This window comes from Hyalella azteca, unplaced genomic scaffold, assembly GCF_000764305.2.
Source record: "Hyalella azteca isolate HAZT.00-mixed unplaced genomic scaffold, Hazt_2.0.2 contig13949, whole genome shotgun sequence".
NCBI lineage: Eukaryota > Metazoa > Arthropoda > Malacostraca > Amphipoda > Hyalellidae > Hyalella > Hyalella azteca.
Genome location: NW_025943851.1, coordinates 276,534 through 347,697, shown reverse-complemented (window position 1 = coordinate 347,697; position 71,164 = coordinate 276,534). Strand labels below are relative to the sequence as shown.

Below are 71,164 nucleotides of genomic sequence, written 5' to 3'. Positions count from 1 at the left end.
ACAGCTCTCACTGGCCTCGCCTGCTTCATCAGTGCTGATCTTGCCAGGGACTTGGCTAATGATGTCATGACTTTGGTGATTACTCCTTTGTGTTTACATGTGCTTGCTGCAATTTTTATTAGTTTTTATACATGAATGCTGTAAATTTAACTTATAGGATAAAGCAGCAAAAGGATTGAAAGTTAATTTACTGGTAAAAATCCATCTCAAGAAGCTTTCTAGTGCCATAAAAAATATTAGCTGTATTTCTTGTTTCAAGGTTCATTCATGCTTAGATTTCATGAAATTTTTTTATATTTGTTCATGATTTGTTATGCTAAAACTGATGATAATTTCCACAGCTGAGCTCGACCAAGCCATATCTGCGCAAGAAGGCCGTTCTGTTGCTATATAAAGTCTTCCTGAAGTTCCCCGAGGCTCTCAGACCAGCCTTCCCCAGACTCAAAGAGAAGCTTGAGGACCCTGACCCTGGTGAGTAATGGTGGTTGGCAACACTGAAACAAATACATGTCTATGTTAAATGTAGATATCCAATAGTGAGAGAGTAATGCTGAACAAAAAATCAATATCAGGTTCCATGTACCTACCGAGATCTCCAATAGTGAGAGGGTAATGCTAAAATTTATTTTGTACGGTAGTTGTTATTGGAATAAGGTTAAGTAGTTTTCTTGCATGGTGGTTCCCCCCAGGAAAGTGTTATAAGTCATGTTAGTAACCGTTGCATTAATGCAGATCAAAGATCTGCTTTCAAGCTAATCTTAGGCTGCAAATAGCATTTAAGGTTCCTCATGTGCAAATGAACAATGGTGTTGTTGCTTGGACCATTTATTTATTACGTATAAAAGAGCTTCAGTTTGAGTGAAATTCAACAACAGTTTTTTTTGCCTTATTAAAGTCCCCTGCAGCGCAACAAGAGCCACTGTATATACTGTATATGTAAGCATGAAATGTTCTCTGTCACTCCGGCAGGCGTCCAGTCTGCTGCAGTTAACGTCATCTGTGAGCTGGCACGGAAGAACCCCAAGAATTACCTCTCACTGGCCCCTGTATTCTTCAAGCTTATGACGTCATCAACCAACAACTGGATGCTCATCAAGATCATCAAGCTTGTGAGTGTACCTGACTTTATGTATTTTGGTTTTGCCTAGGTGGCTTTGACTACTTTTTTCATTTCTCCTGTTAATTTTGTGGATTTTTGTTGAGTTCTTCAAACTGCTTCTTTTTGACATTTTATGTCATATTGTTTGGATTAATTAAAAATTATTTTTCTCAGTAAAATGTTTGAATCAAAGCAATCCGTACCTTAAATTTTAATTTTCCATCTATGTGCGAACTCAGCTATCATTTTATATGGATATGGATTTGTTTTCAATTTTCATATTCATGTATGTTAATTATGACATCGTATTTTAGATTTTACCACTGATCAAGCCTTATACTTCTTCCAACACTCATATGTCCGTTTTTTTCTGTGGCAAGAGCATTTGCCTTTAAATTCAACCTTATTTAAGTTAATGATATCTATCGTCTATACGTATATATTGTAGTTTATCTCATCATTGATTGGAATCGTTCTTTCTAACTTGAAAACTTACCCTATTTTGGAATTTAAGTCACACGTCTGGAAGCTAGAGCCTTCATGTTCATAATGTATTCCATCATTGAACTTGAATCAGCGCCGTCTGTTAACTTGAACATTCATGTTCATGTATAAGATATATGTGTAGGGAATTATTTGGAGCTACACATTTCGTGTGTTGCGACGCCGTCGAGCAGTTCGGTGTACTGGCTACGATCGAGCCTGCACTGGGCCCTAAACTGAGCCGTCCGCTCACTGAAATAATTGCCAGGTACTGCAGTAACTATTAATAAAAATAATATACAAGTAGTTGTGCTCGTGGTGAGCATAAATGGCCTATCACGGGGCATACTTAAATATACGAGTAGTTCTGCCGGTATTACTGGTAAATGGCCTATACCTGCTGCTGCCACGGTACAGATCGCTAGAAATTCGATCGCTTCACAATTACTGATAATGCTTCAGCTGAGAGCTGAAAATCTGTAAATGCATCACCTGCTTGAGTAAGCTTGAATGCCCCCCACCTCCCGCCTCCAACAGTTTGGCGCCCTCACACCCCTAGAACCCAGGCTTGGCAAGAAGCTCATCGAACCTCTCACCAACCTCATCCACAGGTATGCTTGGGTTGTGCTTATGTGCTGCGGGTAAGCTGGGAGTTGTTCGTATATGCTAAGTTAATGACGTGCGTATGCAGAATATATTTGTGTGCGAATGCCACAGATAATGCTTGATCCGTCTTTATGCGATGTCATGCGTATGCTAAAGATATATTAATAATGTTTATATGCTGCGCCAGTGAGCTAGTGCCCCTACGTACATTGCATTAGGCGTATCGACGTTATTACGAGTGTAGGAATAGTTTGTCATACATTACGTTATTATCGGTCTTGGCAAAGATTCTAGTCAAAATATGTCCTCTTCCTGAGTTACTGATTAATGTAGAAACTGATTAAAAGTATAAAAAATGTGATCATGCTGAATTGCATTGATAGTTTGAAATGGTGTGCGACTCAGAGCTGTGAGACTAGAACCGTTTTGTATGCTGGAATGACTGATTCCCTGTGACGATGCAGACGCTGTGAGGCTCACGCTGTGATCCTGACGCTGTGATGCAGACGCTGTGAGGCTCACGCTGTGATCCTGACGCTGTGATGCAGACGCTGTGATGCAGACGCTGTGATGCTGACGCTGTGATGCTGACGCTGTGGTGCTGACGCTGTGATGCTGACGCTGTGAGGCTCACGCTGTGATCCTGACGCTGTGATGCAGACGCTGTGATGCTGACGCTGTGATCCTGACGCTGTGATGCAGACGCTGTGATGCTGACGCTGTGATGCTGACGCTGTGGTGCTGACGCTGTGATGCTGACGCTGCCTGTCGTAAATCCCGTGACGAAGTGCGTGGTCACGCGTGTTGCTGACGCTGGTATCGTATTCGTATTTTTATTTATCGTGTTCGTGCAGCACGTCAGCGATGTCGCTGCTCTACGAGTGCATCAACACCGTTATTGCTGGTAAGGCTTGAAAAAATTTAAAACCTTATTCGTGTCGTGTAAGATTAGCGGTTGTGAATAGTTATAGCGTCAACACAATTAATTGCCCAGACAACTGTGAAAATAGTCCTTTTTCGTATTAGCTCTCAAATTCCATGATTGAACTGTTAACATTTTCACCAATATACTGAAATGGAGTTTCATATGCCCCCCGTAAAACTAATTTGATTAATATACTAGAGCCACGCCATGACATTATGGTAAGGGTTAAGTTTAGTATAATAGGTATATATGTGCTTGTCAACTACAATGGCCTTTACATTTTTCTTTATGTTTATGTTCTAAGTTTTACTTTTCAAGTGATCTATAGACAGACATTCATAATTGTTTAAATCTAAACCAATGAAAACAAGTCGCTAACAATTATGTCTTTATATTAGTTATGGATAAAATTCAGCCGAGCAGTCAGGCGAGGACTGATGACAGACAGATGCTTACACGAGAAGGGCGCTCAAGTCAATACAGCGCACATTATTTGTATTCAATGGTTACATATTTAGAATAATAATTCTAATGGTGATGCTAATTGAGATGGAACCATTTGTGTCTTAGACAGTGGTGGGCACAGCTAGCCTAAAAGTTAGCTTCGATAACCGCTAATCCGCTAACTGAAAAGTTAGCTTCGATAACGCTAAACCGATAAATCACCAAAAAATGTAGCGGAATTTGCCGCTAACCGCTAACTTTTAATATATAAATTTAGATTTCGCTTCATTTTTTTTGGGGGGGGGCCTAGAACTCAGAAAAACAGGCCTAGAGAGCTGAACTTTCAGCCTTGAAAAGGAGCTTCCCAAAAAGATGTAGCATGCCAAGATCAGATGATGATCAAGATGTTTGTAACATAAATAATTAAATGAACAAATGAAATTAGGCAGTAGTTGACATTCAACATACAGTTTATTAAACGAATAAGAAATATTAAGGTTACACCAGGGTTACACACTCCTTTTACTCTTCTCAACGAAAAGGTTCATCAACACCTGCTCGCCCAAGAAGGCAACGTCAGTCAATTCCTCCTTCGAGCTGCTTTCCAGCCAGGTCTTCACCAAATTCTGTGCCTTGGACTTCAGTGACCCGTGGCTCCTCCTGCACTCCATGGGCTGAGTAATGCTGCTGAAGAAATCATCTTCCCCATCATCGTCATTGCTGGTGGTGCTGCTGCCCTCCTCAACGGTCTCCCTCAGGGCTGTCTCCACGGCGGTCTCCATGGCCTTCTGTACCCTGCTGAGATGGCTGTGATTATGCTTTTCCAGCCAGAACAGGCGAAACTTAGGGTGGAAGGCCGCTGCCAGCTGGCACTCCTTGTCTTCTAGGAGGGACCCAAATCTTTTCGTGTTGTCTGCCAGCATTGCGTCCACCAGAGGACTGCAGTATAGGTGTGGGCGTGGCACATGGCTTACGATACTTAGCATTAAATCAGAGATTTTTAAACATTTTTAGCGGACTTCCAATTAGCGGAACAATTTAGCGGAAGCTAATTGGTCCGCTAAAGGTTTTCAAAGTTAGCTGAACAGCTAATCCGATAAGGAAAAAGTTAGCTTCGCTAATTAGCGGTTAGCGGATTAGCGGAACTGTGCCCACCACTGGTCTTAGATGTGGGTAACAAACGACGTCATTTTGGACGTCAGCTGTGCCCGATTCTGTAATCAAAATTTTATTTCGAATGCGAATGTATTGGGTTCGCTCCTTAGTCAAATTCTAGCTAGGCGAGTTTTAAGTTCTGTCACAACTCAGATATGCTGACTTAAATCCTGGTTGCGTATACATCTGTCTATTCCGTATGTGGAATAATATATTTCAAGGTTAATTTATTAATTCTGATTCTGACGCTTGCATGTCCAACTTGCTTGCATGTGGTTTGCTCAATATTTTTATTTCTCCTCCTTCCCCTCTGATGCTCACTCTTCTCGTTACCACTTTTTATTTGCGAAATTAATCGTAATTTGTTTTTTCTGTTGCCGGAATTAATTTTTTATACCGTTATATTTCATATTGTGTTGCGCCCATAATAACTATATTGTTTGCTCACAAAATTTAAATGCATCCTTCGATAGACATCTTTATCCTAACAGGGCAGAAATCAGTTTCTGAACAAATATCTTTCATGTTTACGTTTCTTCTTTAGTCCAATTTCTTCGTAGCTGAAGTCTGGCTCCGTACTTGCAACCCTCAACGCCTCAATGATCTTTTCAAATTTGTATCTATGCTAAACTGTTAAAGTTACCTATACATGCATATCTTTTTTCTATCCATTTGAATCTAGGAGCACGTTAGCAAACAGGAATTTATATTTTCGTTTCTCTAATTGCCTTTTCAACTTTAAATACTCAGGATTTTTTTTCTGCTTCTGCGAATTTATTTACTGCCTGGCAGCCTGCTTTCCTCCATAGGTTAATTTTTCTACAACTGCTAGAGAGGCACATAATAATCATCCACAATCCTTAACTGGTTCTAAGTTGCCTGGTGCTTTGCTACCCACAGAGACACAATATGACCTCTAACTATCCTGAACTTTATTCTAATTGGTCTGTGTTATTTTCAACCCCCTTAGGAGGAACATTACGATCTTCCGCAATACTAAACCCTATTCTAAGTGGCCTGTTTTTTTTTTCTATCGAAACGCAAAAGATATTGCGATCTTCCTAAATCCTGAACTCTATTCTAATAAGTCTGCCTTGTGCTTGCATGTACTTTCTTATTGCATCGTCTACTCTTCGTTTCATACCTCTCATTGATCTGCTAGTAACTTGTTCTGCAGCCACATTGTTTCATTTATCGCTATCACATTTTTAGCTAAATAGTATCTTTCTGCAGCTTCTGCTCTTCGTTTTCTGTTTGATCTTTAGCAGTAATTCATACTCTTTGCCTGATTCTTTCCTAAAATATATCCATAACCTTACTGATCTTCTGATTCATTCCTACCTTAGCCTATTCATATGTTTGCATTAATTTTGCACGGACGAAAATCGCCAGCGATTTTATAAAAAATCGGCTGATCTAATTTTCTGGTCATTATGAAAGGCTAATAAAATATAAATTTATACCTATGCTAAATGTCCTAACCTAATCCTCTTGCTTACATTGCGCCTGCAGCCGCTACTTCCATCGAGCTTCCTTTGATAAGTTAGTGAATATTATATGATTTATTATGATGATTTAGATGTGTGATGTTAGGTGTTGGCTGTACTCGTGTACCGCTGGTGTCTCTGACCGTGTGTGTCTTTCTCTCTTGCTCTCCTGCTCTTGCTCACACTCCCCGCCATCACTCACCACAGTGCTCATTTCTATCTCTTCAGGGATGCCCAACCACAATGCCTCTATTCAGGTAAGCGCTGCTCACGTCTCTACTTATTAAGTTAAGTGAAGCTAGATTTTTGTTCCGTGTTCATATTATAGTGTGGCGAATCTCCTTCCCTAGCCCGATTAAACGAACTCCTTGAGTTACTGGTCTTGATGAAGACGAGAAATGTGAAAAAATTTTCACCTTTTTGCGTAATGCAAAAATTAAAAAAATGTTACCAAAACTTACGCTTTCATTTGCGCCACAGAATAGCGAGAAGCCAATAAACTTTTGTTGCTTGGTGGCATTATTTTTGGGAATAAGTTGTATGTATGTTGAGCTTTGATTCAGGGAGTTCATACTGAAACTTTACAATTATTTTATTAGGGGATGAGAAGTTACAATGAAAATTCTTTGATTTTTTAAGTTATAATGACGTTTAATAAATTCCAGGGAGCGTTGATTATACAGTACGGTTCGTGAGGCGCTCAAATTTAAGGGGTGTGCTGGAGCGCTTTTTTTTTTTTTTTGTTAGTGGCTTGATGATATTTTAGTTGCATTTTCAAGGTGAAGCGTGTTGATGTGTTGCAGCTTCTGACGATAAACAAGAATAATTAAGCTTTTATTCATATTTGAATCTATCATGTTTGCGGTTGAGGGTAATTGTGTGCTTAAATTTTGAAACATCCTGAATAAGTACCTTGGTTACTAGTTACTACCATATTCGCGGGTGACATGGATAATCCTGAGCTTATTCCATCGGTGGTTTGTGATTTTGAGCTTGATTTGGTCCGTTCGTGTTTACCCTGTCAGGTAGCCCATAATATTTGATTCATGGAGCTTCTTGAATGCGAGAAATGCTCTTCATGTCCTCAGTTGGCCATAGCGTGGAAAAGTGCATATTTTGAGTTTACGGTGATCGGCCGGTGATACTTTGAGTTTACGGTGAGAATCCAATTAACACGACACTTGTTGCTTAGTGGCCGTCCCCTTACCGGGCACGTGATGGTGAAATTTAGAAATTGATATTATTGAACTCACACGCCTGATGATTACTACTACTGATTCATCTTGATACACATCAATTGTGTCAACAAAATGAATTTCGATGATTGTGTTAATTGCTGATTGATTATTGAAAAATATTCGTTCCGTGGGTTCTATTGAAGGGTTCATTGGCGTTGCTTTTTTCTGCCCAGCCAGTAATGCAATGTTGAACATTTGAAGTTGTGTGTTAGTTCAATAGTTTTTAATGTTTACAATCTTAGGCTTGTTTTTGGATTGTAATATGGTGATTAAATATTAATGCGAGTTCCGGCGATTTGCTCACGTAAATTGTATTGCTTATATTACCCGTGTTATATGGTAGCTTTTTAGTACTGCTTTACATTGACTGAAATATTGCTCTATCTTTGATACATATTTGCATCAAATGAGTATAGCCTCTGATTGCATTGATGCTTGGTGCTGGTGCTTGAGCGCATTTCACGACTGTGATCCCAGTTGACGATTTATGGACTGTTGTGCAGCTCTGCGTCCAGAAGCTGCGCATCCTCATCGAGGACTCCGACCAGAACTGTGAGTCTTGCAATTTATACTTGCATCTCCAAGTAAAGAAATAATCTAGAACCTAATGTTGAATTTCTGAATTAAGGAAGTATTCAAGCGGCTTTTTAGAGTTTTTCGACGTGTACCGAGGGCCGGCAAGTGGCAAGTTTGGACGTCCTGGCTCTTACAGTTATTGTTTAGTGGCGAATATCTTGTATTTTTTCTCAGAATTGACAAAGGTGCATTATTGAGACTTGGAACTTATGTATTGTAGTTGAAAAGCTAAGTACATGCGAATGACAACATAAACAGTGGTTAAGATTGAATTTATTGATAGTAAATGACCACGTTAACAGCGGTTGAGGTCGGTATTGTTAGTAGCTAAGGACAACATTAACCTGAAGATATTTACAGTAAAGTACCTGGGCCTGTTGGCCATGGGCCGCATTTTGGGCCCTCATCCGAAGGCTGTACAGCCTCACAAAGACCTGGTGCTGGCCTGCCTCGACGACAAGGATGAGAGCATCAGGATCAGAGCTCTAGACCTCCTCTACGGCATGGTGAGTTCCCAAGTTTTCTCTCTAAGGCTAATATTAATATTGTTGGGTTTCAGATGAAATTTGTCACAAGTCAATAATACCGTTCAGTTTTGAATTTAATCATACTGGTCCAAGCTATACCAAGCAAAACTTATTGCCATTATGAGCAAAACATGTGAATTTTCTATCACAATAGGTGAGCAAAAAGACAGTGATGGAGATCGTACGGCGCCTGATGACGCACATGGACAGAGCAGAAGGGACCTTTTATCGCGACGAACTCCTACAGAAGATCATCCAGATCTGCTCGCAGAACAACTATCAGTACATCACAAACTTTGAGTGGTTCGTCATTGTCGTTTGCTTACTTTCATACTCTTTAAACTGATTGAAAACTCTCGTCAAAACGTTAAGTTAAATTAACACATTTGTATGTGTTACTCGAGTGAATTGAATCAGTTATATGTAAGACCTTTTATGAATTTAACAAGCATCCCCAATTTCAATTACGGTATCCGGCGTTAATTACTGCATCGTAACTCATTTGTGGTAGTATCTATAGGTAGTACTTTCTTTCCTCTAGATTGTGTTATACTCGTGTTGCTGAAGTCACAGAGGAGATTTTTACGCAAAATTTTCATTCGCATATACATCATCATGGCATTTTCTTTGCTATAAAATTCTTATGTTGAAACCAAGAAAGTTCTTTATGGATACCTCATATGTCGCGTGTGTTGTGTGTAGGTACATCAGCGTGCTGGTGGAGCTGTGTCGCATGGAGAGCAGTCAGCACGGAGCCCTTATAGCCGCCCAGCTGATGGACGTGGCCATCAGGGTGGGGGCGGTGAGAGAGTTCACTGTGGGTCAGATGGCTCTGCTGCTGGAGAACGCCCACCTCCTGCTGGGGCCTGCCGCCGCTAACTCCTCCATCGCTGAGGTGCTCTTTGCCGCCGCCTGGATCTGCGGCGAATTTGCTCAGTGAGTATTGGAGGGCAGGAGGTTGTTCATGGTGAGAAGGCGGATGTTCTTCGCGTTGCACTGCACGCACACCTAATTTTATTGCACTCTCATGTTGAGCTATCTTCATTATTTATAGTGATGTCATCGTATCCTGAGTTATCTTCATCATTTATTGCGATGTGATCTTATCCTGAGTTATCTTCATCATTTATTGTGATGTGATCTTATCCTGAGTTATCTTCATCATTTATTGTGATGTGATCTTATCCTGAGTTATCTTCATCATTTATTGCGATGTGATCTTATCCTGAGCTATCTTCTTTATTTATAGTGATGCGATGGTATCCTGAGTTACACTCCTGTTTTTTTGCACTCAATTGATCTTTTGAAATATTTTTATTACATCTTCTCAAATTATTTTCGCCGCCTTCTTCTAAAATGTATTGATAGTAATTTCTTCATATCAATATCTTAGTTAGTAATTTGTTTCATTTTTTTGTAGACTCTAGATTTTTATGTGTGATGTTCTTAATAATATTTATGACGTTGTGGTCAGCCTGCTACCGAACGCGCGCAACACGCTAGAGGCGATCGTGCGGGGACGGCTGTGGAGCGTCGCTGGCCACATCCAGGCCGTGATCGTCCACAACCTCGTCAAGCTCTTCATCCGCATCGTCGTCACTGCCGAGGAGGAGGACGATGCTGATATGATCAATGAGGTTACCTATACATTAACTTATTGGTCCTCAATAGCCATTAATTGAGAATGTTATTAACAGCTTTAAGTTTATTATTTTCACTCTCGTGCCTGAACTCACACGAATCCTGACCGTTTCCTGGAGTCATTTCCTTTGGAAATCAATTAAAAATATATTTTTTCATGTAAAATACTTCTGCTTGCATTTCGTATTTTGGATAGCTTTGTTCTGAAGCATTGTTTTCAGAGCGTGACTGGTGCTTGATTTTCAACCTTTTATGTAAATGTGCAGTACGTACGAACGCTTACTATTTATCTACTGACCTTTTCATATTTAATTGCATTTTCAGTGAGCATTCCGCGTACAGGAGTCGTGTATGCCAATAACTCGTTGAATTATATTAATGCCATTTTCAGAGAGCATTTCGTGTAGACGAATAATGAGTGCCAACCACTCATTAATCATACTATTATTTCCATTTATGAGTGTACTTAGGTTAGATGAATCATGCATTCCATTGTATGTATGAAATAATGTATGTCATTGTATGTATTGAATAATGCATGTCATTGTATGTATAGAATAATGTATGTCGTGCAGGTAACAGCGCTGCTGGAGGAGCGGCTAGCGACGTGGAGCAGTTCAGCAGACCTGGAGGTGCAGGAGCGCGCGGTGTTCGCCCTGCAGCTCGTCTGCCTCGTCAGGGACAAGCGCGCCGCGGGGCTCAAGCTTGGCCCTGAGCTCGCCCTCCTCACCGCCGGAGAGCTCAATCCCGTCGCGCCCAAAGCTCAGAAAAAAGTTCCTGTACCAGATGGGTGAGTTGACATTCAGTGGAAACCTTTTCTTTGCTTGATTTCTTGTTGGAATTCATCGCGATGGGTCCCGTCGCGCCAAAACCTCAGAATAAAATCCCTGAACCAGATGGGTGAGTTGATATTCGCGGAGAAGACTTTTTAATTTAATTTATCGTTTTGCATATTGTTAATTTACGTCTAGGAATCTCGTTGCGCCCAAAGCTCATATAAAAGTTCCTGTACCAGATGGGTGAGTCAAAATTCAGCAGAAACTCGGTTCTGACTTGAAAATATTCATTTAATTCACATAAAGCATTGTAAATTGGTTTCTCAGTGCCCAACAAATTGCTTAGAATTATATTTATGGTGTTACCATAGCCAAATAAATTCTTGTCTTTTTAATTTTCTAGCTGTTGCCGGTTGACGAATGAATTTTAGTAGCAAAATTTGACCAGAAATTCCGTTTTTATTCTAGTTGTCATTTTCAATCTGGTTAACTGTACTAGTGCACTTCATTTCGTAGCACTTTAACATGTCAATACTCTCAACGTTTGCGGTATTCAGGCCATATACGTATATTGATCTCATTAAATAATTTATTCAGTCTGGACCTGGATGCGTGGATGAACGCCCCGCCCTCTGAGAGTGAAGGCTCAGGCGACGAGGACCTTCTCAGTGGAGGCGACCTCTTCTTCAGGAGTGAGGAGCCTCCGTCGCCCTCCGTGGGCAGGAAGAATAGAAAGGCTCAGCACATTTCTGAGGAGGATATCATGCAGGTTGTTGGCTGCATCCCGTGCATATATTATTATTATTATTGATTGTTACTCACCTGCAGAATATCGATTATTTTGTAGTTTAATCCCCCGCCTCCCGCCCCATCAATAAGTTTTTCTTCTTGAAATTAATTACTTTCTTCCATTATTCTGTTGGGCGAATGTATTTTGAATTGTCATTACAGTTGAATTAAAAAAGTAAGGTAAAATCGGCAAATCTTAGTTATGCGAAATCAAATGTATAATATATAGGTTTAAGCAAAAATATTCAGTTTTGCTTAATATTCTATTCACATATATGCTCTACGTCCAGAGTCTAGACATAGAATCGCAGTTTTACTTTATTGTTTAGTTAAATCGTCATCATAACGCTTGCACCCTTAATGGTTCAAGCTACAAAGTTTTATGAAATTTATGACTTTATAAATTGTTTTCTTTATACCATAAAACTTAGTGCATTTTTCTAATTTTTTCATGAGTTTTTTCTTACTACTTATTTATTATTATTTAATAATTCCATGCTTATTCATTTCATTAATTATTTCATTCATTCGCTTATTTTATCCTTTGGGTTTCAATTCTAAGTTTCAAATAATTTCTCACTATCACGTTGCTACAGCGGCGAGCGGCGCGGTTGCAGGAGCAAGCCAACAACCCCTACTACATGAAGACAACTTCAAACCGCTCCTCGACGCGCTCCTCTCCCAAGACCAGCCTCGCTAACCTCAATGTCGATGAGATCCCCATGCAGGCCATCGAGCTGGACGTGCCTCTCACCATACCTGGTACGGGATCAGTGATACACTATCAAATTTTGTTTAGTACACGTAGCGGCCCAAGTACACGTAGCGGCCCAAGTACACGTAGCGGCCTAAGTACACGTTGCGGTCCAAGTATACGTCGCGGCCTAAGTACACGTTGTGCAATTAGCTGACGGAGTTACGAACTCTTAACTATTTTTTGATAGTACAGCCCCTGTTTTTCATCTAAGATGAGAATAATTAATTATCTGGTCTCAGAGGCGCATGCTATTATTATTCAAATCAGTGTAGGCACAATATCTCTAAACCAACGTACATTTGAACATTAAAAACTACAGTATTGTATTGACCTTCATTCTCTGAAATTATGTGTTCTGCGGAAGTTGATTTTAAGCGACCAAATCCTCTTTAAACAGAGCCAAACGGTGTTAATAGTTTTATACGAATTTACAAGCGTTTGTCATTTTGTAAATGTTCAGGAAGTTATTTATTCGATATAATTTATCCAATTTACAATACATGGAAATTTAATAAATGAAAGATATTGAACGATTATTTTCAATTTTATTTGTTAGTGATTGTCATATCAGCTGACTTCCTGGGCTAATTGTTCACTATCGTTCGAATTTCAGGCATGACTTCCTTATCCAAGTACGAGATGGTGGACGGCGACGGCGACAATAAGAAACTGCGACATAAGAAGTCCAAGAAACGCTCAAAGAGAAAGAACTTGGCTCTCTCTTCTTCAGAGGAAGAGGTGAGTCAGAGCATATATAATAGTCCTCTATAGCGTTAAATTTTATCTATTTGGAAGCATCTTGTAAATTTTCATCGTGACACCAACTCGACCAAAGGAAGAGGTGAGACTGAGACTAATAGGCCTCCACAACGTAGTTACAATTTACGTTGTGGGGCCTATTAGTCTTCCACAATATTCATTGATACAGCAACTTTGAACACGATCAGAAACTTACTTCGTTTCATTATAACGAATTTTTCATTGATCTTTGATGTTGTCAGTGAACGTTCGCACCGCCTGCAGTAATTAGATACCTCTAGTCGAACAAAGCAAACCAGTCAACTATATTTGCTACTTCTCAATGTAGGGGGCCATATTTCTTTTTTTTAATCCTAAAATGCACCGGGTATTATGAATTATACAAACCAAATTGGCTATTTTTTCTCTAAATGTCAAGGTAATCAGGCTACTTGCCTGCAACGCTCCTTGTATCAAGTATGATAGATTGCAAGTCAAATGAGAACGAAACGTGTTACATGGGTGATGTGTGTCGCGGTAAACATGAGTAACAAGGCCTGATTTCTACATTACATGCGTGCATTTAAGGATTATGATTTAATCGCATTTGCTGAATGGTAATGGGATAACATAGCACCCATTTTCGCAGTTATTAGAAGTTTTGTGTGAGGTCGTCTAATTGTGAGAAGACATTTCTTGGCGAAATCGTGTACTAAATTTAGAAATATTTACTAAAAATTCGTGTTTGCTTCACAAAACTGAAATGTTTGACAGTCAATTCGAGTAGAAGGAGACAGTCAATTCGGGCATTGATTCAGTTGTGCTCCTCTTCAATGGTGTTAACTTTACACGCATTTTTAGTACAAACAAATCTTAATTGTTTTCAATAACTCAAAAAAATTTTTCTGCTTCTCACATCACGGAATGACGTCACGTAACGGAATTATTTCGATATTAATTTCCGCTATCAATGTTTCGTGTTCAGAAGTAGGATTGTAAAATTTGTCCGTCTGCAACGTTAACCTACCTCAATTTTGGACGTACAATTGTCCTAATTTCTTCGATCCATCGACAATCCTCCAAGAGAGAAACAGTTTGAGAAGAACTTGTTTACTTGAAATCGTTCATTAATCAGTTCGCAGCCAGACCTTTACCAACGAAGAAATAAATCCCAACTATTATCCATCCTCTTCCCAACCTCAGTGACATGTCAATTCTCACATTTATTTGGGTTATTAACTGCTCACACTAGATCCCTGTGCTCAACAGCGTTAACATCGCATTGCTACGTTACAGGAGGCTCCTGCGCCCCTGGTGATCAACACGGACGCCGAGATGCCGGAGGGCGCGATTGTCTCCGACGATGATGACAGGGACAACAGGCCGCTTGACGACCCTCACAGAGCTCTTGACATTGATCTTGATAGGTGATTGATTACGATTGGAATTTTATCGCTCCGTTGCGTATTTACTATTTTAAACTGTTGGTCATCCCTCTGCCGCAGTTCAATGTTGCATTTTTGTTTGCTGAATTGTTGCATTGACTCTCGACAATTTACTCCTCATGCATGTGTCCAACTCCATTAAATTTGACATAGCCTGTTAGGCGAACAGAAGTACTTCCTTCTGCTCAAGTTTCACCATGATAATCTGACATATTAATTCAACATAGTTTGTTTTTCCGCAGCCCACTTAGCCCGACGGAAGTCTTGCCGGTGCTGCACCACCGCGAAGCTCCTGCAGCGCCGAAGCTGAAGCGCTCATCTAAACCTGCCTCTTCTACTGTAGATGCTGCTAAATCCAAGACCAAGAAAGATAAATCTAGAAAGTCCAAGAAGAAAGAAAAAAATGGGGACTTGTTAGGATCCGAACAGAAGGAAATGGCCTTGGATATTGGAGCGTCAGTGACTGATAGCAAACCAAAACCCTACGCCAACGGAGTAGATGGAAAGGTATATAATCTTGAAAAAACCGGCATTTTTCATCATGCAATAATTCTTTGTTTTGTTTTGAGTATCTAATGTTATTATTGTGAATAACTTGTTTCTGCATGGCTAAGTCGACTTTTGCATATCATATGCACTCTTTGTGGACACAAATGGAGTGCGTATGTCCAGCGTATTTTTGTAAGATACCTTTTGAACAGATTCCCCTCCCCATCCATGTATCAATTTAGTGATAAGTGTTTGAACTGGGAAAGTCATAAATATCCCTTTATTATCACGTATATTCTTGTTTGCAGAAGACACATGATGACATCGAGTTTTGGCTGAGCACCAGTGACCCCGTGGAGCAGCCTCCTGAAGCCGAGCCCGAAAACGCTCCAGCCGCAGCCGACGCTACGCAGAAGGTGGACCTGTTGTATTGAGGCTTTACTATCAAAAATAGTTGAGATATCTTAACACCCTCCACTAATCATTGAGGACTTTTTAAGGTGAATCCAGGCATGAAACCAGCCGCTACACAAACCTAAGACTACCAAATTTTCAACTTGAAAAAAGTAGCATTGCAAATTTTCGCACATAATCATTCATTATTTTTGTGGCTTCATTTGTTAATTTTTACTACCCAGGAGTCAGGCTAACTGCCAAATATTCCACAGTTATTCTGGTGAAATGAAGTGAAGAATAAAAAATCTTCGCTTTATTTATTTGATGACATCTTCATGACAATATTTTCGGAGATTGAATGCCTTTATTTTTTTTTAATTATATACTTTGAATTAATTTAGTTTAGATCTGATTGAACAGAATATAATGCAAGTTTTTTAATTTGAGAACTCTTCGTGTTTTCCTCTCTAGTCAAAAGCCACAAAGAAGAGTTCCAAGGAGCCCAAGAAAGAGAAAAAGTCAAAGGAAACGAGTAAGAAAGTCTCAAAGAAAAGCAGCAGGAAAAGTGAATTGAATTTACCGCTAGTGGATGGAGCCCCAAGTTCTGATCTTAGAACCCCCGAGGGAGTTGACCGCCGTGACTACGAGGTCGCTAACGGCCACCACGCCTCCAACGCCACACCTGACCGGCACAAGCTGCTTGCTGAGGATTCCGCTGTTGCTGTGGTGTGTTGAATCTTCGAAAAATGCATGATTAAAATTCACGTCTATTCCAATAACTTTACTTGGTTTTCGTTTGCGTGGTTTCAACTTGATTAATTTTTCTATTTGGCGATATACTCAGACGTTTCTATGCTATGAAAACAAATTATCTTTAAAGGAAATTTCGATTTGATTTAAAAATTCATAGTTTTTTTGGCCGGGTGTGTGCCTGTAGCTTTGTGCATCATATTTTCCTCGCAGTAAAATTGTCGATTGCATAGACGAATTTTTGAGACTTGGCAGGCTATTTCGATTTTGGGTTTTCATCGTTCAGTTATCAAAATTAGACAAATTACGTCGAAATTCTCTGTTTCTCCACATCACTTGTTTATATAGAGACCTCATTTCGCTCACACATTAGGCTTCAGAGAACTTGAAGTTATTGTTGTCTGTTAAGTACCATGGTCGTGAAAGTCTCCTTTTAATTTATTTGATTCTCTTAAATTACAAAGTATTCCTGAGCGTTACTCAAAGTATTCAATCTTCCGATCACTGTACGCATTATAAAGCCTTTTTAACCAGCAACGTTCCTTAATTCTTCCAGAGTTGGAGAGCTCGTCCTGCAGCTGACGGTCTCAAACAAATTAGGTTGAGTCTATCCTTCAGCGTCAGCAGTCAATTATCGGACTCGATGACTGACATCAGACTCGTGAGACTACACTTGCCTGACACTAGCAGTCTGGCGCTGACGCGAGTCAATGCTACGTCGTCTGATATAGACCTTGAGAGAGCGCTATTGTCACCTGGCGCTCCTGTGAAGAAAGCCTTGACAGTCGAAGTGCAAGATGCTACAGTACCGCACAAGCTAAGAGGAGCTCTCTACTACTCGTTGGTGAGACCTCAAAATAGTTATTAATCCAATACAGCTGCAATGTAAAGGCAATAGTGGTATCTCTTTGGCACCAATTTCTACGCATTTACATACCTGGAATTTCGTTATTCATACAACTGCAACATGATTGTAGGAATAGTATCTCTGTATAATCATTCGTTGTTACCTATTATATTTAATGAATGTGTTACTGCAATATTAAGTGAATTAAGCGCGAACAATGGGCTTAACATTGGAATGCTGTTCAAAGCTGCTGATCTTCTAGTTAATTTTCAATCCAAATAGCTGCTAATTTGCCCGTACTAGATATATTTCAATGATGTTCTCAGAAATTTGCTTGCAATGTCCGGGGTTATTTGATAGCTGATGAAATATTGGCATCATACAGAACGGAGGCAGTGAGCGAGTGCTGCCCTTGAAGTTCGAAGTGTCAGTACTTTGCTGCCTGAGCGGAGCAGGAGCATCAAGAGAGGCCTTCTCTGAATTGGTGTCTTCCGGAGCCCTGACGGCAAGATCAGCGTTCACTACATCATGTCCAGATATCTCTTTCGAACAAGTTAGTTCTGACAGACTTACGGTCAGCGTTGAAAATAGAGTAGTTTATTAGTGTTCTACTCGGTGATAGGCACTTAGTGTGATAGCTCAAACAGCACGACTGATGTGAACTGTCTGAAAACGGTAATCGGAACATTCCGTAGTATTGCGAACAGACGAGATCTACCTTACCAAATTTTTTATCTGAAGCCGATTGTTTCAAAGCAGTTGAGTCTCTATGTCTAACAGACGTACCGCAGTTCTATCTGTGCCACTATTTTCAAAATGATGATTATCATAGTTAAATACTGCCATGTCATACATCTTCCAATTGCGTCTATGACGATTCTGAAAGTATAAATTGCTTTGAATTATCGTTGAATCTTTGGTGTTCAGTTTCTGCGAGTGACAGGTTGCATCATCCTAATCATATAATCATTACATTAATAATAACTAGCATGGTGGTTAGCTGCTGTGATAATAATAATAATGACCTAATGGCTACTGTGAATACTCACTGATCGTCTGGTGCACAGCTGCTGCGAGTGCTGTGCGGGGACGGCAGCTTTGGTGTGGTGGAGCGCGTACAGAACACCGCCTCACTCTACGCTGCCTCGCTGTCAGGCCACCACGTGTGCCTTCTCACCAAACTTAAGGTGCATTAATTTACGCTGCTTGCTTTTATAGTGGCAATATTACCTAACCCTCTATTGGGCGTTACAATTATATTTTCTCGTTTTATAGTCCTATTTGTATTGTAAGTTAACCTGGCTTGGTACGACTGACATCTATTAATTAGAAGTTCCGTAAATGCTCCATCATAGATCCAGCTATGGATCATTGATGGACATGCTCCAGCTATGCGCCCAATCCAAAGGAATCAGCGAACCAATAAAACTTGCCACACACACTGATTTTAGACCGACAGTACTCTGAAACTCGTTAATAACATTTATTTTGTACAGACTTTTCTTGCAATAACCGTGCATGTAAGTGTCATGCATGAGAACAACCATGTCACTGTCCTACAGGACAGCGGCGGCGTGTGTGTGGACGGCAAGGCGAGTGACGGCACGCTGCTGGCCAACGCCCTGGACGTGCTGAGAGCGGCCCTCACCGCCGCGCCATAGCCGCGCGCCCGGCCGCTCCCGGCGCACCTCGCATCGCCTCTATTATCCGCCTACGTATGTTGTATAACGTTTAGTTATTCGCCTACGCACGTTATCCATTTAATTTGTTATTCCCTCTCGTATTTTATGTACTGTAGGTATTTGTTATTTATCTCCTTATGTTGTCTACTTAACTAATTCGCCTCTGTTTATTATATTTCATTTTTGTTGTGCCGTGCGCCACACTTTATTTTATTTTATTTGGCTCGTGTTTAACTACACTAGTCGTTCTATATGAAAGATCTTATATTATTTTCTCTAGATTACAAGTCTATGTACATGGTAATGGGTAGTAAGATTAAGCTCTAAATTAACCAAATAGTTTGAAAGCGTTCGAAAATGAATGTATTACAAATAGTTCATTTCAGATGATACATTTGATGAATATACACTGAATGGCTGAATAAAGTTTTAAACTTGAATTCAACCGGATGCGTATGTGAAAATTTCGCTCGCATGATTTACTATTTCCTCTTATTGTCTGTTAGAGTGTTAGTGTCATATTCTATCTAAATTACCAATTTACAGCCATAGATACTTGTTAATTTATACCTGTCCGTATTATCACTTTGTGATTCTTCATCATCTCTTGTTTATGATGCCAAACTTATTCTACTTATGACAAAAAGTCAAATATTCACCTAGGACCTTCTTGTGTATTTCGGTTTGACTTATACTTTGGCTGTTTTTTGTGCCAAAATTTTTTTTTTTGTGCTTACCTAAATTTCTGTCTTGATTTAATATTGCCCAAAGGTTCGTGGATATATTTTAGACCAATAGAGAATCAAACAGTGTGAGATCCCTTTGTAGCCAAAATCAAATTTTTCTCGAACATTCAGAGATAACTTGAAATATAAAGTGTTGCAGAGTGACTTATTATTCTAATGTTTCTTCTGAGTGACTTCTTAGTTTTCTTCTGAGCTTCTGAGTGACTAATTCTAATTGTTTTATTTCTCCCGTCCCGTACAGCAATGCGCGAGACTGCGTAGGTGTGACGGATCTCGCTGTGTTGGGACCACCAGCTCTACGCGTCTCGCTAAAATAAAACATTGTAAATACTTAAGAACTTGAAGCGAAATGGTAATCTGAAGCTTTCCTTAAGATATTTCTCGAGATATAACCTCATGAGGTTCTGGGGTAGATTTAATCCCAATGTGTTCCGTATTTATGCCACTCGCGCTATGCAGGCAAGGTACGCATGGTAAATGTAGAAATTTTGGTATAAATTAATAGATTATTTCCATGCGAAAACTACAATACAATATCTCGCTTGTCTCGTTGCTCGTATGTGATGGATGGCGCCTAACACCTCGGGCACGCCACCGTATACTCTGTATTTATATCGCTCTTGTTACATTCTAGGCACATTAATATTTGTCTGAAGAGTGTATTTTTAAACAGAAATATAGTCTTGAATTTCTTTACATATGATATATTTAGCATGTTAAATAGCCGGTAACTAAATGCTTTGAGGGTGCTCTCATTTAGCCTCTGAGTTGCAATGCTTTATCGTGCACTTGAAATTCCTTAGTTTCCATTCCTTATCTCTTTATGTGTGTTCAGTCTTGAATAAATTCTATTTATTATGTTTTTTACTTAATACTAAGAGTTTGACTTATTTTGTATTGTATAAGCGCCGAGTTTAATCACTCTGACACATTCTAATTTGTACGCTACGTTTCCTTCTAATTTCGTCGCATGTCTGGATTTTTCAAGGTGTGGTTGTTGCCTGTACTTAACAACCCTCACGTTATCTTTGTTAAGAATATAAAAAATTATCCCTGAATTTAAGGCTGTAAACGATATATAATTACTAAATATATAACGACCTCTTCCCTCCCTTTCAATTATGCAGCTGTAATGATTTTGTTCATTGGTTAAGATGTGCTTTTTACCTCTTTCAAAATTTCGAGCATTGTATGCTAGGGAATTCCGAACGTTTAATTATGACTAATGAAACTTCTTGAAGTCACTTACATATCGGCTTGTCATCATATTATGAATAGAAACTACTTTACTCGATTGTGAGCCTTACTAGCACTTCATAAGCTGAACAAAATTTTTGACTGCTATAACAGACCGCAGCTCCAGCATACTGGTGTCGGCTTATATACGTTGTTATAATTTAGATAACGGGTATGGGTCTATGTAATCACCTGAGTACTTTATGAGGTGCATTCTCCTCTATGTGAATACTGCTTTGCAGACATAGAGTGCCACGTTGCTCTTGCTTGCGAGTTGCTGCAGTGCCTTTGTCTGGCATTCATGGTGCCACCGTCGAACTCACTTTGAGTATCATGTTCCGCCTATTATTTACAGAATTTTTCTTGCTATAATTTACAAAATACTTACGTGTATGCGCGAAAAAATTGCATTGTGCCAGCACCATGTAGGTTTGACTACGAATGTTTATAGAATTTATTTTTGAAGTGGAATAATTTGTGATAATTTGATGTATGTTGAGGATTTTACACTACTGAAGCATTTGTTGTCGGCGCATCTGGTCTTTATAATTTATCGTTTTTCTATTGTTTTTATTTCTCTTGAAATTAAATTTGTATGTTACATCTATTGTCTTATGCTGCAGTTCTGCGTTTTCAGGGCATCTCTCATAACGCGGAATGTAATTGCGTTCTTCTCGGTCGCTGATTCTTTATCATTATTTAGTGATTCTTCTACGGTTTCTTTTACCCTTGCCTTTCATCCCGGACTCGTGTCTTTTTAACCACTTAGATTTGTCTCATTATTTACGGCACTCGATATAATTCCATGTAATAATGCCTAGTATTTTTATACAAAACCTTATATGAGCGAGAACTTATCTCTCACTCATGGCATCAGCATGCCCAAAATAATATATCATTTTTTGTCTTTGATTCAGACACGTTTGCAGATTATGGTTACCTGAAAATGTGAAAATTTAAGCTGTTTTGGTGTAACGAGAAATATTTCCTTCATGTTCAGCTTGAAGCCTCGCATCCAGAGTTGTTATATTTTCTAGAAATCTTAACTTATTTCTTTGACCTTGTTTCTGCATTGCATATTATTAGGTTGATTTAAATTATCTCTTATTTATCGTCTGATAAGATACTTTTGCGTATCTTCTAGCTGGCAGGGCATGAGACGAGCTATTAAAATAACTTGTGTTCTGTGCAGGAGTTTTTCCAATGGGTATCAGATTTCATTTGATTTATTTTACTTATGAAAGAAACATATATAATTGTATTGGAATTTCCCTCCCTTTCTACCTCAGTAGTTCTCATGTTCCTTGAGCGTGATTGTGTCAACGTTTGGGATGTGAATAAAAGCGTAAAACTTGTCAGGCATTGGCTGAGTGAGGTTACTGTTCAGTCACACCGCCCAACCTTCCAGCACAATTTTTTTTTTTTTGTTACAGGATGAAACTGAATTTTTGGAATTTATTTCGAATTATAATAGTTTGAACTGGTTTCCTTGTAATTTTTCGTATTAGTTTAGCATTACTTAAGTGAAATTAATTTTTATTTTCGCCTGGAATTGTACTGATGAGAAAATTCTTCCAACTCTGAATATCATTGGCGTGTGTATTTTGAAAATTCTTTCAACATACCACTGCTTTCTCCCAAAAGCCCCGTGTTCACTCGATATGTCGCCTCCAAATAAAGCTTTATTTTATTATTTCTTATGCGTGTGCTTATCAAATATTTGCCTGTTCTATATGGTTTGAAGTAAGGCTGATATTTTAGCCAATAGTCCATTTTAGTTAACTAAATTGTTCAAATGTTATCTTTGTAGTGTTCTGACTATAAATTACGAACTGTAATCCATTGCTAACTCATTCAAACCGTCACTTAGGTTTCCCCGATATGAGAATTATTAATTATCAGTGGTAAGATACGTATATATTCTATTTCTTGATATCCCTTTCAAGAAATCGGCCACCAATATTCAGTATTCTTTATGTAGATTGTTTACATAAAAATATAATTCAGCGCTGCTTGAGGTCTACTAATCGGGGCTTATACGTTTTGCTTAGTTTCCATGTTCTTCAGTATTTACCTACTGTCGCGTGTGTGGGTTAAATGCTTAGAAGAGGCCTCTAGAGATCTGATAAGAAGTATTTTCCGTTTTGTTCATAGACAATGTTCTACCTGTAAACTCTATTCGTGTCTGGTATTTTAGTACATTTTGTTTCTGTAGTGCCACTTTTCTGAGCCTAGGTTTGGTTTTTTTGTTTAAGAATTTTTCGTGAGAATTTTGTTTCAACATTTTCTTCGTGAGCTTATAAATTTTACTTCTCTCTTCCTCAGTCTTCGCGCATACTTAATAGTGCTGATCTGGCTCGCCACTACATGGCTTTTGCGTTTCCAGTTGATCAACTACAGCGCATGTTTTATCTAACTTAATTCTTATTTGTGAGGTGAAGCTGTTGTGATAGTGAGTTTCCTTGCATTCTCCTTCTGTTCTTCCCATATGACAATTGATGGAAGCAACCTTCTTTATGAATGTCGTCGTTTTTGTTGCTACTCACCTACTTAAATTCCTTTTTAAAACATCCAACTCAACTTTTAAACAACTTCATTCACTCGCTTACCGTTAGAGATCCTCCGTTTTTAAACGAGAACTTCTCTTCATTTACTATCGACCGTGTCTGTCAATATCGCTGTGCGACCCTGAGTACATTTGTTTGGGTAACATGGCCTGCCACTGCAGCATTTACCTTTGTTTTTCGCCGAGACCACAGCCCGTACAGGCAAGTTTGACTTTCGCAGAGCTTTGAATTTGAGTTTCTTGTATTCATTTATTTTAATGCTGCGCTCAGTCCAGAATTTAAATGTACTGTAGCCAGGTTTATGTTTTGTGTCTCTGTTGGCACTTAAACTGTGAATACCATATGTGTGTTTTTCTCCCTATTTACATGCTTGTTGAAACAATTATCTTAACATAACATAGTGATGTCGGCGCTGAAGCGTAGGCCTGATGTGGCCTGTCGCCGATTCTTTTCCCTTTCGTGCCTTGTTCACAGAAGATCTAAAATCGTGTCATTTGACCGGATCTTTTCATGACTGACGATAGTTTGAAGTAGCTACTAGACTTCCACCGGGTTCGATAAGGAGCTAGGCATTTCAAATCTGAACATATATTCTTGACTACGCTCGAAAATGTTTTTCCTCTAGTAGGAGCTAGGAAGTAGAAGGCAATAACTATGTGAATTGTTTGAGGAATGTAAAAGCTGCTTGTGATAACTGTTCCGACAGCTGCTTGTGGTCAGTGGTTCTTCGACACAGAAAAAAAAGGTTCGTTTTTTTTTTCACGTACGCTAGCACTGACAAAATCGAATCATCATAATATATGAAGTTTAGGTACTAATAGGTAGAGATCTTAAAAGTCCTACTGCAAGCTCAATTAACTGATATGGAAGCATGCTGTCTTCGGATGATTTTTTCCATCGTTCAATGTTTTCTGTTATTCGATACTGGATGCCCAATTTGCCTATGCTATGGTATCGATACCGGACCGGCGTTACTTCAGACCGCTCCCCAGAGGCTACACTTGCACCGTGATATTTAAGGGGACCGGCTACCCTAAAATTTTCAATTATGGCGTTTTTCGGTTTTTGTGCTCATCTGAAAGCTGGAATTCTGCTCTTTCCAATGGTACCTTTGCCATCGCTGTACGCCAATATTTACTTTCATGACGTCTCTTTAAAGGGAAGCGGGTGGGAGAGTTCTTTAAGTAATTAGATATAAAGTAATTAGCTACTGAAATCTTTGAATATAGTTTCTACTTGAGTTGTGCTGCAGTTACATGCTTAGTCTCATCTTAAAGCTGACATTCTGAGCTTTCCAACGATACTACTGCGATCCATGTACGGCAATATTGACGCACATGGCCGGGCTTTAATGGGGGGCGGGGGTGGAGTTCCTTAACTAAATAGACCTAAGAAAATTACAGCGGCAAGACTACATATCTTGGTGTATCTGGCATCTGAGCTCAGTTACCCTCCTAACATTGTACGTAGAGGTGCGCTACAAGTTGCTGCTAGCATCCTTGAGTGGATTAAGCTACAGAAGTCAGTGTTTGGTATCCATGCTACATTGAGTGCCTATTTCGAGGCGCACAGGACTTTGTCGCGCCGTCCTGAAAAGTTTGAAAAGTTCAACTTATTGTCACGGAAAACCTATCTCCTCCTACAGTTTTCAAGCTACAGCAATGAGAGTTATATCATTCGATTCGTAAAGACCATATCTATCGACCTAGCCATCGCTTTTTTTGAATTTGTGCATGGTTCTTCTTATATATGGGGGAGAAGGGGGGGAGGGGGTGAAAAAAGTGAAAAAAATGGGAAAAATGCGCATAAAAAAAACTATGGGGAAAATGAAAAAAAGGGATGGCAGAGTTGATAGGTATGGTCTTTACGAATCTAATGATATGTGTCTCGATATTTTAAGACGATATTTGTGGGAGGAGATAGATTTTCTATAGTACCCGTTATTTGTTCGTTTTCTATGAATATCACGTTTTCTATCAATTTTTTCGAAAAATTCATAGAAGTAAAATGTTATTATTTTTACATTTTACGTATGAATGTGAAGTTTCATGATGATCGGATAATAACTGTAGGAGTTATAGGCTACCTCGGTTTTAGGGTAGCCGGTCCCCTTAAGTTGTTGGTGTACGCGGTTCCGATTGTGATTGCTACGTGAAAAATTGTGCCAACTAACCAGAGAAAAACCTTCCAGCCTTTCCGGTGAAAAGTGAGCGCCATGAAACTGAAGCTGCTTGTGCTTCTCGAAAATAGAGAAAAAAATAAAAAGTAATTAGCTAACTGATGGCATTTAAGTTGAGATTTAAAGCAATATCTTTTGTATGATCATGCTGGTATGCATGATTCGAATTTCAAAGCACATTTTTAAGTCATTGAACTTGATTGAAGGCCCAAGAAATATTAAGATTTTATTTTGCCGCATGTGGCATGGATATCAATGCTGTTGCCCAGTGCCCACTTGCCTGCAGCCTGTGTTAACATTGAGAAATTTCAAAGTATCTCATTCATCAATCATCATTTCTTCTATGTTCTACCTATGCCAAAATAACCTGTTTCTCAAATATTTCTATGCTATGCAATATTTTAGACCATACATTGAAGTGAGGGAACGGTATTATTGCAGATTAACTACATCCAAAAAAAAGGGTGTTTTTTTTTTTAATTATATGTTTTTTGGGGTGTAGATTACGAATCTGAAATCCATTTTTGGCGGTCGGCATCGGAAAACCGATTTTTTTCGCGACTTACTAACATGGGGGTTACGTAACTTACATTACCCACTCACCTTTATTTACTAACATGGGGGTTACGTAACTTACGTTACCCAGTACCCACTCACCTTTATATAAAGGGTCGGATTGTTCATCGAAATTTTACAAAAAGCTCTTAGGTTGGGTTAAGTCAGCCAAGTTCCTTTTTTTAGATAGCATTTTGATCTAAAAGGAACCTGGGCGAACCAACCCAACCTGCGAGTTGTTCAGATTCGTAATCTACACCCCAAAAAACATATAATTAAAAAAAAAACACCCTTTTTTTTGGATGTAGTTAATCTGCAATAATACCTTAAGAGGGAACTTCAGTCAAAGTCCAGCGGCCCAGGGGAACTCCCCAGTTGCCAGCATACCTATTGTTTGGTTACTTTGGTACCTATTAGGCTATTCATTACTTAGCCACATAGTGGCAAGGCAGAGAGTTTTTTTTAGACTTTCCCTCAAGTTCATTTTTGAGTCATATAAGTAGACCAGTAAAGTATCATGGATACCAGCATCATCATACATAAGAAATTGGTTTAAATCTTGAATAAATGAGGAAATTAATAATGAACTGATTCTAAAAAATCTCTGGTTTGCCACTACCGTCAACCGGGGCTACTCGGGACAGGCCTCCGACACGTCGTTAAACTGTTGTAGTAGCGAAACTAATTGGAATATTGCAAAACTAAAAATAGTGGCGTAAACGTCAACATTTTTCCTATCTATGTAGTATAAAGCGTGCTGTCCGTCGCGCGAGCAGACGTAGCGATCCTGCTGCTGGAGCTGAAGCGACGTCCAACTGGCGGGATGCGCGGCGCGCCTATGTCAACCTTCTTAGATCCAAGAGGGAGTCATTCTGGCGTCTAAGAGTTGACGCACAGCGCGGCGACCCTCGGGCGATGTGGCGTTCGCTGGATAGGCTCATGGGGAGGGGTCGTTCGGATGCCTCGGGCGACGTGAGCGTGGAAGGATTCCATGAGTTCTTTGAAAACAAAACTTCAGCTGTGCGCGCGTCGTCGGCCGATGCTCCCGCTGCAACCTTTACGCCGTGCCCCTACAACTGTGTGCTACGCGAGTTCACCTGCGTCACAGCGGATGAGGTCACCACTGCGGTGCGCGCGCTGCCTAACAAGCAGTGCGCTAGTGACCTGTTGCCGTCGCATCTACTTAGGGAGAATGTTGCCAGCCTAGCACCTTTTATGGTTGAACTGTTCAACCGCTCCCTCTCTGACGGCGTTGTCCCTGAGAACTTCAAATCCGCTTACATCACGCCGCTTCTCAAAAAGCCGGACCTCGACGCCTCAGACCCAAATTCGTATCGACCCATCTCCAACCTGTCGATTTTATCGAAACTCCTCGAGCGCGTTGTGGCCCGGCAGCTAAATGACTACCTTCATAAATCAGGTCTCATGCCTCGCCTCCAGTCTGCATACCGTCGTCACCACTCGACGGAGACCGCCATNCCTCACGTCTGTCCACCGTCGGCGACAGAGCGTTCCCGGTCGCTGCGGCCAGAACATGGAATGGTCTGCCAGCATCGGTGACATCTGCTTCTTCGCTGACGTTGTTTCGTCGACGCCTAAAAACAGAACTTTTCCGTAGAGCCTTTGAATCTTAGGCCTAGCCGTTATCTAATTTATCATGGATATTACTGGTTTAGCATAGGTGTTATTTATTCTAGTATAGACGTCATCAGTCTTGGCATATGTCCTCTGTTTTAGCATAGATGTCATCTGTTTTTATTATCTTGTGTTTTTTAGCCGCTTGTAACGTGCCCTCGAAGTTCGATCTGAACGAGACGCCACGACAATCTCTTCGTGGAATAATAATAATAATAATAATATAAAGGAAGTCGAAAAATACTACATTTACTTGCTTTGAAAAATTCCTGAAAAAAATGGTGAAAAACTATATTATGTAAAGTTACAACTGCTAAGGTATGTAGCAAAAAAAATATTCGCCGTATTAAAAAAAATTTTACTTACATAAAAGTTGCACCCAGGTGTCGGCTTGAAAATGTAGTTAACAGAATTTGCCTATCTCATTCCAAAAAGAAATGGCAGCCATTTCCGCATGGCGGGGCTACTCGGGACACCCCCTGGGGCTATTAGGGACACCCCCAAAAACGCATTTACGGTAGAACCTCAGTTAGCAAAGGCTCCAGTTAAGAACAAATTGATTAAAAACAAAGAATATTGATTACATATTTACATTTACCTCGCTGAGCAAAAAAAAGTTCACTTATCATCACACAAATTACAAGCCGTCCTGTATGCTTACAGATACAGAAAAAAAATGCTATAAGGCTGCTGATATGAAGCTTGCAGTGAACAAGTTTGTTGTAAATGCTCAATGGCATGTTCATGGATATGGTAATATCCTATCAATAATAGGGTACCATCAACTGGGGGATTCAGCTGTGTTCATAATGATGGCCAAAGCAGGGTCATAAATGGTCATAAACAATGGCCAAAGTCACTCCAGCGTTTATGACCTGGTTTACAACCCTGGCGTTTATGACCCCAGCGTTTACACCTTTACACCACCTTTACCACCCCAGCATGGATCAAAAACTAGGCTGAAGTCACCCCAGTTGACAGTAATTAATGTTTATGGTATTATATCAATAAAGGAAAAACAAGTTAAATCACAGAAAATGTCATTTATTCTACCTCTACATGGTCTACAATGAAAGAGGAGGACTTCAGAGTACTTTTAATAATGGATGAGTATGCTCTGCATGCTTCAAATGTTTTGAAATGAAGTTTTATTCCCATTGTCCCGAGTAGCCCCGACCGACAGGGCTACTTGGGACAATCCCTATTTTGCGTCTGGCACCTTAGGAATAGCATATGGAATTTTTTTGACAATGCCATTCGATAGCCCTGGCAAAGAGCTATAAAATGAGCCTAAATTTGTTTATGAAATGTTTCATCATAATAAGTTATTAACAGTTATTAACAAAAAAATGATCAAATCTGTCCCAAGTAGCCCCGGTTGACGGTATGCTTAGCCATGAGTTGTGTTTAAAATCTTGTGTATACCTACATAGGAAAAATCTTCAGGGAGTAATGCGTTAACATGTTGAGTGCGGGACGACCCACGGGTGGGTGGCAGGGTCTTTTTTCCAGATAAATTCTGCGATTTAGTTTTTTTTTCTATTGCGTTTGTCAACAAAAGTTTATGATGACAGCACTGCCTCTTTAAAATATACGAAAAAAGGAAAATTAAATTTTTGCACCTGAGCCTACAAATTTACTAGTATATTTTGAATTATAGGCCTTTTTAGCAGTGGACTTGGCCGTTTTTAGGCCAGCTGCCAGCGCTGTGGGTCATTGCCGCACTTGGGCCTAACGTGTTAATGTTCAAACTCATAAGGACCACAGTGACAAGCCACACTTAGATAGCTACCACAGATTTTTAGAATCAGTTCATTTTTAATTTCCTCATCAACTTGAGATATAAATCAAATTTTAATGCATGATAATGCTGGTATGAGTGGTATCTATGATACTCTACTGGTCTTCTTAAGTTTTTATTGGACTGAGTGAAAATGGACTCCAAAATGAACTTGAGATTTGAGAAATAGTCTACAAAAGTCTCACTCTCAGTCTCAGCTTTGGCACTTTGCTAAGCAATACCTAAGGTTGACCTGTATTATATTGAGAAATGTCTAATCCCTTGGATGAAAGTATCTTTTGGGATAGCAATCAAGAGTCAATAAAAAACTACTGCCCAATTTTGTTTATCCAATACTAAAGGTGACAATTTTACTCTGAGATACAAATAGATTATGTACCTAGTCATAGAAATGAAATGAGATGCCAATTTTCACTCAATTAGAATTAGCGGGTTCCCTTTGGATGCCAATGTAGTGTAGGGTCGTAGTCACAGATGAAAATCCTTAGAGTCAGAGATGGCAACTTATCAGTTCCCAAGCTAAAAGGCCAAACAGCCAAAGGCCAGATACAACCTGCTGCCTTGGCCAAACTTAGAAACAGTAAAAAGCACACAGTCCTTTAGACATCAACCCATTACTCCCTGAAGATTTTTCCTATGCTTACACAACTCATGGCTAAAGATTCATTGATCTCCACCTCTACACACCAGGCAAACTATAAATGGGGCCCTCCCAGCCCAGCAAAGCCTCATGCACTCCTATGCAAGCTTCCCTTCATCCCTTGCCATTGCCGGCCTGCCTTGTTCCCAACACTATTTTCTTGGCCACCCAACAGTCTGCTGATGCCTCAAACACACCAAGAAGAACTGATTCAATTGCATACACACAGCACCCCAAGAGAAATCCCTGCATGCCAACAAACTACACTGACAAAGCAGTGAGGTTGCATTTTCTTGCCAAATTATTGGCATTTTTTATGGGCTTGTGCTTCTCTATGCAAACCACTGAGATGATCGAGTGTCTTCTTGAATCTTGAGATGGGTCACTTCTTAAAAACTAACTTTTGTTGCAGAAACTCTTGCCCATCTTGGCTTCAATTCTATCTCCATGAACTTTAAATAGCATTCACCACTATCTTAAATCACCATCATCATGGGTGGTCTTGTAAGTACCGTGTTAGGGCAAAATAAATGCTCAACAAGAGAGGAGGCATCAAAGAAGAGAAAACTTGAAGAAGAGGAAATAGATGAACTTCTGAAAACTCCTAAAGTGTAAGTATAACTAATTTATCTTAATTCATTTGATCAGTTACTAACCAATTAACCATTATGATTGTGGACCATTTTACCTATTCTTATGGTCCTATTCTTCTTATTTACCTATTCTTACAATTTTATCCTGTGAGAAATAATAAAAAATATATATTTTTCACCCACATTTTAAAAAATAAGCTGAAAGACAAGTATATTTATAGATAATTTTTGGGAAATTCTTCCTATATTACAGGTTGGACTGAAGCTGCTTACTAAAATCATAATACCTACAGAAAAATTTTCATTATTAAAGATACAAAAAATGAGATTAGATTAGCTAAAAACGTATTGAGCTTACTCAGCCTGGTATATAAATGCTGACAGTTATCCAAATTTGTTTTGCTGATGATTTGTAATTTGCTATATGGTAGTCAGTGTATTTTATGGCTGGTCAATTGTCATGTTCATTTTGATAGGTACATTTTTAATATGTTGTTTATTCACAATAAATGTTTCTAAACTATGTAGTACTAGTTTTATTTTCTTGACAGGTGATTATAAAGGAAAAGAAGGCAGCAGTATTAACTTCATTTATTAAACTTCTATAACATTCTACTCATTTAATCATCAGACAAATTGTTTCTATTGTAATGAGACAGCTTAGCAGTTTGAACTCCCTGCTGCAAACAATTTCCATTCACAGCAGAACGGAAATTGTACTGGGATGTGAATTTCATCTGGTTCTGTCATCTGGTTCATCTATAGAACCAGATAGTTCTGAAATGAAATGGCTCTATGAGAACTATTAGAGCATATGGTAGTTCTGGAATGACTGTAAGAACCAATGAGAACTATTTGAACAACAGTTTTGTTTTGGTTTCCACATTGTTTGGTTTTGGTTTCCACATTGTTTGGTTTTGGTTTCCACATTGTTTGGTTTTGGTTCCCACATGGAACATTATTCCACATTAAAGTGAAGTTCCCTGAGCTCCATAGCTTTTAACTAGGTGTAGGCAACAACAAAAGAAAATCTATTTAAAAATAATATTTTAGTTTCCTGAGCTGGCATTTGAAGATATCTCTGTTTATCTGCTTTATCAGTTATTGGGTTATAAATAAATGCTTACAGACATTGATTTTCATTATTAGGGTCTTGATGTTGGCCATAAGCTGCATTTGGTTAATTCTTTAGTTGAGTAGTGACCAATGTTGTCCCTCTGGCAAACTCTGACAAACTTGTATAATTGTGTCTAACCTTCACTCATGCAGGCAAGTTTACAGGACTACTGCTTCTAACCTAAGGTACACATTTCAAGCATGTTCCCTGAAACATTTGCTAGGATGCAACTATTATACTTAGAAATTTCCCATTGAGGAAGTTGATCAATGTACAAAGTTTATTTAAATACATTTAATGGTATTATGCTTAATACCTAAATTAACCTTAGTTTAGAAATATCATCAAAAACCTAATCAGGAAATACAAATTCATTGGGCAGTTTGGGAGATTTTCTGGCAGTTTGGCTTCAAAGTTTCTTATTATCTCCAAAATTATACCTATACTATTTACTGAAAAATTATACTTTTGTACTGTTTTACAGTTTTAATAAAGTTCCTCTTTGCTTAAACCATTTTTTTGGTTGGTTTTTAAGGTTTTAAAAAATTAAATATATGTAGATTAAAATAGATTAAAATTGAAGCAATTTTTCCAAAGATCTTAATAAGAAATAGGTAATTTTATGAAAATATTAAAAACATCAAGCAAATCAGTGAAAGAAGTTCCTAGGGTAGAATTGGCATTGAAAATTTTAACTGTGGAAAAACATCGAGATCTGGTTTCAATATTAACTTGTATTTTTCACCTTGCACAATATTGTGTAATATCATGTTTATGTTGAAACTAGGAGCTGAGTATAAGAGATTACCCTACTAAGATTATTTCATGATTTCTCATTTTATTTTTTTATTCAGCCACCATTTACATAAATTCATGTTTATTATAATTATTAAATACATACGGTATATGTTGTTTATTTCAGAAAAAAGCTGAAAACCACATCTGAATACATCTATGAAACCCTCTTCAAGAACGGAGAAAACTCTGATGTGACTCTCGTGGCTCTGGGGAAATGTTGGCACTTACATCGAGTGTATCTCAGGCAGGTGAGGTATATATATTTTATTGCTGGCATTATCATTTTTATTTCTTTTTAGGTTGGCTCTAATAAATAATTAAGTTGTGAAATATTCAAGTGTATCATATTTACCTATATATGTTGATATAAATATATTGTTTTCATTATTATGTATTTTATTTTATCATTTGTCAATCTGGCGGTGTATTCACTTTCTTGTTCTCTTTTAACGTTTCTTTAATGTGAAAAATAATGTCTTTTTTCAGAGTCCATACTTTGAAAGTATGTTCACTGGCAACTGGAAAGAGTCCCATGACAGTGTGGTCAGCATGACCATCATGGATGACAATGTAACAGTTGAAGGTATCTATATAGCTGCTTTTTGTTGATCATATACCGGTATCATTTTTATGTGCCTCCCCTGTTATTTGTGTGGAATTTTATTATATCTGTAAATGTAGATGCTTTGCTGTTGACTAAATTTTGTTGATTTGATAACTTCCATCTTAATTGTTGTTTGTATGGATACAATACCAGGTATGTTTGATTACTCCATTGTATGTAATGTTGGATTTTTCTGAGTACCGGTATATATATTTTCTACATTGTTTATATTAGGTTTATCAATGTTTGAAATAAAATTTTTGTATAGGTAGTCATTTTAGTTTGCATCTTAGTTGTTTGTGAGATATGCACTAATATTCTAAAGCTCAATAATAAATATTAATGTTAAAGTAATTTCTAGGTTACGGCCTTATTTATGGATGCCACAACAAGATTGAGAAGCCTGCATTATTCAGCACAGTTGTGCCCATTCATTCATTGGATATCTATTTACCAAACAAAGCTCCTTCTAGTATAAGCTTATACCTTATGGTACATGCATGCATTATGCCTGAGATTCTCTTCAGGAGAATTTCCAGAGATTCACTCAACTTGCAATTGATGTTGTAGCTCTAGAAAAGACGCTGGGGTTCCTGTACCGCGATGAGCTGAGCGTGACAGGAGAGCAAGTGGTGGGGGTGTTGGCTGCGGCAGTACTGCTGCAGCTAGACCCTGTCATCCAGTATTGCTCCTCAATAATGCGAGAGACAATCAACAGCCGCACCTTCCTCCAGTATTTCCATGTTGCCAACAGGTATCGTATCTACTAGAGTACTAGCACGTCCGCAAATTTAATTTAGACTAACTAAATTGAACTCCCACTTCAGTTCGAGTCATTTGCCTGCCACGCCTTTGTATTGGACTATTTATCATAAAATTAAGAACTGAATTAAATTTCAGTTCATAACTTTCTCAACAACGTTGAGAAAAACTGAACACAACCCTATTTTTGCTATTATTACGCTAACAACTTCCCATGTTAGAACATCAGTATTTGGTCACATATTAATCAAGGGAGCAATACCTTTCATGAAATATTTTACAACGAGCAGATACGGTGTGTTGGAAGTTGAAAAGCTCTGTGTGGAGTGGATAGAGCGCTGTCTGCTCACGTCCCTCAGTGATCACTGTGTGGAACTTCGTTCTCTGCCGCTGGAGATGCTACAAAAAGCACTCGCCTCCCCTAGCCTATTCGTCATCCAGACTGAGTTTTCTGTCTATGTCTTCCTCAAAATGTGGCTCTTCCTGCAGCTCCATCCAAACTTCGAAGGCAGTTTTGATGAAATTTCCATTGAAGCTCTTAAATACTTCAAAGGTAGACAGGTAAGAAATCCATCTTTGATGTAATCTTTGTATGTATGAATGCTTTGCTTACAATTAGCCTACTTGTCTTTTGAAGTTTGCCTTAACCATTAACCCTGTGTTTAAAGTCATAACTTGCAACATGATATCAATTTTACTGCTTGAAAAATGCTGGGTGTTTTTATTTTCCATTTTTCTTATGGTGAATCAAAAACGTAATGAAAGAAACTAATGAAATTTTTATTCAACGTTTTTTGATGAAAAACTAAATTTAATCATATCTTTCCCAATGATAAATTAATTATGCACTGCAAATTGGTGCAAAACAAAAGTGAAATTGGAAACGGAAAATATTTGTATCTTTTTATTGAAATTAATAACGTAAGGAGTTCAAGAGTAGGGAGCTAATTGTTTGAAACTTTGACTATGCTAATATGGAACTAAATTTATTTAGCCAGGATATTTATCCTGTAACTCCAGTAATATACAGCATTATTTCCCAATCCGAGGAATAAATATTGCATACTTTAATATCGTATCATTTATTTGTTCATCTCATGGTATCAAATGAATACTATTTTGCAGGGGCCATGCTTCTTGGATTGCGAAGAGGGCGTAAAATATCGGGGTATTTTCTGGCAACTGCGCCTGGTGTACATCTTGAACCATTACCTGGACATGGAGCTCATAGCAGCTGACAACATCCTGCCCAGACAATGGCTTCAGCCCGCCATCACACGCCAGTGGTACAACCTGCTCAGACTGTCTCAAGGAAAGGATACGGGGTGAGCAGCTCAACAGACATTTATTTAAATGGTTTTATTCGTCTATACTTTTCACTGTGGAGTCTGCTAGAGAACGATTTTTTTTTGTAACTGGCAGAGCAAAGAACTGAAAATATTAGTTGATTTCTGACAAGTTTGAGATTATCAATGATCAATAATCATTATTGATTTTTCATATGTTCTCATGCGCGTGTGTTCTTTTGCCTAATAAATTATATAAACAAAATCTCCATAATTTTTCATTTACTTTTACAGAATAATAAAAACTCACAATTTCTTTTGAAAATGCAACTTATTTTATCATATAATTTCATGTTACATAACATAATCCTCTTGCACCAGACCGTCGGAGCTGCCTGAGGATATTTTCGACCGGGAATGCGTGCGGTGTGGGCGCTGTTTTTACAGCAGCTCGCAGCACATCTGGCGCTGGACGGGCTTCAACTTTGATCTGGATTTAGTACTCTTCTTTGATGGATCAAAATTAACTATGAAGCGGAACAACCGAAGGCCTATCATGTTTCCAGCCATAGATGCCAGAAAAATAATGTTTAGGTACTGATATATTATTAATTAAGTATTTTTCTTCTGGTCTTATGGTCTCTTATATTTATTTATTAACTCTTTCCAGCCTATTTTATGTAGCTTCGTATTGATTTTAATCTGATTTTGTTCTGATAAAATTTCAAATTTTCATGATATTTTCAATCAATAACAGCAAATCGGCTGCATTTTGACTACATTCCGATGGTAGGGAAAAGACAAATAACAAAACAACAGCCCTTCTCACGTGGGTTCACAAAATTACTTGATTAAAATACAACTATTTTTCTTCATGTGGAGATTTTATTCGATATCACTTCTACGTTTTATATGTCTTTCTATCGAAATAATTATCTTCGTGATGTCAGAGTAACGATGGTGGACGGACAGCGCCAACAAGGATTCTCTCAAAGCTCTGGACTGCGCAGCATCACCTTTGGACGTCACGATGAAGCAAGTCATACATAATGCAATTTGTCGTATTCATTTGCTTTCATAAATTGTTGAAACAGAGTTACCAAAATCTAGAGTAAGTCAAATGAACTATTCATTTGATTATTCCACGCTCGAGTCAAATGAACTAGGTATATTCATTTGACTTGAGCGTGGCATACTTAATTTTCTTAATGCAAACTATGTTATTGTGCAGGTTACACTCCTTCAACTAGATCGTACAGACCTTAAATATCCTCTGTACCTGAGTGCGAATTTTCTGGTTTTTACGCCGAGTGAAAATCTGCCTCTGATCCGTGACTACGAACTTCTGCAGACGAATCCAAGTTCACCGCCTGCCAGACTGCACCGACGGAAAGATATTCTTCAGCGAGATTCCATTCCTGCTTACTCTGGTTTGTCAGATGACTCTGCAGATAATTTCGAGTCCTCGCTTAACGTTGACAACATCGGGACCAATGCTGAAAACGGAAATAATTTTTATTCTTCTGGACTGTCAAACCCAGTCGCCAGTTCGAGCGGTATACACGCCGCTTGTTCTGGTATTTCTGCCTCTAAAATAAGACCTCTTGCATCGAAAGAGAAGTGGACGCTATCCACTCCTCCCTTATTCAATCAGCCGTCGGATTCACAGCGGCCTGGTCTAATCGTTCTTGACGTTTCTGATCTTTTAGGCCGGCAACCGCATGACAAAGAGTTACTCAAAAATAGGATTTTTGAAGCGGTCCGACGAGCTTGTGGAAATGCAGAACTTGGCAACGATGACTCAACGCTCGCACAAGCAGAGCAAGTGCACAATTTTGGTGTCCAAGAATACAATGAAATTGAAAACAATGAACGGGAGAACGATGGGCTAAATGCCGGAAATCCTGTCGTTGATGAAGTTGCAGACGATGTGCGTGATGTGGATGACAATGAGCGAGAAGATCTTGACGAGCAAGAAGATGAGAGTAGTGACGATGAGCGTATCAATGTTGATGGAGGGCTTGAAATTGCCGATGATCAAGTGAGTGATGATTCAGACGACGCCCTCATTGAAGGTGATTTAAGTGACGATGAGGACTTGAACCTCCTAGACGTCGGTCGGAACCAACCAGTTGTAGATTATGTCTACTTGGATGATAATATCGAAGAAGAATCTAACTCAGATGATGAAATAGCTAGGTAATTGCAATTGCACCCACAAGTGATGATTTTGCTGCTGAGTCATGTTCGTAATAGTTGAATATTTACTTATCCACAAACTTAATCTAATGAAATAAAAACTTGGAACGTTTAGGTCGGGAATAGCAAGTAGATGTTACCTGAAAATACGTCTAGTTTCGCTATTTTTATGGTTTAGATATATACGATTCATGGGTATAGAATTATAAGAATTTTATTTTGTTCTAAATGCAAAAACATTGCGATTAATCCTTCGTCTTGTTCTATTTACATCTTTAAAAAGATATTATTTAACCTTGTACGATTAACTAGCTGGTTACCTTATCTGAATGCGTTTTTTACTGGATATAACCAATTAGTAATTACCTACTTGGCTTACGTGCTCTGTTCGTTTTTATTATTCTAACGTATGGTAGGAGAATACGAAATCTAATGTGCAGTTTATATAAATATTTTTTATTTCTAATTTTCTAGGTGGTTGTGTTGTTTCTGTTTTTGATACATTTTTAAAGGTAGTTTTTTATTACTAAAATTTAGAGATGAGAATCAAGCGAGTTGCATGATGCCGTTTGAGTTTAGTTATCACATGGATTTTTCACGTGTGAATTCAGGCAAATAATGTTGATATGTGGATCAATTGCTCCAGAACCCGCCAGCGTTTCTAATTGCTGAACATAACGTTTTAGAGTTTGAAAGTGAACGTTGAGAAGAACGTTTTGATCCAGAAAACTAGGATCGCATATAAAGGGCTCTATTCAATCATGTTAATCTTTGCGCCTGTACACTCCTGTGCCGCTATTGAAAGAAAGAAAGTTGTATATGATCTATTTATTTTTCCTGTATTCCTTATTTTATTTTAGCCTGCGAATGTTCCTTCAGTCTATGTTTTTCTTCGAATTGCTCAAATTTAACTTCATATAGTCCATTAACAATATCTTGAGTCAAATGATTTATCACTTTCTATAGGATAGAATTTGGTTTACACTGAGATTTTCACAGTGTCAGTTCCCGGCACGGTATTTTTCGTCGAAAATTGTTTGCAGTTTTATGTATGCATTCATGTTACGTAGAAGTGCTTGAGATAAATGTGCCTTGATTTAGCAAGAACCGTGCTGGCAGTGGCACATCATTTATTGTAATCAAAAATATCAAGTCGAAGTATCAAGTGGCAACGAATGGTTCTTTTAAAGCGAGTAATGCCAGACAATAACTAAAATTACTTTTCAAACGGAAAATTATGGCGGAATAGCATGAAAAGTGAAGACAATCGAAGATGCTTCGCCTTCGCTCCGGATTCGTTGCAGACAAAACGGAGTGATGCGTGGTTATACCCTGAACGCAAATTCTCAATTATATATGATCTATGTTTATGTAATTGGTGTTGAACGCGTAAATATTGCCGAATAAATGCATTTAGCAATTATATTAGTTGTACCTACGCGTTCTTAAAGCTTAGTTTAGAGTAAAGCAACCTGGTCAGTGGTCACACCGTCACAATAACCAATAACTGAAATAAGCTTTAAAATTTCATGACTTATAAGTTATAGTCTCTGATCTCTGTCATTTAGTGTCATAGTCATAACTCATAATCCGTGCCATGCAGCTTGACGCTTGCTACCGTAGTTGCTACGATCACAAATTGTGACCATAATTCTAGATTTTCAGACCCAGGCTTAGTCCAGGTATGTTCCATAGGTTGTTGGTTGCAATTGCAAATAATGATTTTATGATGCTTAACTTAAATTGTTGCTTGTTTAATACCTAAGAAGCTAAGATGGCAATGGACATGGAAAAAATTAATCATTATTCAGTGCAATCAGTGGTAATGTTTGATTAGCGCCCTTAGCGGCATTAGCCTATAAAACTTGTCTCTGCTCCAGTTCTATTGATCTATTTTACCGCCTACCAGTCCAGTGTGACTTAACTTCAGTTAGGTAGTACTGTACAGAAAACTTTCAAGGCTTCATACCTATTTGCAACAGTAAGCTGTAACTTTGTAGGCTAGGCTACACAACACACTCGCACATACTACGTAGTGCGGTAGTGGCAAAGCAGAGTTTTTTAAACTCTCCCTCAAATTCATTTTTGAGTCCTATAAGTAGGCAAGCAAAGTATCATCAATCATGGATACCAGGCTCAGCGTCTAAAGCCGTCCATCATTATCATACATAAGGAATTGTTTTAAATCTTGAGTAAATGAGGAGATTAAAAATGAACTGATTCTAAAAAATCTCTGGTTTGTCACTAGCTATGCTGAACAGTGAACACAGACCACAGTACTACCGAAGAGTCAGAAGTAACCCGGACATGTCTTACATTTTATTATTGTCAGTTCGATTTGCGTAGTCAATATACTCGCGTATATTGTCTACTAAAATAGTAGAACTATTTTAGCTTTCTAAAGTACGGCGCACGGTGCATTTTTTTTTTACCAACGTAGTACGGCGCACCGCGCAGGTCGTTAAAATGACGAAATAAATTCCCGCGCACCTGGCACATCTTCCTGACCATGGCACGTGGACTGTGTGAGTGAGTGAATTGGATAGAATCCACTCAATAGTGTGGCGGAACAGTGGAGTTATTTCTTATTGCGAACCATCGCAGTTCCTTGTGTATTATTTCTATTGTAAGGCGCTCATTGCCCACAAATGAGAAAAAAAATGCCTGTGCTTTGTGCTTGTTTTGTTATAAATTTTAGTCATTTTTATGTCCCTTGCTTCATTTTGTTCATGAAAATCTAAATATGGTCCATTTTTACTCACAATTTTGATGAATTTTTGCCTGATATTCCTGATCACCTGAAGCAACCTGATCCAAATTTATGAAAAGTATTTAACTTAAGAGGAGCGTCTAGCTATAAATTTTGAATTTTGGCTTCTCTGGTTTTTAGTCTCATCCTAAAGTTGACATTCTGACCTATCCAACGGTACCACAACCATCTCCATGCGTTGATTTATGCATTCACAATTTCACATCAGTTGCGAAAGCATAAATCAGTTACATATGAGACTTTGTTTGCATATGTAAAACCAAAAAATAGACTGATTATATCCATGTCAATTTAAAAAAAAATAAAAGAAAATGTGAAATTCTTAGAAAACGGCCAAAAAGGAAGTACTGTAGAAATCTATCTCCTAGGACATTCAAGCTACAATAACAAGATGCATATCATTTGATGTGTAAGGACCATAGGCAGGTAATTTCACAATTATTTAACATTTTAGGCCACTAAATGTTGATATCTTAATGCTTTATTCTTGAAGTTGTAGTTTCTTGCACAAACGGCATCAGCATGGTTTCTGCAGTAATAACTTTTAACTGTACATCCCCCCCTATCTATTAATTTGTCATAGCTTTTTTGGAAATTTGAATATTTGTGGGTGCGGGAGCATTTTTCTTTAATTTTTCAAAAAATTTTTGATTCCTCCCTATTTCCCACCCCCTTTTTTCCAGAATATTTTCAAAACTAAAACAAAATTGAAAAAATTCTTTGATCAATCTCTAGATCATTTATTTGCAATTTGAATGGTATATCTCTCTTTGCTATAGCTTCAAAACTGTAGGAGGAGATAGTTTTCCAGTGACAATAAGTTGACTTTTCAGTAGAGAGCCTGACAAAGTCTTGCGCGCCTTGAAATAGACATTTAAGGGAGCAAGGTTGCAAGATTAGACAATACTGGAGCTTAATTTCTGTCAAGGATGGTGCAAACAACGGCACAAGAACCATCCCATAGGACTGCAGGTGGTTAACTGAAGCACAGCATGTTTATTCTTGGCTATTTAAGTGTGCTGCCAGAAATTTTGGCCTATCTTAAATGTTAAAGAATTCCACTGCTCCTAACCCTTTCATTGATCTATAGTGAACGCATAAATCAACTTACACAGATGGTTTTGTTCATGTTGGATAGGTCAGAATGTCAGCTTTAAGATGAGACTTAAAAGCGGGAAAGCCAAATTCCAAAATTTTTGGCCGGACTCTCCCCTTAGTTGCGCTGTACTGAACATTCACACTTATTGTCACTGCAAGCCAATGACCTATCTCCTCCTAGAGTTTTTAAGCTACAGCAATGAGAGATATACCATTTGATTTGCAAATAAAAGATCTATCCATTATAGCATTTTTTCAATTTCATTATAGTTTTGAAAATAATTTGGAAAAGGGGGTAAATTTTACAAAAAATGCTTCCCTACCAACAAAAATTCAAATTTCAAAAAAAACTACAATTAAGCAATAGATATGGTCTTCATGTATTGAATAATATGCAACTAGATATTGTAGCTTGAAAATCCTAGGACAAGATAGATTTCTACAGTACCATACCTTGTTTTATGGCCGTTTTCTAAGAATTTCCATTTTTCTTTCATTTTTTGCGAAAAATTGACATGAATTGAAGCAGTCTATTTTTCTGTTTTACATATGTGGTACCAAGTTTGAAAGTGATCCGTCTGTAAATAGTCGAGATAAAATTTTGATCAGACGCTCCTCTCAAGAGATGCAAGATTTCACTACTGTAAAAGGGGGTTATTTTGACTACTTTTTTTAAATGATACAATTTTTTACTAGCTAAATTAGACTTAGATTGAAACATGCAAAATACAGGTCTATACTCTAGGGTCACTCACCATAAATTGCTGGCTCCTGCCTCTCATAGTTTTGATGTAATTTCAAATAAAATACGTTTAAAAATTACTTTTTAAACACAACACTTCCAAAGAATCCAGTGTCTCCAATCTTACAGATGTACAATGAATTTCTCATTTAATTTTTGAATATTAAAAAAATTATTTTTTCAATTTTTTTAATATATAAATTTTTTTCAAAATTATTTATTATATTAATTGATTCATGCATTGCCTCTGACTTCACACAAGTGTGCAAAATTTCAGATCAATTAGACAGGTAAAAGTGTGTCAAATATCAGTTATAAGATTTGTAGCTGACAAAATTATTTTTTCAATTTTTTTAATACTGTAAAATGAGGTAACTTTGACCACTTTTTTTTTTAAAATGTTTGAAACATGCAAAAAACAGGTCTATACTCTAGCTTCAATCACCATAAATTGCTGGCTTCTGCCTCTCATAGTTTTGATGTAATTAATAGTCATAGTTTTGATGTAATTTCAAACCTAAATTGAAACCTGCAAAAAACAGGTCTATACTCTAGCTTCAATTACCATAAATTGCTGGCTTCTGCCTCTCATAGTTTGATGTAATTTAAAAAAAAGTTATGGTCTTTGTTACCCCAGCTCTTGGGGTTTCTTTGACTGGGTGATAAAATCAATTTTATTTTTTGGTAAAATAACTCCAAGTAACTCCAGGTTATGGTGCATTATAGTAGAACTCTTCTAGTTACATATGCAAATGACAAATTTTAGGAGTGTCATAGTTTGCAAATTGGGGTGCCACCCCCCCAATGGGCGAAATGTGACCACCTAATGGCAGCCGTGACGGGGTAACATTGACTGGCTTGGAAATTAAGTTAAAATTACCATATATAAGACTCTGTAGAGTCTGCAACATGAAGAACAAACATTAATAGGTGTATCAAACATAAAATATGTTATATAGGTACCTATAGTAATTTTAACTTAATTTTCAAGCCGGTCAATGTTACCCCTTCATGGCTGCCATTAGGTGGTCAAAGTTCCCCCATTGGGGGCAGCGCCCTCCATTTGCAAACTAGGACACTTTCCTAAAATTTGTCATTTGCATATGTAACTAGAAGAGTTCTACTACAATGCATCAAAACCTGGAGTTATTTTACCAAAAAAATAAAAAAAATTGGAGGGGGTACTCCAACAGGCTTTAAATAATAGCTCTTTTTTGTGGGTCACATTTTTAATTTTTTAACCTATTAGATATGCCAACTTTTTAAATCTTTCTATTGTGTTACGTAGCCTCAGTCTTAGGCCTTTAATGGTCATTGAAAAAATTTTTCTATGTAAAACAGTTTTTGAGTTTTGGGGTTTTTTGTTAAAAAAACGTAAAGTGTTCAAAGTTACCCCGGGAGTCGTAGTAACCCCATTTTACGGTACGCACTCTCCAAGCCATAATTTTAGTTTTGGAAATTAGATTCATGTATATGCAGTTCCCATGAACTGAAAACATTTTTAGTGATGTGACTTAAAAAAAAAAATATTCTCAGATTGACGATTGAATCTGCTATTTTTGTTACGTAACTTATAGTTTCAGAGTGAAGGCAGCAATTTTTCAGTAGTATGCTCAGTCACCAGATCATCATCTTGCCAGTTAAAAAAAATATAGTTGAATATGTATATTTTGTGAGAAAGCTAATATTCTGGCATATTTTTCCTATTTTGATAAAGTCAGTACTGAAGACTCATCACTGAAGAATACCAATTACTACCTATGACAATTTTTTGTCTACAGTATAAAATTTAATGTTGTTGTTTGGTTAATGATGAACTCCTGTTGTAATAAGATATAGGTACGTACCTATACTACTAATTACATTTATAATGTTCCATGTTGGATGAGTGAAAAACTCTTGAATAAAGCTCTGTGTTGAATAGAAACTGAGATTTCAAAAGGGACATTAAATTGCTGCAAGTGTTTTTTATAAACGGTTTCATAGAAGATTCTATTTTTTTCCAGAAAAAAGTGTGATGGCATCTGCAAATGTTAAGTTGATGTGGCATGAGGCCCGATCACAGGAGAAGAATGTCCAGAAGATGTTGGTCGACTATCGCAAAAGAGCTGAACGCAGAAAGGAGTACTATGACAAAATTGTACGAGTTACTACCTTTTTTACCTGACTGAAAATAAGTATTCCATTTCCTTGCAACTAGTTTCCTTGTGTATTTATAAACAAATTGCAATCATTTTATGCAACCTGATCTACTTCGATCATTATTAGAAATATTTATATGCAGTTTGATTTTAAGGCATAATATAAGACAAATTTAAAGAAAGTTCTTGAATTCCATTCTTGTTCATGACTCAATCCGTGTGAAATGTCATCATTTGTATGCCTTTTCTTTTTTGTTTCCCCAAGTGGAGGCAACTAATATACTTTCAGATTCCCTAGTGTGAATTTTCGAGAGTTATTTCCTACTTATTTTACCCAAATGGTCTGGTCAATGTTTAGTAGGTATTTATGTAACTCAAACTAATATTGACTTGAGTGCATGGAAATCTTTTGACATTATATATAACTGATGATTTGCAGAAGTTGGAGCCAATGCAGTTCCTGCAAGTTCATGGACGTCACATCAAAATTCACATGGACCCAGCTGTGTACATGGCAGCCGAGGCTCGTGGCACTATGTCAGTTTAATACCTACTATATCTCTCATTCAATATTTATTTACAGCATTTGGCATTATTGTTAAAACTCTTAATTTATTAATTAATGGATGAATGATACCAAGGAAATTTAAGAGCATTGTTATAGTCAGCAATCGTATTTATTTTCCTTGTAATTAAATCATAAATTTGATTGTATATAGTAAAATATATATTTGCTTTGATTATGTTTATGATATATATTATGGTAGCTTAGTGTCTTGAATTAATTTACTATGGCAAAATTCCATGCACACTCAAGTTACTAAGGAGTTTAATTTGTGTTGTGATTCTGGTTTCTCTGTGACAGGTTACCATGGCGAGGCGACATGTCTTGCATGATTGACAGATTTGATGTGCGTGCTCATTTGGACGAAATTCCTGCTAACCCAGGCTCGGATGAAAATGGTGATGAGAGCCATGATGGCCAAGATGAAGACGAGACTCCACTTGACTGGGAGGAACGACAAGCTAATTATGAACGTTACAGAACACTTGTTCAGAATGATTTTATGGGCAGTGAGTGCTTCATACATTTAATTTAATATAATTCAGGCAGCAGCCATTTGGTGCCAATTACATTTATATTTATTTTATTTCTCAGAAGTGATGAATTGTTTTCAAAGTGGCTTCAAAATGTAGAGCCACTTCAGAAATATTTATTGGAAAATGTGTCACATGAATCTGAAAAATTCTTTATTACTTTATTTTTTGCATATTTATTACTGAATGCTCCCATTTTTTAATATATAGTTGATGGCTTTGAGATAACAGTTTGAAATAAAATGCTACTATAAAAGCCAGTCTATGATACGCCATGTCATTGAATCATTATTATTACATGTGAGTTTCCATTATTAACTTAGTCATGTTGTTGTCATGTTAGTCATGTCTTCATTATTACCTCAGTTGGTGAGGAACGTTTCCTGCAACAAATACGCTATGAGGAGCTGTATGGTCCAATGGGAAATAAGCCTGTTGAAGAGGAGAAGAAAGCTGCTGCATCTAAAAAAGCTGCCATTGGCTTCTCTTATGACGACGACAACAACAGCCCCTTGCCTATGCTGCTCCCGGCTAACATTCCTTTGCCTGCATCCAAGCCAGCTCCTGCCGTGCCTAAAGCAGCTGCGGATGACGAGAAAAACGCCAGTGATGAGGAATCTGATAGTGACATCGATCTTGGTAAGACTTGACCTGGCTTATTCTATGCTGCTAACTAATCTAAAAGTTTGATTTAGATCTGATTGAAATAATATCAACTTCACGAGTTTCATCCTTCTGTCGATAATTAAAAAAACTGTTGGTACTTCGGGATAATCAACTTTCTGGCTGTAGGAGGACGAGCTAAAGACTCAATCTTCTTCCTATTTTCTGTTTTTTCCCTTTCTTTTGCCGTAACAGACGTCATATAAATTTCATGAATGTGTTCAAGGATTTTTTTTTCTAGCTGAGCGAGTGAATATTATATATTCTTTTTAATCTGTGAATGCTATGTCACTTTCATACTGAATTAGCTTTGTTGGTGATGTATTTTTAAGGTTACGTCATATATATTGCGTTTTAGCAGTGACAGACATGTTTGTACTTGCAGACATGACGGTGGATGTACTGCAGCTGGACAATTCACAGCAGCAACAACTGAACACATCAGGCAAAAGTTATGGGCTATGCAAGAGTGACTTCATGGACTTGATCAGCAGAGACTTGCAAGAAGCTGAGGAACTTAGACAAGTCAAACAACACCTCGACGAAAAAGCCATGCTTTCGGTGGGATCAATTTTTCAGCTGTAGATTGCTTTTGATATCGTTTTAGGCTGAATAATGATAGGAATTAACTAGTAGGTATTGACAATTCAGTAGGAATATTCCATTGGTAGGGCCATGCTCGATAGTATAGCAGTGAATTCTTTCTCAATAATATTCTGAATCATGAAAGAGTTCTGAACACAATAACTTGAAACTGCAATTTTATGACCATGTGTATTTGTAGGGTCGCAAATCACGAAAAGAGAGACGAGCTCTAAAAAAGAAGCCTACTGACAAAAAGTGCAGTCCTCCAAGGTATGTGGGGCTAATTCATCAGTGACTTGGTGTGCCCAATATTTGTTTCTGTCTCACTGTCTTATTTGTCCAAATCATGTTCAAAAGTCGAGTAATTTTTTTGTTTGGATAATGATTTGAAATTGTGTACAAGGCTGAGATTTATATTCTTTAAAATTTTTCCGTTAATAGTAGTTGTCAAGCTTATTAAGGAATACCAAATTTTTCATCATAGTATTTATAAAATTGCATTTCATCATGGAATTATCAATGTATAAGCTTATTCGTACAGACAATTCAGATGAATCTAGGAATTATCCAAATAATTCAGAGCATGGTAGGTTTACTCTCTTTGAAATGTAATCTTTGCTGATTATTTATATTTTTTTATGCAACGCTCTTGTCCTGAATCTGTTTGCAACACGTTACCTAGAATGAGCTCTTACCTGCAATATTTAACCTGTTCGAAATTGTTTCAGTTACGCTGCACGAAGCAGCCCTACGTACCAGCCCTACAGGAAGAACTCTTCATCTCGATCCCCGTCTGCATCGCCGCCTCCGCCCGCTGCTGCTGGTAAAATTAAATTCATCACAAGCTTTGGTGGTGAAGACAGCGATGCCCAAGATTCAGAGAAGGACGAAAGCGTCACTGGCATGATTATATTGCCTAAGAATCCATCGGCATCTCGTGACAGGAAGCGTGACAAAGACAGGAAGAGCAATCGTTGGGATCAAACAAACAAGGATCACCGAGATGACGGCAAAGGACGCGACAAAGGGAAAGACTCACGGGACCGGGACTCGAGAAGAGGAAGGGAGCGTTCTCGAGACCGAGACAACAGAGCGTACGGCCGAGACCGGCCCAGTGAGCGAGACAGCCGAGGCCGCAAGGACCGCGACGGCAGAGAGCGTGGACGCAGAGACTCCGGAGACTGGCAGCAGCGACCTCCTTCTGGTGACAGCAGACGCTACTATCACACCCGGTCGGTGATGGTCTCTTGATCTGTGCCGGCCTGAAGCTCTAAAGTCTCTATGTAGTACAAACAAGCCTGAGGTAAAAATGTTTACATGAGGTTCTGCATCAGGTCGGAGCTATAGAAACGGTTTTACATTGCTGTTTCATTCGGCCCCAGATTAAGATCTGAAAATTTACACAAACGAGCACCAGCCTCAGACATTGTTCAAGGCGGTTATAATTCCTCTGCCTATGCGACCTTGGTTGCGATTAGCTTTGTAGTCATTATTAATCATTAATTCTGGTTTTTAGTTATTAAGAGCACCGGTGGTGGAACGGTTTTTCTACTACTATTCAGGGTAGCCCTGCGAATGTCGATGCTATGGGGAATTATTGTTCACTACAGAAGTGATGGCAAAATATGAATGCATGTTATGATCGTAGGTCGCCATCTGACAGCCGTGCCACCAGGAGTCCCGACTACCGCAGACGCTCTGGAAGCCGCTACACCCGTTCCCGGTCGCGCTCCCGTGACAGGTGTGTGATGTTCTCATCATCATGTCCTAAGACCTGTAAAAGCTAACCGTAGCTTTCACAGAAATTCAACCTAATCCTTGGATTCATCTCATTTGCCGTCTCATTCATCTGAAGAGAATTAATTGTTGATGATGTCAATAACTGTTCTCTGAATTTGCATTTTTTTTATAGATTTTGCTATACAAATTTGAAGTTTGTTAGGAAATTTTTATTTTTTACTAATTGTTTGTATATTATTTATGCTTTTTTACATTATTCCATGACATTCCAGGAGCTGGAAAGTAGTTTGCAGGACAGTTGCATAGCTATCGAACTCTAATTGTCTATATTGAGTGGTCATATGATCACAACTTCTGCTTAATGTCAATTTTTTAGCAGGCGTCGGCGCTCTCCGACACCCCCTTCCCATCAGCCAACTAATTCGAGTACTCATGAGGTGAGACGATACTTACAGGCTACTTATAGGCAATCGCGCTAATAGTAATGTGTTTTCTTTACCATGAATTCAAAAGTATCAGTTTTTGAGAAGATATTCGTTCAGGCGCTTTATTTTTTGTCTCAATCTTGTGCCTATATTCATACTGTTTGGTGGTGTTGTAAAATTTAGGCCCTACGAATAAGATCAGAAACTGGAGTTTGCTCGAGTCAGAGCCACTTTCTATCAATTTATTTTCTTATAATAGACACAGAAACAAAATACAGCCGGAAATGTCTTAATTTATAAATTAATGCATGAAGTACTCTCATTCAGTTAGCCTGGCTGATGTCAAAGCTATTAATGTCTAGCGTCCCAACGAGAACCAAAACGTGTTTGACGATCAATATTTTCTCTGCTGTCAGGATGGTCGACCGAGCACGATCGCCCAAGAAATGGATAAATCTAGCTCAGCGACTCCTGCGCAGCCGCCCGCTCGCCGCTACTACGGCCGCAGGGGCGGCACCACGGACTCTGAGGACGAGGATGACGCCAACGACGGAGCGGCAAGCAAGGCAGCTTCTGCCTCGCTCACTCAGTACGTTAATGTTTAGAGTCCGAACGTCTTAGTTTAGTGTACGTTGCCTCTACGATGTTAGTCAAAGATTAATGTGTATTTCTGGATATAATATATACATGACTATTATGCGGCATTATTTTTCAATGAATGTAAACTGTCTTGTTCCACAGGACGCCTGGAGGAGGAAGTATTGAGGACATTTCGGCGACACTCAAAGTCAGTAAGAATCTTTCGTAGCGCGTGGTGATCTGAACCCTTACTTGCAGCTTGGCTTTTATCTTACTCTAGGTCCAGACTATGGATACCAAAACTTCTACCAGAAACATTTCCACAAATTTTGACAGATCTACGATCCATAGCTTAGTTAAATCTTTCACCTTTGTGTTTTTTCTACTCGAAATGACGTTGAATACTCGCGACCAGAAACTCGATCACTTCAATTGTGGTACCAGATCTATAAAATCATTTAGAAAGTGGGAGGTTGGTATTGAGTTATTCATGTATATTACAGCTTTTTACTTCATGAATGAAGTTGATACTCTGCCAAACCGGTGCATTAATTCTTTATTCAATCATTATGGTTTGGGGATATATCGACACCCATGATTGCGTGACGCGGATGAGGTTGTGTCCTCTCGAGGTAAAGTTTGGCGTCTTGTGTCCCGCCCTCACAGCGGCCTGGCTTGATCGCAGGGAAATATCGTGAAGGGTTATGAGTAATTTGATAAAAATGTAATTGTCTAGTCAATTTGAATTATTTTGTTTCATCTAGTATTAAAGAAGAATTGAGCGTCAGTATTGTGCAGCACGACTCTTTGATATGATCATATTATGCATCCAACTTTTTTGCTATTCTCTTACAGTTATGCCACTGCTTTTATGGAGCAGCAAGTGATAACAATATGATCAGTAATTTTAGTTACTTCACATAAAGATTGGATTCTGCAATAATAAAGCACGAAAACGTAATCTGTTCTTCGTTAAGTCGTCGTTTATTTTCAAAAATGTAGTCGTTTGGATTGTATTTGTATAGTAATCAGCATGGGATTGCTTTACGGTCAGCATCTGGACCGCGATCCGTCAGTTAGTGGCCTCTGCTGTTCGGCAAAAACAAACATGTTAGTTTTTTGATCGCAGCCATTTGGTACTAGAGTACCATGACAGTTGTGCTTAAGCAGCAACTGCCTCTGCACGAAATGACTAGTCCGACAGCCGCCACTAAATGTAGCCCTCTACACTTATTAGCGGTTACTTCTTGCCAGCTAAAGGGGCATCCAAAACTTGGCTTGAAGTGGCATCAAAACGCACTTGAATAACGAACGGCGCGTGGGCAACGATGACATGCGTTGGTGCGCATGCGACTGTTCATTCTTGAGGTGTACCCTGACTCGTATCCTGGTCGCCCCTACCTTTCACTACATACGCGAAGTCTCATTAATAAAACTTGTCATGAGACTTTGTCACTCGCTTCTCGAGTCATGTTCGTTGATTCCCATTCCATTTAAAATATTTTTTTTTCTTATCCGCCGCGTTTTATAACACGTCGAGCGCGAAAAGACTTGGCATCGGTACTTTATCGCATGTATCAGCATTAAGATCGTCTTCCTGTGCACTTAAAGTAGCGTCTCATAACAATATTATAATATTCATGATAATAATACCAAAATATTTGTTCTCGAATAACGCGCCTCTGGATGCTCAGGGCAGCGGAACTGCGAGCAACGCTACTGTCGCCGCGGCGCGTAAAGAGAAACTCCGCAAGAAAATGCAAGCGCTCCTCAAGAAGCAGTGTGAGTAACTGCATGTTTTATATAATTGAATTTCAGCCCACGCTCATTGGACAAGATGCACGTCTATTACTGCTCTAATAATGATGAAATTTCAATAGTATCGTAGATTCAATGAATTATAAAATAAAAAACCATGACAGGCAAGGCCGACAAGCTTCAAGAGCGGGAGCGTCAGGAGAAGCAGATGCAGGAACGCCTGGACAGGGAAGAGGAGCTCAGGGAGATCGCCATCAGGATGAGAAAGCGGTACGGGATTTTGCATCAAACTTTTTTGTTGCTACTTACTAGTGTTATTGTATTTTCATTAACGGCCTCAAGAACAATATCTTCAGAATGAATATGCTACGGCATTTAACCGATAACTGATTCTAACGCCATAAATAGTACGTTCCAGCTTCTGCAACTTTGAAAAGCGCATTTAATGACAACAGGTGATTCAGTATTATTTAATCCAACATTTTCTTAGTTTTTAAATCTTTTACTATAAACTCACAGAGAACGCGAGAAGCGCCACCGTCGTCATGGATCAGACTCATCATCATCCCGGTCATCGTCTCGTTCCTACTCGCCGTCAATTCGCTCGCGTCGGTCACCTTCGTATCCTCGACGCTCACCTTCTTATTCTCGACGGTCCTCGTCCCCTGACGATGTTAGGAGCAGGGTGAGGTCGATTACTATTTATGTTTCCGAGCTTATGACCATGAAATCGCATGCAGTTCATGTTTTCCGTAAATCTACCTACGTCTGTTTTATATCGTTGATAAATATCTTGCCGTGATTTTGGTCAAAAACGGACAACATTTTTTTTCTTCTATGTGTCTCTCACTTCATTTCCAGTGATAAGTACGAGCAGTTTTTTTTTCTAGTCATGATGCTCGCGGTTTGATAGCCAAATTTTACAATTTTACAGCTGATGCACCAGGCTAAATTTGTCCGAAGACCAAACGCTATCTTTTTTTCATAGCAGATGCACCATAGAAAATGAGCTTTTGGCTTCTCTTGCTGGCAGATATAAATCGTATATCTTTGTTTTAAATAAAGCTTCTTTTACAATATTTATTTTTAATAACTACTAGTTTATGTACACTAGTCTTCCATACACTAATTGAATTGAGGCTGCAATCGAACTTTTTCCTAATGGGTAATGCCATGGGATGAGTTTTTTATTCATTGAGTTTCCATGCAACTGTTTACATTCAAAATAATCATAGCAATTGATTTTTTGTGCAGCCGTACAGAGGACGCGAAAACGAAGGCCGTGGCAGGAGTCGCCATGACTCACGTTCCCCTCCTCCTCCTCCTCCTCAGAGACGGTCAGACCGAGCGCTATGGTGTTTGATTTATTGTGAGGGTATTGATTCTGAAGTGTTCAATGCTACGTATTAACTGCTGTTCTGTAGCTACCTTAAGTCGGTGTTTTTTTAACCATTGAGTGAATTTGTGCAGCTTCTGCATTTGCGACTGAATTGAACATATTCTGTGGGAACTACTGGTGGAGGGTGTGAATAAGTAGCATTTTTATAAAATAAAGAAAATTGGAACTATTTTTATTCTTGCGACATCATAGCTGGATAAAACTAGAAGTCGTTGAATTCACCCTCCATTACTGGTTGTTTTGCAGTGAAATACCGTACGGCAAGCAATCCTTGGCAGTCGATGACCTTTTCGTTTCTTTTTGGATCTCAGGATGCCGGTTGAGGACCGACCGCCGCCACGTGCAGGCTTACTCCCGTCGCCAACGGCACCTCCGCGCCTCATGGACCTCGTTCCTGACGTGCGACGGCCTCCACCTTCCAGAAAATTCTCCCCTACATCGCCGTACCCGCCCGCACCGTCTCGTCGGACTCCTCCTCGTTTCCCACCGCCTGGTCCTTCTCTCTGCCCTACTCCTCCTGGTGTAAACTCTAGGGATTATCGCAGCGACCCCAACGACTTCCGTCGTGGGGATTGCTATGCCGGTGACAACTATCGAGGTTTCCGCGGGGACGGCGGAAATAACGGTACTGACGGCTACAATAGGGATGGTTTCTACCAGCCGCCACCACTACCACCACCTCGTGATAACAGGAGAGGCTTCCCACACTTGGGTGGTAATCGTCCCCCGCAGCAACCTCCAATGCCAATGATGAACGATTTCGATAACTACGATGACAGACGAGGCCGGGACGGTGGTGGTGGTGGATTCAGGGAAAGAGAAGAACCAATGAGAGGTGGTGGATTTAGGGACAGGGAAGAGCCAATGCGAGGCGGTGGATTTAGGGACAGGGAAGAGCCAATGAGAGGTGGAGGATTCAAGGACAGAGAAGAATTTCCCATGAGAGAAAGTGGTGGATTCAGAGATAGGGACGAGCCCATGAGGAAGGCAAATTTCAGGGATAGGGAAGAACCACCCATGACTGGTTTTAGGAATAGAGGTAATGCGATGCGAGGTGGCGGAGGTGGACGGAACTTCAAAGGCGACAACGGCGGCCCTCCTTACAGAGATCCACCTCCTGCGAATTTCGGCAGAGATCGTCGGGATAACCAAGACTTCAGGCCTGAAAGACGGTTCGTGGACCGGGAAAGAGACTTCAGGAACAGACGGGATGAGGAGGACAGGTTTGTTTTGTTAGCATTTCGTTCCTTGGTTATTCTGAGGCCTGCCATTACCAACTGTTTGCTTATTGCGTGAATAAATCACAGATGTTTGTCGTAGTTCCCATCAGGGAGTTTTCCTTATTATTTGCATTAAATTTCATGACTAAAAGAATAACTTCAACACATCTAGCAATTGGTTTTATTGATTTTGTGAACAATGTTTTAGTGAATTATTCATGAAATCTACTGTTCCTGCAGGAGCGCTTTGGATGTTAGTGGATGCTTGGTGCATATTATAACTGAGGTTTCTGTCATTATTGAAATGTCGACAGAGTATAGTTTGGGAGAATAATGCGATTGGCATATTATGCTTGTGTTCAAAAGAAAACAATATATTCTTATCTGTGATTTATATGAATATCCTACATTGAAAGTACATTTTTATTTTTTACAGGCCGGAACCTTCAGGCCACGTCAAACTTGTGGACTACTGAACAACGCAGCCATCTTTATCCTTGGAAACGACATTTTTGTTGATCATTCATAAAATAGATACCCTCTAGTTTGACTAAATTAGGTGTACAGTAAATTTCCGAGTATTTTTCAGTTCATTAAATTTCACTTCTCGAGTTCAATCAGTCCAGAATTCTTTTCTGAATCTTCCCTCGGACATACGATGAAAGCTCTTATTATATTAAAGTGGCAATTTGTCAATTTAAAGACTATTTCATTGACGGGTCTTCTGAAGCTTATCGATTATTCAATTAGGGCAGCGCATCTTTTATTCCGATATGTTTGCACTTGACACCACTTTATGCGTCAGCTGAGTCGTGAAGAGTGCAATATCTAGTAGTGTATAAATGAGTCGCAATTGTTTGTATGCATTTTATCGGCATTATTTGGTAAAATACAAAATAATTGAATTGAAGGTTTTTTATTACCCAAATTTCCTTCTTACCTCGTTTGAGTACGCGACTCTATTATTTTCGTATCTTCACCGAAGATATTAGACCACACGAAATAGCTGCAAAGCGTTTAACCGTGTCAAAACTCAAACAATTGCTCGTAGAACACAGTCAGTATCGTTAGGAATGCGTAAATATTGTGATCTGTGGATGCCGTGCTAACACTAGGGTGTGTAGACGTGTCTCAAACCTCGTTATGTAGTGAAGGGAGTGAACAGTTAAAATGTCAAATTAGTAACGTTGATCTATTGTTAAGGTACCTGACAGTATTTCACGGCAGAGACTTGTTGCCTGCCACAGTTTGTTGGGGCTGAAATATGGCTGTGTGTTTCATTTAATTACAGAAATAAGAAAATAGCCGTAGTTTACCAAAGACAGGCTAAATCAAACTGCACTCACGGCATTTACTTGAATGCCATGCTTCTACCTGCAAAACATTCTTTTCCTATCTGAATGACGAGCATGAGTTAAATGTCATATGACGGTATGCGTATATAGTTTCTGTGCGCAGCAATTTATTAGTCAGATGGCATCGACAAGTGCCGGTGAGAAAGTGTGAATTTGAGAGGACACAGAAAAATCTGGCATCCTTTTTAACTTGGGGCATTTGACCCACAGTATTCATGACCGAGAGCTCGTAAAGAATTGTACGAGTTGCTTGTTAGAAACCTGCGCGCTAGGTGAGGCCCGCTCGAGATTCAGGTTAACTCATTTTAACTCAATAATTTTTTATCGTGTGCTTTAAAGGTGATGAAAGAGGGGTACGTATGCTTAGAATTGTCTGGGAAAGTCAAGTTTTTGCAACAGCTTGGCCGTTATTCTAGTTTTTAACCAACCGAAATTTAACGATCTTATCTCGGACGTTCCATTGGCTTGGTATCGTTAGAGACAGGAGTTTTTACGGCTGTCATGAGCATGGGTGAGAGATGCAGAGAAACCTATCTACGCCTGTCCCACTTTGACATGGGTTCGCCAGGTGATATTATTTACGGGTCCAACGGTGCACTACTATTACTATAGCTGCCATTAAATAAAATGACGGATAATAGCTGCAATTTTACCGAATCGAGAGAGTGGGTAGTAATTACTCACTCAACAAAAAATCGGGAAAGTTAAATATAATAGAACAGAAGTATAGAATGAACTAAACTAAATATGATCCTAAAAATTAGAACAATGCAAAGGAGATTCACTATGTAATAAAACAGGTACTTTCGTACTCAAATAATTGCCAACACTCATTACAACGCTAGGATAAAATATACCTGTAAAATAATTGTCAGTTATGCCCAAACTTAATAACATAGTCCTACCTATTTAGGTCGAACACACTAGATCTCTACGTTTATGTTGCGAGATGGAAAACTTCGTTGTTACCAAAGAACGAAACTTCCGCAAGCTCTGATGCACAAAATATGTTGGCCGGTAGGTTTTTTGTCAGGCTTTCTCGCACCTTCGTGCAACTTTCTTCTCGAAATGCAGCGAGTGAATAATTTAGTCGGCCAGTTTTGCGCCGAAATAAGGGCACAATACTAAGTTGAAAATAACTGGTATGACATGTTATTGCGATACCATAAAATAATTTTTGCGCCATGAGTGATATTTACAAATTAAATAACTAAATGAATACCTTTGATGTAATCATTTAGTTTTTTAATTTTCAATCGAAACAGGAACTTTTCGAATTTCCTACGATACGAGTGATAGTTAAGTCTTATTCACGAGCTTGTGAGAAAGAAAATTTTTACAACCAAACTAACAAGAAAATTTGAAACCATGCCGCGCAAGGACTTCGTATCAGTTCCAAGTTAGTGATCATAGAGGGCACTGAACTTGCTGACTGCCCTTGTTACTCTGCCTGCAACGCCAAGAAGGGCAGGCAGAGGCAGATCCGATCGTGGCCTCCCTAAATTATAAACTGGATCTACCTGCAAGGCCCTCGGGCGAAAGGTAATATTTGGATTCCATGTATCATCTACGAAATTTTTTACAGTTTTTTCTGCTACCATCTTCGTAGTTTCTGTACCTTCACTCGTACTTGTAGAGGCAACAGTGGTGTCGACGACTTTTCCCGGTATTTCACCTGTCACATGACTTGAAGCACCAGCGTTCATGCCACTGGCGCCCTGTCGGCTTTGTGCAGTAGAACCGAAGGGATTCACAGCAGCGTACGGGTTTACTTCGGCGTCATCTGGGACAGACCCCGAATAAAAGTGTGTCGATATTTTCATTGAAGGATCGTGATCGGCTTGCTGTTCGATCTCCTGTCTGAGGACTGGGGCGGCAGGTGCAGGCAAAGTATGCGGCGCGTCCTCATTCGTGGCGCGTCTGAAAGTCTTCTCAGTTGACGAGTGGAAGAGAGTTGAAGTCACGTGCCTTTGATACCCCTTAGAATATCCCTTGTCTGGTGCAGAGTATCTCTTGTTTGACTTTGAGGATCCCTTGTGCGGCGAGGAATTTCTTTTGTGTGCGTCGGAATATTCTTTGTTCGACATTACATTTTTATTGTCTGACTTGGAGTATCCTTTGTTAGCCTGAGGATATCCTTCGCTTGCCTGCTTATATGGTTCAGAGTAGCTAGACCCATAGCCGGAAGTGTGAGCTGTATTCAAGTAGATTCCGTCCAGGTTATAAGAATCATAATCTTCATACTCCTCTTCTTTGAAATAACCTTTTGGTATGTAATGTTTATCTTCGATGAAGTATGCTGTAAACAAATACAATTTTATTGAGCACAAATAATCTTCAAATATTCGAATTTAATGACTCTCCAAAAAATAATAATTATAGTTAAAAATTCATTGTATGCAAGAGCCTCTAATTTAAACATTAACATCAAGAAACTTATCATAGCGAAACATCGAATTATTAGTGAGCACATAGTACCTTGGCGATAAAAAATTAGTAGTAATTAGTTATTTAAATTAGCATTCATTGGCTTACCAATGAAAAGGGCAATGGCGATAATAGCCAAAATCTGGTTGGCAATTTGCAGGGGCTTGATGACGAAGGCGATGAGAGCTGCAATGCCGGCGCCGATGGCTGCCAGGAGAGCCAGGAACGCCGCCAGACCCTCTGCGAAGCTCACGCTGCCACCTTTTGTGATGGTCACCGGTTGGCCGACTGTGACCGTTGGGATAGTTATACCTTTTGTGATGGTTACCGGTTGGCCGGCTGTGACCGTTGGGATAGTTATACCTTTAACATTTTGTTTGCTCTGTGCTTGCTCAATTATTGGTGGCGGAAAAGCAGTTCCCGGGTGGCCGACGGCGTCCGTTGGGATAGTGATGCCTTTGAAGACATTTTGTTTGCTCTGTGCCGGCTCGAATACTGGTGGGGGAAGAGCAGGTTCTACCAGATTTAACGAAGAGAGCAGAGCTACCAGAGTCTTGCTGAATACACCCACTTCGTTGAGAATCTGGCGACATAAATTAAAAAAAAAATCACTTTATTACATCTATTATTGGTCAAAACATAACATAATATACATAACATATTTTTTTAATTATCTGGAAAGACATCAGCCAATTCATCTTATGACCAATTACACTTGAAAATTCTCCCAAATGAAAGAAAGTCAATGGGTGCAAAATTAGATTTTGAATGCACAATAATAAAACGGAATCCGATGTTTGAATTCCTCCGTCCTACGCAGAACTGATCAATTGCTGCTAGCAATCATAAAGTGCTATTATTGCGGTTCAGCTTCTAAACTTACCTATATATCTTTAATCTATTACAAATTAACTAAAACACTAGCAATATGTCAGAAATTTTTCATTGTTTCACACATTTTATCAGCTATCGAGGCTGTAAACTATCTATGAATTATCGATTCTCATCTTGAGGGTTATCACTTTTAATTACTATTCATAAGAAACTCGATGAAAATTATGAGTTGAGCTCACCGGAGAATCTGGGACGAAATTAGTTAGATCAGTTTTTTCTTTGCGTTCTTTATTTGGAGTTTGATTGTGGTTGCTCCGTTCAGGAGTTGTTGACGATACACGGACGTCAACTCCTGGGAGCCCTTCCAACAACACCGCAACGTCGTCCGTACCATAATTATTGGCGGAGCTTGAAGTACTAGCCAGATTTCCAGTTAATGCAGGATTGGTGAGAATATTCACAGAAGAGTTCGAATGCAATTCTTTAGGATTTTTATCGGGCCCAACGTCTTCCGCTGTCGTCAATTGATCCAAACCATCATCATCTTTAGGAATAATAGTGGATGTTAAAAATCCCTCGTTCACCGATAGTGACTTGACGGACGAGCTCAACGCCGTGAGCCAAGTGACGATGAGCAGTGTCCACATCTGCAAAATACAAATTTTTACCTGTTAGACCTCAATGGAAGCGCCAAAATCTAGTGCACACATCTGTAAAATAAAATTCTTTATTCTGTTAGACCGCAATGTAAGCGCCAACATCTAGTGCATCATAAATCACAATTTCGATCCCGAAAAAATTATTTTTTTCTCTTTAAGATGCATAGAGCGCTAGGTGGGGAAACTGTCAATGATCTGACTGATGTCAGTCTTTTTCCTGCATTACCGTCCCTAAAGCACCAATTTGTTGGCATCAAATAATGTTGCGGGTTCGAGGATTATTCCTTACGGCTCAAGCTTGACATCGGATGCCAGACAACAAATATTGAGGGCACGCATGTTTTAATCCATCACGCAAATCTACTCTTCCCGAAAATTAGCAACGCAATGCTAGAATACGGTTATGAATTTTTTCCGGGTTGATCGAAATCAAACTATATTTTTAGACTCAACAGGTTTGTTCGCTGTATGTCAATCGTTGTGCAAGAATAGACAACCGTCCACTAAAGTTATAGCGTCTTTTTTCCATAAAGATCGAATGATAGTTGACGGCAATCAAGAAACTCCGAACGTACGTTACCGGGGGACAGTCGTGCTGCAGTAATTGCGGTGTTCTGAGACCGTAGCCTGAGGCGAGGAGCGTTTTTTTGTCGAATGACGTTGAGTGGAACGCAGCCGCGGCCCGACAATTGAATGAAGAGAGTGGCAGTGCTCAGTGTTTAGTGCAACTGCCCAAAAACGCATCATATCCTGACTAGATTGCAGAGACAGCTCTATAGAATTAGAGTATGAGAAATATGTAATTTAAACGTAATTTGAACGCAAATTCTTACGTTCAATAAACAAACATTGAGCTTTAGGCGATTGTGTCGCGTATGCCAGAGCATATAAAATAGACTTACAACATCGCATTACAGTCAACCCGCTACGTCGCATAAACATTCCATTAAAGACCGAGGAAGTCCAAACAAAAAATCTTATATGAATAAAGGCCCATTTGCATGAATATTAAATGAAGAAGAGCAGGTGTTTTGAATACATTAGTTGTACATTTTACATTATTATGTAAGAAACAACTACTCAAGTGTAGAACTGGCCTTAGAATGTGAATGAAATTGTAGTATATTTTAGTTTTAAACGCAAGTCCAATTAAAGTATGAAATCCTTGGGACGTGAGTAAATCGCTTAAATAGGATGCCGTTCTAATTTTGATATCTTCTCCAAAGTTTTTCTACTATTTGAGCCAACAATTATTTCAACTGGTAATAGCCATTTATGCTTATTATCATACAATAAGTTAATTAACTGAGTAAACCAGTTTGATCAGTAAATATAATCAATTAACAAAAATGAATGAAATGATTGATTCGGACGTGAATTATTAACCTACGATTTATACAATATATACATGCTGAAATGTGATCAAAATCTCTCTTCTAACTATAAATCTCGTGGCCCAACAATCATTTTTATTAGAAAGCATTCACACAAATGAAGCTCAGGCTTGGCTTGGATGTAGGACATAATTTGCCAAGCCCGCGTCCAAACGACGTACTACTAATATTGCATTGCAATAACTATGGACGCAAATTGAGCTCAACCTGCAATCATAGCAAATACGCAGTTTTACACCCCTCAATTCTTGAGTGCTTTCGTAAGTTCATTCCAGCAATCATGGCTCCAAACAGAACAGTAAAGAGAGGCCTTTTGCAACCTGTTTCGAACATGCAAACTAGATCCATTTTCAATCGTTTTTTATCCAGCAAATAATTTCTGTGATTTCTAAGACAGCAACGCGAGTATTTTTTCTGTAAACTATTAGAACAGCCGACGTGCCTAACTGGGTAGGGAAAATATTTCCTGAGATCCGGAGACGCAGACAAAAAAGGACATGAAACATTTGTACGAAACAATAAAATGTATAAAAAAATTTTTTAAAGACCACGTTTTTCATGTGGACTCAAAAGTAGAAAATAATTTTTCGGCAGCTACTGATCTCTGTTTGCTTTCATTCTCTTGGTCTTTTGTATTTCAGTTAAAATATTTTACACCATCTAAAACGAAAAACGTGGGGCGCATATGTATTTAATTGTTTGGTGATTACTTGATATGATGAATATGATGGTTCATTGAACATTTGATAAGTGTATTGCTGATATAATTAGAAATAGTGGTTGAATTAAAAATTGAAATTAAGGCATGCCTAAATGAAGATGCGCCCCACGTTTTTCGTTTTAGATGTAAAATATTTCAACTGAAATACAAAAGACCAAGAGAATGAAAGCAAACAGAGATCAGTAGCTGCCGAAAAATTATTTTCTACTTTTGAGTCCACATGAAAAACGTGGTCTTTAAATTTTTTTTTATACATTTTGTTTTCTACTTTTTAGTTTTTTAAGTATTTTATTTTCTCATTTTTAGTCCGTTGCTACACATGAAACACGTTGTTGCGAGCCAGTTTACTTGACTTGATGTACGTATCGATGATACGAAGCGTATCATCGATATACGCAGTCTAAACACGAATATCCTCTCGAGGATGACGTGCATTAAAGGTTCCAACCCCTGCTTGTGAGTTCATTTAGAGTTTATACGCCTGGAAACGTGCAGCAAATTATTGATTATTGTATTGTTATCGGGAGCTGAGCTTCCCTAAAAGTTTCAGAGCGCTAGCTAATGGGAAACTTGGTGAAATATCGATTGCAAGATTTGATCATCACAGACACGAAAGCGAGCTAAGAAAAACGTGGTAAAAAAAGGACATTTTGTACGCAGACTTACAAAATGGACATGAAAGTACGGAAGTACGGCCGACGATAATGTTGAGAACTGTGAATAGACAAAAACATAAGTGAAAATTTTTTTTCTAAATTTAGTGTGGTCATCGTTCCTCGCCCTTGCTATATCAATATGAAAACCACTCGCAATCAATAATATAATTTCAGTTTACGCCATTTGACCAATTGTAAACAATATCTTACCGAATAGCATTATAGCAATAAAATGTTTCCTTTTCCTGAAATAAAATGTTTCTAATGTTATGATAAACTTTTAATCGACCATAATGTGCCCATAAATCCTCTTTCAATAAAAGTGTGTTGCATTGCAATGTCGTTATTCTTGTCAATTTTTGTTGACTGAAATTAGTTGACTCTATCGGTTCCTTTTCGTAACCAAGTGTGCTAGACCAAATGAGCATGAACGAGAAACATCGACAAATTTTCCGAAACTTATTCTTTTCAAAATAAACGTAACTATAAAAAGCTGACCAATATAAAAATGGCAGTCCGGGTGTTCTATTTCTTTGAAGTTCGGCCAATAATTGCCCTGTTTTGCATGGAATTTTCATGCAGCTCTAATTCCATTCAAATTAGGTTTTTACGATTGGTGAGGATCACTTAGAGTTTTCTTTTGGCCTCGCCTTGGAGTTTCTCCCTGAATAGAAACCTGTCATCAGGATCAAGTCTTGCGTGCAGTTGTTATTAAATGATGTTCCTTGATATCGTGCTTGTCTATAGACGTAAAAGTCTCTTTCGATACTAGAACCAAGCACTATTTTGACAGATAAATATCTTCATCATTATAGAGAAAGATGAGCAAATAGAAATTTTTCGCAATTGCGCCGGGAGCGGCAAATTACTGAACATAATTTCAAACTATAGTACTTTACGGTTCGCGCTTTCTTTCTATCTATATTTTCAAAAAAGACGTTCTAAATATTGTTTCAATTCACCTTTTTAATGGTCTATCACAGGAAAATAACATATTGGGCAGAAATCTTTCGGGCTTAAATTTTTTTGTTTGCATTTACTCACATAACGTTTAATTGAGAGAAGGTAAAATTATTTTTCAATTTTACTTGTCCGATAGTATTCAATAAGACGTTATTACATCTTTGTAAATGATTTTTTCTGACTAACTAAATTATTGAATCTCGGTGCAACACCGAAGAATGTTAGCTAATCCTAATGCAATTCAACCAGCTGACCTCTTTTCCCACAAAAACCTGTCAGAGTAAAGATGTTCTGCAGTGCCTTATGAATGAACATTCGGGCTAGTGGGCAAGTAGAATCAATTTGATCTGTAGCCGGGTTATACAAGGTAAGTTTTATGAAACTGCTCGGTGGACTATGATGATAGGTTACTGGACTTTGTAAACTGTGGACAATTCGAGGGATGGTAAGAGTATGAAGTGCTGCTTCGTTCTTGGGTTTTGTGGCTGACAGTAATTACATCTTCGACTATTCACTACTATAACTAATAGTGTAAAGATTTTCATACATGGAAAGAATAATGTAGGTCAGTTATTGACAGCCAGCTCAAACCAGGGCTGATTGGTGTTGAAAATTGTTGGTCCGCGGCTGATTGGGTTTCAAAATTGTTGGTTCGCGGCTTATTGGTGTTCAAAATTATTGATCCGCGGCTGCATCCCAGTTGATAAACATTTTATTTATTGCTTGCTTGTAAAAAAAAAACATTCAAATCTACTTGAGTAAGTGGTATACATATTATTTTGTTTTCTGTGTAAAGCTAATTAATATATTTTTGTCTCGTCAAAGTGGTCTGATAGCTGTTGTGATTTAAAACGATCCTATTTTCATATTTCTGTTAATAGGAAGAAATTGCATTTAATTCTCACTACCGAAGACACTGAAGTCTTGATCTGTTCTTATTAATGTAATGAGTTTCATCAATGTGTTCATCTAGAAACCACATTTATTGTGGCTGATTTGATTTTATATACAAGAAAACTAGCATAGATTTTGGGACGTTTTAAAACTGAATGGATCTTTAGAAATAACATAATCTACAAATCTTATTCGAATTAAGTACTTTATTGCGCAAATTAGGTAAGAGATAACTACGAAAAATTTTCAACATGTTCCCTAAAAACGCTTGAATCGGGGCTGAACTTTAAATTTTAAAAAATATTTTTATTCATAAAATACTTTATAAATAAAATATATAAAAATCTTATACATTTTTAATATTTTACGCCTAAACAAAAGCGCAAATTATATAATTTACGACGAGGCAGTCGTGTTTTTGCTCTCACTCTATATAGCTATTATACAGCCGGTAAACCGGATCCGATCTAGTAGTACTTTATCTGTCCAGCAGGAAACTTAACGAATAATACATTTTCATTCAGAGGTTAAGAAACAATTCCGGACCTACCACAGTGAAAGAATCGTATTGAGGTGAAGTAACGGTAGAAATCTACTTCTTTTTGCTAAAATAGCGTCCCTGCAAGATTATCAAGGGCTATTATTTTACAATTTCTTTCTTAAATAAATCGGTATCTTCAGAATCTACGACAAACGAGCCTCCGCTCTATTAGCAGGTATGACAGACAAGTTTGTTGAGCCTCACAGTTACAGATTCCTAAATAAAAAGATTTCTTCGGGTTAATAGAACTAGAATACATTAGCGCGCCGGCGACCAAACAAACGGTCACCATGTTTGTGGAATTGAGATGCAAGACGCGCGATTAAAAATGGCTATGGCCTACGATTATACATTCACAACACCGTTAATGAAAGCCAGTATCGGAGAAGTTGATATGCTTGTATGGTTACAAGATTAGCATTGATATTCTCTCTCCCATTTCATTATCTTTTTCTATAATTTATTGTTCATTTCAGCTGAGGTCATCAACCCCTGTCCCGTAGCAACATTTATTGCAAAACGTGCGGCCAAAGCGCGCTGATAAAATGCTCCAAGAGGCTCTTTTGTCCACTGGAAAGTGGGTTACAGTCCACAGTTGTTTTTTTCAAAGGGCCTTATTGCAGCGACGCCGCTAATAGGCACATGCCCAGATGATGGGTGCGCAGAGGTTCGAGAAAGCCACGAGCATCGAACTTTATAGGTCAGGAAGTTAGCCAAACGCGTCGTTCTCCGAAATATTTTCAGGAATTTGAGGATTGGTTATGAGTATTTAATCTTTACAGCTAGCAAATGAGTACAAAATTCAGGAGTTCGAAAACAATAATGATACACAAGATACTGCAACGCTTCTAATGTTTATTTGACAAGCACATAATACATTTTGTGAATAGCTCAAAATTTAATAATTTCCACTATAGGAATTTGTCGAATCGACATTTCTCCGGTTCAACCTTCCCTAATTCTGAGCTGACTGAGCTACGAAGGCTAAAATTTAACTCAATCAAAAAGCAAATAACCGATTTATTTTAATGAGAGAGAGAGACTCAGTAACAATTAATTCGTGCAGTCTTAAGTGCTGAAACGTCGTTGATTATTATATTTTATAGTTTTAGCACTTCTAAGTAATAAAAGATCAAACGACGCAAATTCTCTTACGTTCAATGAACAAACATTGAGCTTTAGGCGATTGTGTCGCGTATGCCAGAGCATATAAGATAAGCTTACAACCTCGAGTTACAGTCAACCCGCTACGTCGCATAAACATTCCATTAAGACAGAGGAAGTCAAAAGAAAAAATCTTATATGAATAAAGGCCCATTTGCATGAATATTAAATGAAGAAGAGCAGGTGTTTTGAATTCATATTAGTTGTACATTTCCAGGAAAAAAGCATGCGCAACGCCCGGTAAAGAAGATTTATGCGCTTAAGCGCTTCTGCTTTATATGGTGCTTTTTTATTTTCGTGTGAGCAAAAACATTACAGGTTCTATCCCATAAATTCTTCTGGTTCTGACTCAATGAATGAGGTTGATAGCAGGTCACTCATTTCTATTCGGTAAATGCTCCTGGCAAATGTTGAAAATTATGAAACAAAACATAAAATCACCTTAATCGCCCGGTATGATTAACTTTAGATTTTTACACAAATAATTATTTTCTTAGATTAGATTACGCAGTGTGAGCTGTGAGTGTGATTTCCACCTTGAAGAGCACACACAATATAGCGCTCTAAGATGAACTTTATTTCAAGTTTAATTGTACAGTATGAATATTCCTGATCGCAAAAGCTCTAATTTTATGAATGTAGTAAAATAGGAAGTAAGACAGCAGAGTATAAAGGACTGAGTCATGCGCCTACAAGTATGAAGACGACACATCTGTCCAGGTGAGAGCTAACGGGCTTCGCGATAGCATACCCTGTCTACTGGAACGGTGCTGGCCATAGGAAGCCTGGCTCGTAGCCGCAGGGAGACTCATGCCCTCGTTAACTTTACTGTCATTTCTTCCACTCGCTCACACTTTCCCAAGTCCTCCAAAAATCTCATGATTTTACGATCAATCGACAGATTAATCGTACAGATCATTTGTCGTCGAGTAGTTTTTACAAGTTTATCTACGGTGCGCTGACAAAATAAAATGATCTTGGTTCACTCAAAAGAAACATGAAGGCAGAAGATTGATTTCTTAGGAAAACTAATCATGCTGTGTAAAAAACCCCATCGTTTTAGGATTATATCAGAAGGATTGAAAAATAAAATTTTAAACTTATCTTTCAGCCAAACCAATCATATTTAGCGCTAACTCTTATCGTATTGGGTAATTGTGTCAGGTTGATCGATTAATGAATGATATAGTAATAAGTTGCTTTTATTCACTCAACTGTGTAAAGTTCTGGTTAAAACGGGTAAGATTGAATAAAACTTTGCTGACACATTAATTTTTTAGATACGTGGTGCTCCAAGTCCATGTCTAATATTTATTTATCAGCAAACTATTTAAAATTTAAGTTGTATTTCAAGCGCTTCAAAAGACTCACGAAGCAGATTTCGGAAGAACGGTGGGAGACAAGGTCGATGTAGGTCAGTCTCTATAAATATTCATGTCGCATTTCATATCGAGGTCACCTATGACTCGTATGATATCATATAATTGCCTTATGCAGTTTGTTGTGCACTAAGATGATAATAAATTGGTGCAACCGTGATAGCAGTCCAGTAGGTGCCGGAGATGCACTTCATCCTCGTCTCCGCGGATCACGAGGTTATCTATCACCGCAGCTATGACGAGCGGAGACGCCGGGGCGTCTTTGTTCAACATCCGAAAGTCTTCCTTCGTCCCAGATCGCCGTATCGATTGACCTCGTAAGTTGCGGACCTTCTCAGTACAGTCATTTCAATGGAAGAACCATATGATGCTAGCCAATGTAAGTATTGAAGTGATATTCACGTGTACTCCATGAGTGTCCTAATGCTGTACGATTATTTTAATTCTGTGAAGTTCGATAAGTTCGATCGCTTACCTTGTTAAAATTCAACGATGGTGTACAGGAAGTTTCAAACGCATATACGAATTATGAATATAAATAAACGTACATATGCAATTAATATAGCTAAGAAGCGTTAGCGGGACGTTAAATGCAAATTCTATTATGAATTAATTGCTTTTATAGCGAGTTGATCATATCAAGAACAAGAGAAGCAGGCATCTGGTGCCAGAGGGGAATGCTTGGAGAGTCCAGCCGGTCGTTGTGCATGGTAGTGCGCAACAAGCGTCTGAAGGAGACGATTTTACTTACGAGTATTGATAATATAAAAACAACGTGCCTGAAAGCGCAACAGGGGTCCAAATGAGTTGATTTTACCCTGGAGTATTTGTATTATAAATTCAACGCACTGACTAAGGATCGCAGTTGATACTTTTTTTCTGCTAAATCGTCAAATTATCGTTGATAAATCACTTTTAAGTTGATAAGTGGAGTACAGTTTATTTAAAATAAAATATTGAGCAATTATAGTAACTTTTTATTTAAACAGAAAACGAATCAATATTTACGAGTTTCACGTACGTTCAAACAAATTTGAAATAGGAATAATGTTCATCGTGACTTATCAACAATGCCCCAAATTTTTAAATAATATTTTAGCTTCCACTAATACTAACTAAGGATAAACAAATTTTTTGTTTGCTTGTGAAATGAAGGTAGGCATTGTCATCATGTTAAAATTAATTTGATATTTATTCGTCGAAAATTTCATCAGTACATTCCGTGCAAGTACATCAGTACATTCCGTGAAAGCTATCATAAAGCAATAAACTACAAAACAAGCACCCTGTTGATCAGCTGGAACGAAAATCCTTTACTAAGAAAAAATGGCATCATCCGAGAACTACTCACTATAGAGGTAGACTCCAGCCGCACCAAGGAGCACGCGCACGTAACACCGAGTTTGAACCTCAACTAACAGGTTGCCCGCCCTCTTCCTTCCTTATATACACTCACGTGACCCGAGACGGTTATCCCAAATCTCTTGTCGTGTTTTTGTATTTCTAACAGTCTTTGATTATTGCCTCTAAATAATACGATTCTTATACGGAAAAATTTGTTCATTCTTTACTAACAATAAATAATTATAGCTCCGATGAAAACTGGTTTTGAAGGAAAATCTTGTTCTCGGAGAAAAAGAGGGACAAGTTTTTACTGGATAGGCCAGTATGGTAGCCTGGCCTGAGAGCAAGGCACGAAACTTTCTTGCGGCTGACGGGCGTCGCCTTCCCGGATATCGGAATAAGCGTGAGGCGTTTTAAAAAGATAAGGGAGAACGTTGCCCAAGGTTCTCATATTGACGGTTGGTTCTGATGTTTCAGCCCCGAGTCACAGCGGCGAAGCGTTATTGATTTGCGCAAATTCAGGTTGTGATTTTTTTGCAATTTTTATTTTAGTAGCAATGATTTAGTCGTGCAATGATGCCCAAGACCAAGCAGACGTATACTCAGCAACCATCATCTGGGTTTGACATTTTTCTCGTTACAACGTTTCCTGCATCACATACATAAAACTTATATTTTTGATCATGATTTGTATAGCGCACTTTGATATTTCCCCTAGCTTCTATTCTGTAACAGGGATATTTTTCAAGTTCCATTCTTTTGGCTGTATCCGATATAACTAGCAACATACTGTGCAAAATTACATCAAATACATGTAAGAATTATTATTAATAATTAATCATAATACTACGAAGAGGTTTGATGCACCCTTCAAGAACGGGCAGTGATAATTTAAATAGGAAAATACTCCGCATGCGCTTTGAGGGTATTGGATACTAACCATGCAGTGCCGTGCGTGATCCTACATATGTATACCGTGCCAGGTGGTTTGTGTCATATTGTTGTAGCACATATGCGCCTGATGTATTTAATATCTCGCTTTAAATATGTCATGGCACCTAAGAAATGCTTCAACTACGTGTAGTATCTTGTAAGTTGATTATGATTGATTCCATCAAAATTCTTCGCGAACTCTGTAAAATATTATAGATAAGTTAATCCACCTTTGGACCATAATTACTTTGTAACTAATACTTGATAACCTGAACTCCGATCAATATTGATATTGCGGTTATTAGGAAGCGTCTTTATAAAACCTTTTACATAAGTATGCAGAGTTTACTAGACTATTGTATTTTGCTTACTGAGAGTAAAAATGTTTAGAATATGTCGATTAGGATCATCTCCCTGGAATAATACTAAACGCTGGAATAATACTAAACCCTAACATTGACAGGACAAAAACGCGCGCCAAACAGCCGAAATTGAATTTTTTTCAACATATTTGCAATAAAAACGCAAGTTGGAATGGCTGTAATACCTTGTGTCTTGTACATTCATGAGGGACAAATGTAAAGCGCCTGCATGACAGACCGAGTATAGGCATGCCCTCAGGCCAGGCGAGCTGAGCTCAAACTTCTTGTGTGACAAAAAATATTCCTGCTGCGACGAACGATTTACTCGGTAAATCGGAACACGTCTAAAACAAGGCGAGCTCGAGTTAATTTAGGGAATGTTTCGTCGAACTCTTAGATAGAGTCTGGAGAAAGTGCACTTGGAAACAAGAAGTTTGTCGCCTGCGTCCTGAAACTCTAAAATGCGTGTATTTATAGCACCATGTCGTAATTGAATGAGAACTGAGAGAAAATTACGTGTACGAATAAATGTCCCAAATTATTTGTTGCGCTAATTTTCTTGACTACCAGAAAATACTTGAGATAACACGCGGTAAACATATTCTTCATTATCAAGCTAGTATATTAAGCTAAAGATATTCAAAAATTGTGATCAGGCATCCCTTTTTCTTTGAGCCCAAATTTGATAGTTTTTCCGTACACCTGAAGCAGTAGAAATTTAAATTTTTCTTTGTCGTTTTAAAACTTTTCCTTTCTGCCTGATAAAAGCCATCTTCGCGATCAGTTGCCAGGCAGGCCTTAATGAGGAGGTCTAATCCTGGAAGCAAGGAAGAAGCGTGGATCACAAAAGTTGGCAATCAGGACCATAGGCTCCTAACAAGATTGTCCCCCTGAAAAATGAAGAAACTTCAGAGAAAGTGATAATTGTCGTCTCAGCAGAAATGGAGGGGGTTAAACAAAGAAAATAAACAAAAACACATGGAGTGATTTATGAAATATTTGATGACCTAACTTTGAAGTCTAACGCATTTTTTAAGTTCGGTAAACACCAGAAGAAAATTTGGACTGGTGCCATGAATTTTGAAACCAATAATAGTTGGTAATTTTGTGTAACAATTGCAGTTTTCCGCTTGATCTACTTTGGCTTTACTTTCTTCGATTTTCTGCTTGCTGGAACCATCTAAACTCTCGTTTAGTGAAGAGTTCTGAGTAAATAATGAATAAAACTTCTAAGGAGTACAGTGCAAATCGATTGGGAAGGTTTGGGAATTATGACCTTAGCAATGGGCAATGAATCTTAATTATATACTCATAATTTTCCTATTTTTAATCATAAACTTTTAACATCGATACAGGCTATGGAATATAAGTGATGCTTTAAAAAGAACCTCAAGATTTTGTGGCATTTCGTGTGTCAATTTTTATGCGAGAATAAAGCGATATAAACACAGAAGTAAAATTCGTGTTCGCTCAATCAGATATTTTTTCCTCGTCTTCATCAAAGTAGGAACTCTGAGAGTCTACATACGTGAGCATCAACCGTGATTGGGAGCGCTCTGGCGTCTCTGGAGGGCCGTTCCAGAGATCGGCCGAGACCGGGCAGGGAGTTACAATCGCGACTGACCGGTCCTGGGGGAACCGGCAGGTCGCGCACGGCAAAATCCCCCCGCCTGTCGTCCTGCCCCTCGTCGCCGTGACTGATTTTATAGACATGCAATGTAATCAACGGAGAGTAATAATTGCATTACCTCA

At 38.5% G+C, this 71,164-nt stretch overlaps 4 protein-coding genes across 7 annotated transcripts in view; 3 read left to right on the top strand and 1 right to left on the bottom strand.

Annotated features, from left to right (window-relative positions):
• The window catches only part of LOC108672279 (AP-3 complex subunit delta-1), a 27,327-nt gene extending 3,587 nt beyond the window's left edge, over positions 1-23,740 (top strand). Inside the window, exons 4-27 of one of the 2 annotated variants that reach the window (XM_018159922.2) lie at positions 1-75; positions 342-471; positions 970-1,109; positions 2,120-2,193; positions 3,043-3,092; positions 6,428-6,456; positions 7,941-7,989; positions 8,374-8,519; positions 8,695-8,843; positions 9,243-9,476; positions 10,015-10,177; positions 10,757-10,971; positions 11,555-11,726; positions 12,343-12,508; positions 13,117-13,241; positions 14,538-14,668; positions 14,929-15,193; positions 15,484-15,591; positions 16,043-16,297; positions 16,878-17,165; positions 17,554-17,721; positions 18,236-18,355; positions 18,731-18,883; positions 19,838-23,740. The exon at positions 1-75 is cut by the window's left edge and continues 66 nt beyond it. In XM_018159922.2, the coding sequence (XP_018015411.1) occupies positions 1-75; positions 342-471; positions 970-1,109; positions 2,120-2,193; positions 3,043-3,092; positions 6,428-6,456; positions 7,941-7,989; positions 8,374-8,519; positions 8,695-8,843; positions 9,243-9,476; positions 10,015-10,177; positions 10,757-10,971; positions 11,555-11,726; positions 12,343-12,508; positions 13,117-13,241; positions 14,538-14,668; positions 14,929-15,193; positions 15,484-15,591; positions 16,043-16,297; positions 16,878-17,165; positions 17,554-17,721; positions 18,236-18,355; positions 18,731-18,829 (3,351 nt within the window). In that variant the 3' untranslated portion in view covers positions 18,830-18,883; positions 19,838-23,740. Of the gene's footprint in view, positions 76-341; positions 472-969; positions 1,110-2,119; positions 2,194-3,042; positions 3,093-6,406; positions 6,457-7,940; positions 7,990-8,373; positions 8,520-8,694; positions 8,844-9,242; positions 9,477-10,014; positions 10,178-10,756; positions 10,972-11,554; positions 11,727-12,342; positions 12,509-13,116; positions 13,242-14,537; positions 14,669-14,928; positions 15,194-15,483; positions 15,592-16,042; positions 16,298-16,877; positions 17,166-17,553; positions 17,722-18,235; positions 18,356-18,730; positions 18,884-19,837 lie in introns of both variants that reach the window. The other variant, XM_018159920.2, reaches the window with a different exon arrangement.
• A 6,881-nt stretch (positions 23,741-30,621) lies between these two features.
• Positions 30,622-38,389, top strand: LOC108672285 (germ cell-less protein-like 1). Its single transcript, XM_018159928.2, has 9 exons — positions 30,622-30,820; positions 32,842-32,965; positions 33,204-33,300; positions 33,892-34,075; positions 34,374-34,644; positions 35,209-35,408; positions 35,751-35,963; positions 36,320-36,404; positions 36,601-38,389. The coding sequence occupies exons 1-9, from the start codon at positions 30,702-30,704 to the stop codon at positions 37,570-37,572; spliced, it is 2,265 nt and encodes a 754-aa protein (XP_018015417.1). The 5' UTR covers positions 30,622-30,701; the 3' UTR covers positions 37,573-38,389.
• Positions 38,390-38,847: 458 nt separating this feature from the next.
• Positions 38,848-54,692, top strand: LOC108672277 (CLK4-associating serine/arginine rich protein). 3 transcript variants are annotated; one of them, XM_018159918.2, is made up of 18 exons: positions 38,848-39,250; positions 44,185-44,318; positions 44,759-44,856; positions 45,185-45,393; positions 45,784-46,056; positions 46,466-46,641; positions 46,865-46,935; positions 47,394-47,897; positions 48,314-48,406; positions 48,785-48,842; positions 49,247-49,419; positions 49,572-49,617; positions 51,104-51,191; positions 51,332-51,437; positions 51,687-51,852; positions 52,422-52,504; positions 52,878-53,789; positions 54,223-54,692. In XM_018159918.2, exons 2-18 carry the CDS (start codon positions 44,196-44,198, stop codon positions 54,260-54,262), a joined length of 3,219 nt encoding a protein of 1,072 aa, XP_018015407.1. In that variant the 5' UTR covers positions 38,848-39,250; positions 44,185-44,195; the 3' UTR covers positions 54,263-54,692. The 3 variants fall into 3 exon arrangements, with proteins under 3 accessions (XP_018015407.1, XP_018015405.1, XP_018015406.1); XM_018159916.2 differs by having other exon boundaries at positions 48,782-48,842; XM_018159917.2 differs by lacking the exon at positions 38,848-39,250 and adding an exon at positions 43,751-44,017 and having other exon boundaries at positions 48,782-48,842.
• Positions 54,693-56,351: 1,659 nt separating this feature from the next.
• On the bottom strand, positions 56,352-68,176 carry LOC108672278. Its single transcript, XM_047883886.1, has 4 exons — positions 68,125-68,176; positions 58,642-59,049; positions 57,677-58,151; positions 56,352-57,440 (listed from the first exon to the last, which is right to left on the bottom strand). Exons 2-4 carry the CDS (start codon positions 59,047-59,049, stop codon positions 56,542-56,544), a joined length of 1,782 nt encoding a protein of 593 aa, XP_047739842.1. The 5' UTR covers positions 68,125-68,176; the 3' UTR covers positions 56,352-56,541.
• Positions 68,177-71,164: the final 2,988 nt, after the last annotated feature.

What these genes read in the sequence shown, in the direction of transcription:
- LOC108672278 (XM_047883886.1), bottom strand. Translation starts at nt 59,049, where the DNA reads ATGTGGACACTGCTCATCGTCACTTGGCTCACGGCGTTGAGCTCGTCC. An exon ending in ATTTCGTCCCAGATTCTCCG is followed by an intron (nt 58,152 to 58,641) that starts GTGAGCTCAACT and finishes TTATGTCGCCAG; the next exon opens with ATTCTCAACGAAGTGGGTGT. An exon ending in CGCCATTGCCCTTTTCATTG is followed by an intron (nt 57,441 to 57,676) that starts GTAAGCCAATGA and finishes ATTTGTTTACAG; the next exon opens with CATACTTCATCGAAGATAAA.
- LOC108672277 (XM_018159916.2), top strand. Translation starts at nt 44,196, where the DNA reads ATGGCATCTGCAAATGTTAAGTTGATGTGGCATGAGGCCCGATCACAG. An exon ending in TGATAGTGACATCGATCTTG is followed by an intron (nt 46,057 to 46,465) that starts GTAAGACTTGAC and finishes TTGTACTTGCAG; the next exon opens with ACATGACGGTGGATGTACTG. An exon ending in ACGAAAAAGCCATGCTTTCG is followed by an intron (nt 46,642 to 46,864) that starts GTGGGATCAATT and finishes GTGTATTTGTAG; the next exon opens with GGTCGCAAATCACGAAAAGA.
- LOC108672285 (XM_018159928.2), top strand. Translation starts at nt 30,702, where the DNA reads ATGGGTGGTCTTGTAAGTACCGTGTTAGGGCAAAATAAATGCTCAACA. An exon ending in TGACAATGTAACAGTTGAAG is followed by an intron (nt 33,301 to 33,891) that starts GTATCTATATAG and finishes TTGATGTTGTAG; the next exon opens with CTCTAGAAAAGACGCTGGGG. An exon ending in TATTTCCATGTTGCCAACAG is followed by an intron (nt 34,076 to 34,373) that starts GTATCGTATCTA and finishes TACAACGAGCAG; the next exon opens with ATACGGTGTGTTGGAAGTTG.